Source organism: Cibotium barometz, chromosome 13 (genome assembly GCF_041138505.1).
Source record: "Cibotium barometz isolate CiBa-2024 chromosome 13, ASM4113850v1, whole genome shotgun sequence".
NCBI lineage: Eukaryota > Viridiplantae > Streptophyta > Polypodiopsida > Cyatheales > Cibotiaceae > Cibotium > Cibotium barometz.
In genome coordinates this window covers 28,017,122-28,078,069 of record NC_141058.1, presented here as the reverse complement: position 1 = coordinate 28,078,069, position 60,948 = coordinate 28,017,122, and the positions used below count along the sequence as shown (strand labels likewise).

Here is a 60,948-nt window from a genome sequence, read left to right as displayed (position 1 = left end):
ATGGTTGTTTTGATGGTATTCCAAAACAAGCAAGACAAACCTTAGAAAAGGCTAAAACATAGGGTAGTTTTGACAACTTACATGGGAGTTTTGAAGGGAGGTTTCTACATGCTTTGGAGGTCAAATCAATTCAAATGAAAGCCATTTAGGCAACTTCATATGATGATCTACTAGAACATAAGGTTCAATCCATGAGAGGAGATTTGGATTTTGCATAGTAATCAGCCCAAAATAAACAAAAGTTAGTGCTATGTAAAGCAGGGCCATATCTTCACATATGCATACACTGCTTGTTGGGGCACATTGTAGATCCAATTAAAGTTAAAAACATGTCTGAGCGGTTCATTTATTCACAAAGATAATCAATTTTGAATGGGACCTATGGATGGATGAGAGGGTTCGACATCACCACCCTCAAGAGAGTGTGATGTACATAGACTTGAGGAGTCTTCCCCATCAAAAAGTGGTTAGAATGGGATGAATAGAAGATGTGGAAAGTGTAGTGTATGCGAGAATGTATTGGCAAAAGAAATTGATGTAATCTACATCAATACACATGATCACACTGTGGATCTTATGATGATGACAAAAGCATGGAGTAGGGCGAAACATGAGAGATTCATATTTGCCCTTGAGTTGAAGACATGAACTTCCTTCTGATTGGAAGTGTTGTTAGAGAAGTAGAAGCAATCTCATGTGATGGACATATGCATACCAGTAATGTCTATTATGTTCATAGGAGTCTTTGAGAGTAACCTTAGAGTAGGGAATAATTGTAATAAATCATTAGGTAGTGAGTGTAGAGAGTAAAGTAAGGTGATTTAAGTGGACCAAAATAAATGCATAGAGGCCATCCAAAGTTTATGGGCAAAGGAGTAGTAAATACTAAAAAATATGAGAAAATAGAGGGAAAAAATAGAAGCAAGCATAGAGTTTGTGGGAGACTGTAGAGAGTGAAGAAACATAGATTTGGAGTGTAAAATAGCTTAGCAATCATCAATGTAATATGCTACAAGCAATAGAGATCCATTTTCTACACACTTTCTCTCTCTACAAGCTGTATTTTCTCTCTCTACTATAGATTTCAACATTGATTGGTTTTGCAAACGAGTCTTGCTTCTCTCATGTAAGGCCTTCCGCGAGGATCATAATGGATGACCCTCTTCTCTAAAAATCCATCACCACACGAATGTGTGGTGGAAACTTAGTTCGAATCTTACTTCTCTCATGTAAGGCCGTTTAAGAATCACCCTCTTCTCTGAAAATCCATCACCACAAATGTGTGGTGAAAACTTAGTTCAAATGTCTTGATCTTTGCATCTTATAAGATAAGGATTTGATTTGGTTATGTTTTCATCGGCAAACCTTGACCACAAGGCTTGTGCCTATAAGGGGTGGGCTTCTCTAGGCCTCTTGATAATCCTTGGTGATTATGCTCACACCAGCATAATCCTTGGTGTGATGACACTAACACTCCCATCCAAGATTATGGAGACCATCATTCCATTGTACACCACGTTCATTTTGTCGCTCTCAAAATAGTGTCCCATTTGCTAATGGCCCCCTTTGTTTTCCTTTGGTTTTGTCTATGGAGAGAGGCTGCTCATGGGGCATGGCTCATCCTCCTCTTTATCTCAGATTCAATTGAGTGGGATCTTAGGTTCCCATTCATCTAGTTGGATAAGTCTCTCCAAAGCTGAAAATTTCCTTGCAAAGGTGAACTTATCAAAACTTGGGATTTCAAGGACAATTTCAAGGACAAGCATGCTATCAGGCTTGATATGTCCCAAAGGGGATATTTCATACTCGCTTGGTTCATACTCACTCTAAGGTGGGCTAGAAATTGCTAATGCATAAGGGATGTGAACTGATCTTCCCTAGGAGGAAGTGCCTTATAAGGGATGTGTAATGATCATTCCCTGGGAGAGGCAGTGCCTCTAAAGGCGCCAAAATAGAGTCATTGCAATCACCTCAGAGAAAATGTTATGGTGACTATGATGACCCATGGAAGTCAAACTCTCTTCCCACTAAGTCCTCCTTTATTACATCTAGCAATGTGGGATCTGGTTAAATTGGTTCCAAAGATGGAGGCTCCAAAAGTGGCTCTATGATTGGTTTTGTAAAAGGGTCTAGGATACGCTCATATGGGGTTAGTGGTCCTCATACTTGACCACTTGCTCCAGTACTAGCTCTAGTTTAGCTTGCACCTTCCTCGCAAGATCTTTGGACTGGCCTCATTCTCTCTTTCTCATAAGATCTTTGGGCTTGCCTCATTCTCTCTTTCTCTTGGGATACTCCTTGAGTTTTTGTAGAAGGTTTTCATAATGTATGGGCTTCTTTTCCTTGTTGGTAATAGTGGGTTTATGTAGGAGATCACTTGTTGTCTAAACAGCACTTTTAATGATCACGACGTTGTTATCCTTGTGACAACTCATCATGCGTTATCTTTCTACATGCTCTTTGATGTTTTGGACCTCAAGATCTAGTTCATTACCTTTTTTAGGGGTACTATAGCCATTGGGACTTGCGCCTTAGGCACTCTTACTGCTTGCTTCAAAGTTGAAGCTTGGGTTTTCTGCTTATTGAAAGCCTTGATGTTCCCTTGATTGCTTCCCTCGTCTTGGCTTGAAGCCTTGTGATGGAATTAAGAGAGAACTTATAAATAAGTATACCTCCTTGCACGCTTAATAAGTGCGCCTCCTTGCATGCTCAATAAGTCAAGGCTTGTCGAAGCGATAACAGATGTTTCTACCAACACGAGTGATTATTACTATATTGGGACAATCCTTATAAGCATCTCTTTGTTGTACCATGGCTTCAAACAGAGAGGCATAGTCTATGGGCAAATCTTGTTCTCAAGATAACCATAGGGATTATACTGTTGTTCTTACTCGTATGGGTCCTCTTGTTCATAAGACTCATAGCTATTTTGTTGGAGTTTCTATTTCTACTAACAAATTCACCGAGTATGCTATATTGTGTCGGTTCTTGGAGGAACCACCATAGTATAATAGTTGGGGGAGTGTATACATACTTCTTGGTAAGGGGTTTTGATAAGTAGGCCTTGGAGCTTGTGCCTCTTAATGAGTGATAGGTGGGACAAGGTTAATGGTTACCTTGGTAGAGAGCATATGTTGTGGTGGTGAAGTCCACCCTATTGGGTTTCCTTGGTACGAATAATAGGTTGTGTCATGGTTCCTAAGCATTGGCAATGAGCATAGAATTATTGTTGTCTAGGCCACAACTTCAAACACTCCATACTTGTACAATTTCGACAACAAATAGTACACTAAACCATATCTCTTTCTAGAAAGAGATATAGGTGTCCTTTTTGAGGAACTAGATGGTGCTACCCTTAAGGTTGCCCCCTACCATTGTTGGCCTAAATGGTTGAGTAGGATTGCTGCCAACTCATCCATGCTCATGTTCCTTGACTAGGACTTTAGCTCGTGTTAGTGGGGTACCCTTAGCCGTTGATGTTTTCCCTATCTCTTGGTTTGGGTGGACAACTTCTACAATGTTGTCTTCCTAATTATCTATTAGGTCTATTGCCTCATGGGCAACACTCATCAAAGATGTAGTGTCTATACATGTAGAGATCATCATAAAGTCTCTTGCTCTTGAGACTAATCATAAATCGATCTCGATGATGAGTGATAAGGCATCTAGTCTCTCGTAGGCACTGCATCTCATGTGAAGATACTTAGTTCTAGCAATGTAATCTTGCATTGTTTCTCCCTCCGCTTGCTTGAGGTTACAAATTTATGTAATAGAGCTCCATCTAGATCTATTGGGTGAGAATCTCACAATTAATATGTCTTAAGACCTCATAGAACTGCCTTTTCAAGTGGGGTTAGAGCTGTCCATTCGAGCTTTGCCTTCAAGGCAAACAAAGCTCGAATGGACAGATCTTGGCGGAATTATCATTAATTTCTATGGCCTCGAAAATGTGATCAAATTTCTCTAGGTGTACTGAATGGGATCTCCAATTCCATCAAATTTTCTCATGACCCTTGAGATGTGGATAGGCTTGGTTTTGCCCTACTTTGAGCCTCTAGGTATTATGTTTTTCGCAACCCCCTTTCCATTTTAACTGCTATTCTAATCATGTCTTTTGCATACACGTGACAGTGGAATGTAAGGGAGTGGTTGCACAAAACCCTCTATTTCAAGATTTGGAACCCCTTGCCCCATGGAGTTGGATTGTACGGTTTCTAATAGCACTTGCCTATGCCAACTTGGCTTTCAAGCTACAGGCTCACTACTCTACGCGAATAAGGACATGTTATGTGAATGTTTTTATGGATCCCTTTAATTTAAGGTAGTCTTGGGCAAACGACTCTTTACCCTCTCCTGTGTGTTCCTTATTTCTCATCCAAGCAAGAAGAACTAGAACTTGGTTCTAGTTCTAGTTCTTGGGCAAATGACTCTTTACCCTCTCCTGTGTGTTCCTTATTTCTCATCCAAGCAAGAAGAACTAGAACTTGGTTCTATGATGAATAAGCTTCTATATTGGGCTCCTTAAGAAGGTGGGACTTTTGCTTGCACTGTTTGTGCTTTGCTATTGGGTGTTTATATAACACTTATTCCTAATGATACAACTAAAGAGACATGTCTTGACTACCTAGCTCCACTTATTGAGTTGCTTGGATGTGGTCAGGATTGACCCAGCATGTGGGGTCCAACATGGGTTGACCACTTCCAAAGGAAGAAAATGTTGAGGTTTCTACTCCTTCACTAGAACTTTGTTCAAATACGGGCAATTTAATGCCCTTTTTATGAAGTGTATGGTGTTGTTTACCAAACCAATTGATGAATCTAAGGCTCATGGGACCGTAGAGTGGCTCCTATTTCCAATTGTTTTGCTATTTCTCTGCTCACATCTATGTTTAGTTGGCTCATTTCTTCCCAAATCTCCTAGCTAGAGGTGGAACACCGCGAGGTATCAACCCCCTCCAAGAAAGTGCCACCATCTTAACAAGCCTCTTCATTGCACTTCAAACGCGTTCAAAAATAGCTAGAAAAGCATCTTCCCAAAGCTCCTAGCTAGAGGTGGAACACCACGAGGTACCAACTCTCTTCAAGAAAGTGCCACCATCTTAACAAACCTCTTCATTGCACTTCAAACATGTTCAAATATAGCTAGAAAAGCAGCTACTGAAAGCCCAAGGGAAGCAAGAGGGTAACACTAAAATTTGGCTACTAGAGGATCCCAGTGTCTAGAGACAAGTAGATCCAAAGAAGAGCCACTGCAAAGACTCCAAAAAGAGGCTGTAAAAGGGCCAACACATGGCTTGGAAAATTCAACAATATTGGATACCCAAACATTTGTTAGAAGCACAATTCTTCTCTGAGAGTAATGCTCAATTATTGCTCTGGAGGCAAGCCTCAAAAGAACCTATGAAGCACATCGATGTTAGATACCCAAAACATATTAAAGACACAATCCACAAATACAACTGCAAATGCCTTAAATTTGATTAGCTTTGTGAACTTTATATGTTTCACTAATAAAATTTTGCAAAAGCCCATAAAACTTACTTTTCACAAGAAGCAAAAAAACAAAATCAAGATGCACATGATGCAACCTCTGCAAGCTTGACCCAACTACACTTCCTATTACTTGATACATGACATAACGCATCAAGTATCTATCTAATTAAATCATATTACACATAGTACACAAAACTTATAGCATGGGAAGAACTTGTTCTTAAAAATTTTAGATTTTGGGCGGGAGAGCAAAACAACTCACTCATATGTGCTTAGTGATGTACATCATTATTTAAAAGTATAACGTCACAATCCACTACATATGACACACGTTACATGATATACAATGCAATTGCTTTAAAATGTAGTCCACCTTCCTTGTGTGTGCTAGCCTAACATGTACTTAAGGGGTTAGGCAATACATTATTTTCTTCCATCATTCCTAATGATGAGGAGTTGCCACTAGCTATCTTTCACCGAGTTGACTTTGTAAGCATAACATGTAATCGTGTGAAAATTCTCATGAATGTAGGCCTTGGTTCTACAAGTTCCTGTGCCCCCATCAACAGTGTTCCATCCTCCCAGCAGTCCTTAGAAACATCTCCCACAAATGATGACCTTCTTTAAGGCTGCATGAAGGTTTAAACAGCTTGAAAAGGAAATAGAGAACCTATCCATTCAATTTTTTCCAGCGGATACCAAAATGTTCATGAAAGACTTTGTGTGGTTCCTATAAACAAGGTTGGAATAAATTCACATGGACTAGTAGTGCAGGTATTTTAACGGAGAGGTCCCAGAAAGCAGTTTTCTTCCAAGTAAGAGACCAATCGGTCTGCCATTTCTGCTGGTGTAGGGCATCTTCCCTCCATTGGCTCCATTACAACCTAAGGTTCCAAGGAACACATAAAAGTCAATGTCTGCAAACTAACTGAATGGTGCTTATCCTTCAAATCATAAGCCAAAATCATTTGCAGCACAATATTTTTGAAGACTTCAAAGAGGGTTCAGCTTTGTGTCTAACCTCACAATTCAAGGGAGCTTCATAAGGATCGTCTACACCAGTGAAACCTGAAAAGTATCAAGGTGTAAAGGGGAGTGACAAGCTAACACATGCAGATGCACATGGATGCCTGCATGCATAACCATGTGTGCAAGCGCATTTACTCTCTTATTGGATAGCCCAAGGCAGTAAAAATGGTGGGGCAGTTTAACATTAAATTTCTATGTGCCCATCAACTCAAAAACACAGAAGTAAAATACAAGAGTTGAATATATACTATTATTAAGATGCTAATCACTAAAAAAAGACAGGAGTCAAATACCTTTGATTTTACCAGCTCGAGCAAGCTTGTAAAGACCTTTTGGGTCCCTTTCTTCACAAAGAGTTTGAGGAAAATTCATGTGAACCTATTTAAGTAAGAACAAAAAATTCAAGGTTCAAAATGCTGTCCATTTAAAGTCATATTTATAGATGACCGTTTGTACTAATGGTAGATTACAAGAACCGGCAATAATGGGGGAAGCAAACCTCTAGAACCCTACCAAAATGCCTATAACTTGTAGAGTGCATTCTCAAGACATATTTGCTACACAGATTCCAAACTACAATTTAGAGATCTTAATCTCCGTGGATGGTTGTCTAGTAACGTGGCACTAGACATCTTTGGACATGCAAATCATGCTTTGGTGCAACCCATCCAGGAGGCCAATGCACGATTCTTCTCAATCTGTTCAGATTCATCCTATATGTTGATAATACAAGGGGGATCGGTGCTTTTCGGCCATATTGCAGTGTCATTTCAATTTTCAGTATTGCTATCTTGTTTTGGGTTGTGACAATTCACTTTGTTTACTTTCAACATTGTTATCCTGTTTTGTGTTGTGCCAATTCACTTTGTTTGCGAGCATTAATAGTTCAAAAGTGTGTTAAGATTGTGCTCAATCCCGACTAGGGGAATTACATTGGTATCACAAACTAGGATCTTACTCCTTTCCATGTGGAAGACGATCCTATCTTACCTACACTAACTGTTAGTGCTTTTAAGCATTATGGCTAGCCGTACAAGTAGTGATGTGAATGTTTATACTTGAGAGAGGTGTACCCTCTTCTAGAGGATGATGTGCCCTACGTGCTTCATATTCTCATGTACTCCATGATGAGAGTCTCTTGTATTAGTGCTTATACCCCATGCACTTCCCCATGATGATCATTGTATCAGTCTCTACTTTCAGAGAGCTATGTTATTTGTACTTGTTTTGTTTTTCTTTTCCATGATGAGACATACCATGGATAGCATTGTATCACTTTGGTCTCATGGACCCATTGGGTCTTTAGGAGACATTTAATATAACTCTCTCTCTCTCTCTCTCTCTCTCTCTCTCTCTCACATTATCAGTTCTCCTATTACTCCTACGGTGATAGAAGTAATGATAGCATCAGCAGCATGCCTACAACTGGAATACATAATCAGCAGCTTGAACCATCCAAAAGATGAGGTGTAGAAAGACAAAAATGTATACCTCGATGAATTCTCCTGCTTGCAAAAGCTGTCGGCAAGCGTCTCTATCTTTCCTGTATGGAGAAATAACACTTGCAATACAAATGACTCCAGCATCAACAAAAAGCTTTGCAACCTCCCCTACAAAAAAGGGGATCACAAATACAAGCACCTTGTACTCAAACTTATTAAAGGTGTTAACCAGGGACAAACAAAGACAAGAATTCAAAGAAGGGGTTTTACCAACACGCCGTATGTTCTCCGCACGATCCTCCACACAGAAACCCAAGTTATTGTTAAGGCCATGCCGTACATTGTCCCCATCGATCACATAGCTTAGATTGCCCCTCTTGAGTAGATCATGGTCCAATGTACATGCAAGAGTACTTTTACCTTCACGAAACCAGTAGTAAACCTTGATCAGCTGACAAATATAATGTTAATCTGCATTACATGGCACTTTACAAGGCTCAAAGGTGGCAAACCTGATCCACTGAGGCCAGTAATCCAGATCACACAACCTTTTTGTCCTAGAAGCTTTTCTCTCTCTTCCTTTTTCACCATGCACTCTTGCCATGAGATATTTGTTGACTTTCCAACTGTTGTCACGGACGGGCAGATAAAGCCTAAAAAATGAAAAAAGCTCTACCATGATTAATCACTCCTATGTTTTGAGCTCACTTTGATGAAGGACAAATTTTAAGACAAACAGAACAGCTTGAAATATGAAAGCTGCACGCACAAAGACCACACGGTGCAGACAGCACATTCAGGCAACCTCGCATGCACAACCACCAGGTTAGCAGACAGGCAAGCTTGACACTCTTGCTATCATCATTCAGCAGCTCCAGCCTCAGCAATCTCAAGTGAGTGCAGCAAAGCAAGCAACTTAGGGATGAATTCAAGCAGAATTTGTTGATCAGTGCTAAATCTAGGGAAGAAGGTTCCACCTTCCTTTTTGCCTTTCATCTTTGAAAAGAACATTTTCTCTGACTCAAGCATGAGTTCAGCTTGTTCTGTGACGCGCTGGTCTTCGTCAATGAGAATTGCTACCATCTCTCTGGCCACCCTTAGTATTGCTAGAACCTCGTTGTATTTTGTAATGCCTTCAATGTTTTTAAGGATTGCTTTCTAATCATCTTCATCAACTTTTGCCTTTAGGGCAGTAAGTTGTTGAATGAGAGAGCCTAAAGTGCTCAAATGTTTGTCAAAAGGTGAAAGCTCCTCGTGGAAAGAAGATAGGGTTGTTACAACCTTTATCAATTCTCAAAGGACCTTTTCAAGACATTTGGATGGATTTTGTGACGAACCTGCCTCCCAATCGCAGTAATCGTAATACTCAGTGTTTGACGATTGTTGATTGTTTTAGCAAATTTGTTATGCTTATTCCTTGTAGGGCTAACGTGACTGCTAAGGATGTTGCTAGATTGTTTATTCGGCATTGGTACCCCATAGGTGGCATACCTAGGACCATTGTGTCAGATCGAGATGCCAAGTTTACCAATCATTTCTAGAGGACATTATTTGATAACTTTGGGACCAAGTTGAACTTTTTTAGTGCATTTAACCCACAAACGGATGGCCAGATGGAGATTCACAATCAATTGGTGTTCGACGTGCTAAAGTGTTATGTTCACAACTAGCAAGGCAAGTTGAAACGGTATTTGCCTTTAGTTCAAGCTGTTTTGAATGTCTTTTGTTCTTCAGCTATTGGTAGGACTCCATATGAGGTAGTATTTGAAAGACCGTTCCAATCTTTGTTGACCAAGACATCGTCTTGAGTGCCTAAAACAAATAGATTGATGGAGACTTACCATGAGATCTTTTAGTCGTGAAAGACATTGGCTAAAGGAGGTCTACACTTTACAGGCCAACAAGGATTGACGAGATGTGATCTTTTCATAAGGAGATTGGGTTTATCTCAGGATAATGAAGCAAAGGTTGAAATTGGTGGATAAGCGATGCCCAAAGTTGTCGTTTCGGAGCTTCGAAACCTTCCCTATTTTAAAGAAGATCAATGAGGTTTCCATGAAGCTGAAGCTACCACCCAATTGGACCATGCACGATGTGTTTCATGTCGGCTGGTTGAAGCCTTATATTAGACCTCTCTCTGATGTCCATGATGAAAAGGAACCAAACATAGTGGACGAAGCTAAAGTTATGATTCTAGAACAGATCCTTCTACATCATTTCAAACACGGCTCCGGCCGAAAAGAAAGACAATTCCTCACGAAGTTTCAAGACCAACGGACATACGAAGAAAGGTGGCTGATGCACTTCTTCTAACTACATGATGACCTAATCCAAAGGAGGAAATGTGTCCATCATCATTAAGTGCACAAAGGCTGGACTCTTTGCAGAGCTGAAGCTAAAGAAACAGCACTCTTCCCAGTTCGCTTGGGACACTTCCTCCAATAGTGGCCTTTCTCGCCACAATCATAAGAAGTCCTCTCGGCCTTCAGTTTCTCTTGGTCTGAGTCGGCTTCTTCTCAAAAGACTTCTCCAATGAAGCCTTCCCTTTGCCCTTGTTGTTATTACGTCTTTTCGACCGTTGGCCAGATAAGGCCTGAGAACCTCCGCCATGTGGAGGGTTCGTGAATCGCTCTTCCTGGTCCAAGACCATGGGCACAAGCTCCTCCCATGTGATGGTGTTGAGCCTACCACTGGTAATCAACGAAGAGTAAAAGGCTGAGTACTGAGAGGGCAAATGTGACAGCAACATAATGGCCATATCCTCTGATGATATCTCTTTCCCTGCTTGGAGAACTTCCTGCTGAAGAGCCTGCAGCTTGTTGATGTGCTCTCGCATCGTCGACAACTTTGTAGGATTCATCACTCGCATCTAAACTTTCAGGGAGATTCTCTTCATGGGTGATGCCCTGTTGTAGAGAGAAGCCAAATGCTGCCAAATACCTCTGGCCAGCGTCATATGCTTTATATGATTGATTACCTGTGGTGTGCACTTGAGGAAGATGAAAGAACGGACTCTGGCATTGACACGATCCCATAACTGTGTCTGTGCCTCCCGTTCCTTCTGAATAGAGGGTAACTCCCCTTCCTCTAACTCCGGCCATGAAACCTCAACGACAATGAAATCAACCAAGTCATAAGACTCCAAAACAGATTCCATCATTACCTTCCATATGCCGTAGTTGTTTCCGTCCAATTGATGGTCCACCGAGAATGTGGGGAGTGTCGAGATCTTTACGTGCTTCTCTGCCATCTCAAGTAAATCTACCATTGCAGGGGTGTAACTGAAAAGGGAGGGTGGGTGGGAAAAAATGAAGAACTAAACCTACAAGTGGCTGTCCAGCAACACGGCCCGCCTTTCACTTGCTTCTCCTCTTCCCGTACGGCCCAAAACAGTCCTCCAATCAGCACTACAAACAGCCCCCTCTTGCTCACACAGTTCCCACAATCTTCCAAGAGCCTAGTGCTCTGATACCATGTCAGAATATGCAGCGGAAATGAAGACAAGATCTGAAAACATCAAGAGCAAGTGCACAACAGAAAAACGCAGAACTGAGAGAGAGAGAGAGAGAGAGAGAGAAACGTATAACTTTGCTATATACACAAGAAATCCCGGAATACAATGAATACAGTGTGGGGGGCAAGGGGCCATTATATATGGCCCCAAGCTGCTACTCGGCCAGCATAAGTACAGCCGACAGCAGCCCATGACTTGCTACTGCTAGTCGGCCAGCATAAGTGGCAGTCAGCCAAGGCAGAGCACTCAGCCGTGAGAGAATCCATCAGTCGGCCAGCACACAGAGGTAGCCGACAACCCTCCCACACCCAGAATGAAATGGAAAAAATATGGAAAGTGGGGAAAAATGAGAAAACACCTAAATCAGGCGGGCACACCCACAACAGAGGCCCTGGTGTAAATATACAGACAGAAGATGACTCCTAACAAACAAACACTCCAAAATTACAAAAGAATTTTCCCAAAAGGCGACCAATAGCGAATAAAGCCCATGTTGATGAAAATGCTATGCTTCCCTCACGCTAGCTAACTCTATTGACTCCTGCGTCCAAAATTACAAAAGAATGTTCCCAAAAGGTGATAATAGCAAACGAAACCCAAGTTGATGAAAATGATATACTTCCCTTAAACGCTAGTCTTGCACAAGATGCATGATCCACGTCCGAGTTTAGATTAGAGATTCCATTGTATGTAACCATTCGTGCAATATACAATAGTTTAGGGCCTCTCTTACCTCTTCTCTATTGTAGAATTGCAATTTGATTAATATTAATCTTTAAGTTAATCAACCTATGATTAGCATTATATACCTAGATGAATCCAAGAACATGCCCAAATTCACCTTTTAGAAACATGCATGTTATATACTCATGGTAGTCAACCCACAAGACTATATAACTATCAACTCCATTATGCATAGTATGGACTAGATACTATGACATCCCCACTAACGTCATCAGTGCCCAATAGTGGATGTAGAACACTGTATCAAGATATGCTCACACACGCACTCCACACACACACACACACACACACACACACACACATAAAAGCATATATTCACACAAAGCCCTTCGTACTGAGTTTCTGTCAAACCTCCTAAGATGCAAGGCAGACTCAGCCATAATGAAGCCTAGCACTAAGGGAAGTAGCAAATAGAAAGAATTAGTACAACAAATAAGTAGTTGATAGGGCAAATGCACCGTTAATGTCACGATTGTGACTTAGTTCATTATACACAGTCTCCTCACGGTTACAGATACTGAAGTGACATGATTACAGAGGACCCCTACACTCGGATGGTCACGACTATTCGCTCTAGAGACATGCCTCTTCATCAAGAGCCACACTCCTTCGACGACTGGTCACACCCCTTCGCTCTAGGGTTGCAACTCTTCATCCAATGGTTGCAGCTATTCGTCCAAAGGATGTGTCTCTTCGCCTAGAGTCATGACTATTGGTCATGGGATGTGTCTTTTCATTCGTGTCTCTTTAACTCCTATATAAGGAGCCTGTTGTATCACAATTTCAATCAATCAATCAAACATCTGTGTTCAAGTCTACTTTCAGTTTCAGTCTTAAATACACAAATAAGTGGATGAAATACTAAGTAATAACAGTAATTCTCACAGTGGTATCAGAGCAAAATTTTTTCCCGGGCCTACGGTTGTGAGCCTCTCACCCTCTCCGCTCTACTCCCCTACCCGGTGTTGTATGGAAGCAGAAGAAAGATGGAACCTACATCTACGAGTATGAGGTAACCTAAACCTTCTTTCTCAAATGCACAGATGTGTGTGTGGCGTACCTGGTAAGTGTGCAGAGATTGCCTGCTGGTAGCCCTTCGTGTGCCTCTTCATCGGGTTGTGCCCTTTGGTGCATGGGTTCGCATCCCTTCACACGAATGGTCGTCAAATCAGCCGGCAGGTACCCCTTCACCTTGGCGGCACTCCTTCCCCAAGCGATGGCACCTCTTCGCTATTGGCCGCTTGTGCAATAAGCGCCGATTCAGCCAGCGCAGCCCTTCGTGGGTTTACTAAAACGACCCGCCGATTCAGCCTTCGTGGGTTTAATAAAACGACCAGCCGGCCAGCCCATTAATCACTTTGGGCGGCCCTTTTTTTTTATTAACCCACGTACCCTTTTGAAACATCAAGTCAAAAAAAAATAAAAAGAGCGACTATGGGGCCAGCGCAACGAATTCGTCCGCCGGCCAGCCCATTCGCTTCACTCGCACGCCGTTCGAGGGAAGGTGCGCTCCTCTCCCACGCTGCCACGCCAGGGACTTCTCTCCACTATGGCACACATTCCCCTTCTCAACAAGGCGTCCAATGGAACCCAACAGCACTCAGCCCATGCCTTACATCTCGTACATAGACGAGGTCCCGGAAGCCATATTGCCCGAAAATCCTCGCCCAGCCCCGGAAATAATTATTATACCCGAGACACCCACACCGGAGCCCGCCCCATTACCCGAACCTGTTGCAGAACCTGTTCCGGCTCCAATTCATGTACCAGGTCCCCTGGACTTTTTATTATACGTCAGTCACCGCCACGCCACTCAGTTTCAGGCGTGGGTGATCTGGCATATTTACTTGACGTGTCCAGCACACCATCTTGCTCATTACGAGTTTATTTTGGGACGGTACCCACATCTTGCATATTTCCTGGACGAGTGCCGTGTGGATGCAGTAAACCGGATCATCTCGCTTCAGCCCTTGGTTCGAGTATACAGCGAGCTCATTGTGCCAGATTACACTCCCTTAACCCCTGCAGAGACACCTCCTCTCGACGAGGTGGAAGACTTCGAGCCTTCGGAGTTAGGCTCCGATTTCTTAGCAGAATTGGGAAACGATTCACTGTCACTCTCTCCTCAAGCAGTGCCACATATTTCACCAGCTTCTCCGCGCTACTCCCTCTAGCAGACCCAACATGCCATCTATCTCAGAGGAGGAGGGCCAGCAACAAGACGAGCAAATGCAGGCCATTACATTATTACGCGAGCAGATGGAGACACTTCAGCAGACTTTTTCGACAAGTCTCTCTACCATCAGCAGACGACTCGACCAGTTGCAGCGGCCCCATCCAGCGCGCACACCAGCCAGTGATCCACAACCATCTTCTTCAGAGACTTCGGTAGCAGAAAATGAAGATGAACCAGATCCAACTGCCGAGGTAAACAATGCAGAACTCCAACTTCTTTATAAAATATTTAATGCTGCACAAAAAAAGAAACTCAATGTCAAACTGCCTGCCCCTTATAATGGTCGCCGCGACAAGCGCGTGCTTGACCAATGGATATTCAAAATGGAGGTATATTTGACCAATACCGATTTGGTCGAAAGCAAGAAGGTGGCTTCAGCCAGTTCACTACTCAAGGATACAGCACTTCTATGGTGGCAACGACGTGTTGCAGATGGTAAGCACACTCCTACTTGGGATAAATTCTGGCGTGCCCTCCGCAAGGCCTTTGAACCTGCCAGTGCGGACTACCATGCCCGGTTTGCTCTCCGCTGCCTGAGGCAAACAGGATCCTCAGCCGCATATATCACAGAGTTCCAACGTTTAACTCTGGAAATTGAGAGCCTCAGCCCCGCTGACAAGCTACACAGCTTCATCGATGGGCTTGAACCCAACTTACAAGAAGATGTGTAGAAGTTTAACCCTCTCACCATAGATGCTGCCATTGCCTATGTAGAGCGTCTTGGAGATCTACGACGACAACCCAGGACATCCTTCTTTGGCAATTGGTCCTCAAACAGTGCTCGTTTCTCCCAGCCCAATCGCAGAGGAAATTTATCTCAACCTGAGTCTCAATATTCCCAATCCTCTGGTCAGCAATCTACTCGGCAACAGCCCTTTCGGCCTAGATTTTCAGGTCAGGCAGCAGCCTCACAAACAGGATCCTCTTCCAACAACAACAATCGGAATCGAGGACGCAACTGGCAAGGTCGCCGACCCAACAATCGCCGCAATTTTCGCCGCGATACCTCAGCAGGTCAGCAAGCCTCTTCATCGGCACCTTCAACCTCTCAAGGCAACCCTCCAGGTCTTTGCACAATTTGCAATGGACCACCAGGTGGTATGAGTGCCCAAAGCGTAATTCTCGCCAGAATTCCAACATGGAGTGTTTCCCAAAAGGTGAACATGGACATCATCATCCTTCTGCGCCAGAAAAAGGCAAGCAGGTGGTTCATGCAGTGCGAGTTTCTAAAGTTGTCAGTGCTTTAATGTTAAATGCCCACAACCATACTTCAGTGCCTGTTAACCTTTCCAATCAAGTTTTGAGCTTATTGGGATTTATTGGCCAGCATCCTATCAATGTTCTTGTTGATAGTGGATGCTCAACTAATTTTGTGGGAACTACTCTCGTCAGCAAGTTACGATTACCTACTCAGCAGAGTGCGGAAGTTTTCCAAGTGGAACTTGCAGATGGTTCTTTCTTGCACTGCAGTAAACGGATTCAGCAGTTGCATTTTCAGATTCAGGACTATCAGGATCAGCTGAATTTCTCTATTATGCCTTTGTCACACTATGACATGATCCTTGGACAGTCTTGGTTATATGAGTGTGATCCTTTGATCAGCTTTCGAGAAATGGAATTACGAGGTCTGTTTAATTCTAAGCCGATTACTGTGGTTTCTGCTATGCAAGTCAAACGCTTAGTGCGTAAACGCGACAGCACTTCTGCCTTAGTTATGTTGCGAGAAGCAGAAGACAATATAGTTGACCAATCGGAATCCTCGCCATCAGATATTTCTTATTTACAGCAGCCCTTCTTTCAACCTTCTAAGGATTTATTTTCCTGACGAGCTGCCAACGACATTGCCTCCTCGACGTTCTGTAGATCATACGATTGATCTAATCCCTGGACAACCACCGCCAGTTCGAGCTCCTTATCGAGTTTCTTATTCAGAGTCTCAAGAAATTCAGAGACAATTGGCAGAATTGTTGGATAAAGGTCATATACGTCCAAGCAAAAGTCCTTTTGGTGCTCCAGTTTTATTGGTCAAGAAGAAGGATGGATCTATGCGACTTTGCATTGATTATCGTGCCCTTAATAAGCAGACAATCAAGAATAAGTTTCCATTGCCTCGCATCGATGAGCTCTTTGATCAGTTGCTTGGTGCGAAGGTATTTTCGAAGATTGATCTGAAGTCATGCTAATTGGAGATGAGTATAAGACAGCTTTCAGAACAAAGTATGGACATTATGAATTTTTGGTCATTCCTTTTGGGTTAACCAATGCCCCAGCTACTTTCATGACTTTGATGAATGACATCTTTGGTCCTTACTTGGATAAGTTTGTCATCGTTTATCTGGATGACATTTTGGTCTTCAGTAAGACTTTAGCAGATCACAAGCAGCATTTGCAGATTGTCTTCGACGTACTCCGTACGAATGTCTTGTACATCAACAAGAAGAAGAGTCAGTTTTTCAAAAATCATGTGGAATATCTTGGACACATCATCTCTGGACATGGTATTGCAGTTGATCCTAAGAAGATAAAGGTCATTGTTGATTGGCCTTTGCCACTTACAATTTCAGATGTGCGATCTTTCTTGGGATTAGCAAATTTTTACCACACCAAGGTTCACAAGTTCTCAGATATTGCTGCTCCTTTGACGGCCCTTACAAAGTTAGATAAATTGCAATGGTCACTTGAAGCTGAAAAGTCCTTTAATGATCTTAAGCATGCGTTGACAACTACGCCTGTTTTGGCTATTGCGGATCCAACTCAGCCGTTTGACGTCATGACCGATGCTTCGGATAGAACATCTGGAGGCGTTCTTATGCAGAATGATCGTGTTATTGCTTTTGATAGTCATAAATTTTCGGCTATTCAAATGCCATATCCCGTTTATGACAAGGAATTTTTGGCAATTGTTCATGCTTATAGAACGTGGAAGCATTATCTTCTTGTGCAGATTCAGTGGTTAAGACAGATCATCAGTCTTTGACCTACATCTTTACTCAGCCAGTGATGAATCCTCGTCAAGGACGATGGGTTGAATTTTTGGCGAATTTTCACATGGCGATACTATATGTTCCTGGATTACAGAATGTGGATGCCTCGAGCTACGAACTTTGCTATCTCAAATGTGCAGATGGAGATTCCTGCGTGTTTTAAGCATGAGTATTTGACAGATAGAGACTTTGGAGATGTCTTTCGAGCTCTCAAATCTCTTCATCCTACTGTTGCAGAAATGAATATGTTTGCCGCATATACAATTGCACATGATTTACTTTATTACTTAGATCGCATTTGTGTTCCTCACAATGCATCTTTGCGGAAACTCCTTATTCAAGAGCATCATGAAGTACCCTTTGCAGCTCATCCTGGAATTAACAAGACATATCGTCTATTATCAGCAACATACTTTTGGCCGCAGATGCAACAGGATGTTATTAAGTTTGTTAAAGCTTGTCACTCTTGTCAAATTATGAAAGCTTCCCGACAACTTCCTCAAGGATTGCTTCAGCCTTTGCCAGTTCCTCAGGAAAGATGGGAAAGCATGAGCATGGATTTCATCACTACTTTGCCGCGTTCGCAGAAAGGCAATGCTCAAATTTTAGTAGTGGTTGATCGGTTTTCCAAAATGGCACATTTTATTCCTTGCAAGAAGACAGTTTCTGCTCCAGATCTTGCAGCGTTGTTCGTACATCATATTTTCAGAATTCATGGATTGCCAGATCTATTGTTTCTGACAGAGATCCGAAATTTACTGGACATTTTTGGACTTCCCTATTCCAATCTCTTGGTACAAATCTCTTGTTCAGTTCTGCTTATCATCCTCAAACAGACGGACAGACAGACAGAAGGCATACTGAGTTTCAAGAAGGTGACTTGGTTTTGCTTTATGTTGCACCGCATCGATATAAGACAGTAAAGTCAGTCTTTCCGAAGTTGCGACCGCGTTTCTATGGTCCATTTAAAGTTATAAAGAAGATTTCAGTTGTCAGTTATAAGTTGGATCTTCCACCATCTTGGGGAAAAATTCATCTGACATTTCACATCTCTTGGCTCAAGGAATATATACAAGGAGATTCATCTATTCCGGAGTTATCTTCTTATGTTCCTGAGATTGAAGATGATCACATTATTCTTGTTCATGAGAAGATTCTTGACGTTCGTCAAAAAGAAACAAGACGGAAGATTACTACAGAATTTCTTGTTAAGTGGATGGACTTGGATGAGTCAGATTCTACTTCGCAAACAAATGAAGAAATGCAACAATATCCTCAACTCCTCCAAGAATTCTTTGGTAGACAACCGACTCTCATTTAATCAGAAGGGTTTTATTTTAAATGGGAGGGAATGTCATGATTGTGACTTAGTTCATTATACACAGTCTCCTCATGGTTACAGATACTGAAGTGACATGATTACAGAGGACCCCTACACTCGGATGGTCACGACTATTCGCTCTAGAGACATGCCTCTTCATCAAGAGCCACACTCCTTCGACGATTGGTCACACCCCTTCGCTCTAGGGTTGCAACTCTTCATCCAATGGTTGCAGCTATTCGTCCAAAGGATGTGTCTCTTCGCCTAGAGTCATGACTATTGGTCATGGGATGTGTCTTTTCATTCGTGTCTCTTGAACTCCTATATAAGGAGCCTGTTGTATCACAATTTCAATCAATCAATCAAACATCTGTGTTCAAGTCTACTTTCAGTTTCAGTCTTAAATACACAGATAAGTGGATGAAATACTAAGTAATAACAGTAATCCTCACAGTTAAAGATAGAAAGAATTAGCATAATATCAACTGGCCGCAACTCGGACGAAAACTTCACAATGTGAAATTTGCATGTCCGCTAATACGGTTGAATTATATACCTAGATGAATCCAAGAACATGCCCAAATTCACCTTTTAGAAACATGCATGTTATATACTCATGGTAGTCAACCCACAAGACTATATAACTATCAACTCCATTATGCCTAGTATGGACTAGATACTATGACATCCCCACTAATGTCATCAGTGCCCAACAGTGGATATAGAACTCTGTATCAAGATATGCTCACACATGCACTCCACACACACACACACACACACACACACACACACACAAGCATACATTCACACAAAGCCATTTGTATTGAGTTTCTGTCAAACCTCCGGAGATGTAGGGCAGACTCAGCCATAATGAAGCCTAGCACTAAGGGAAGTAGTAAATAGAGAGAATTAGTGCAGCAAATAAGTAGTTGATAGGGCAAATGCACCGCTAAAGATAGAAAGAATTAGCATGATATCACCTGGCCGCAACTTGGAAGAAAACTTCACAATGTGAAATTTGCATGTCCGCTAATACGGCTCAATTATATACCTAGATGAATCCAAGAACATGCCCAAATTCACCTTTTAGAAACATGCATGTTATATACTCATGGTAGTCAACCCACAAGACCATATACTATCAACTCCATTATGCATAGTATGGACTAGATACTATGGCATCCCCACTAACGTCATCAGTGCCCAATAGTGGATGTAGAACTTTGTATCAAGATATGCTAGCACTCCACACACACACACACACACACACATAAGAGCATATATTCACACAAAACCCTTCGTACTAAGTTTCTATCAAACCTCCGGAGATGCAGGGCAGACTCAGCCATAATGAAGCCTAGCACTAAGGGAAGTAGCAAATCGAAAGAATTAGTGCAGCAAATAGAAAGAATTAGTACAGCGCAAATAAGTAGTTGATAGAGAAAATGCAGTGTGGATCCAAAACTCAACACCAATGAGGAAGTCCCACCAGTTCTACAAGGCATGTATGACCACAAGAAGCTCTTGGTCAAAAGTAGAGTATCACAACTTGGCTGGAATTCCCTGCCCTCATGGCAACTAGATTTACATTCTGCTGCAACACAGCTCCAAGGTCACCAAACTAGATGCACATTCTACTGCAACACGACTCCAACATGGCTAGTCATGATGCTCAAATCACACCTGGCTGCCTGTTCCAGAAACTTTCTCGCAGCCCCTTCAGCCCTGAGGTTGCCCGGAACACCTCCTCAACTTCACATGGTGGTGTGAAACCGATCCCGTCAAGTGGGAAGACTCCGTTGGACACCCACACGCATAATAGCACAACTTTAAAACCACAATTTGAAATGGACAACTTAATTCAACTTGAAATTGAAATGAAAATGAAATGGAAAGATGGACACCAGCACTGGGGCCGGAACGGGCCGACCCCCCCCCTCAATATATGATATATTTATTGGGAGTATTTAACAAATACAATGCTCCATGGGTTCCAAGAACCAGATGATGTCCATGTACATATGAAAACAGTACCAAACAAATAGGCTCGAAGTCGAAATTCGACGTAGATGCTCGAAGCAGAACGACCACTAGCATGGTCCAATCTCTACGGTCCTGTGCTTTCACTGGACTCCGCGGAGAGCGCCTCACTGGTGTTCCGAGACCACGCACAAACAGGCGCTCTCGTACTAACGCCTGGCTCTCCCGATCTCAGCACCTTTGGACCGAGGTTCTCCAATAGAGCTTGGACAACCCGGCACCGAACGGGTGTGGCCGTATAGGGAGTCGGGAATCCCTTATCAGATTTAACACAAAAATACTTTACTTAAATCTGAAATTCACTTACTTGAAGGTTGCAGATTGTAGACCAATACCCGAGGTATTCGTGTGTTTAGCTACTGGAGTGGAATACCAAGATGTAGCCTCTAGAAGAAAGAAAACACCGCCTATGGAAAGGAAGTGCAACAGTTGTTGAAGATGGCCCACATCTGCCTGCAAGAGAACAAGGCAGTGTAGCCTGTGTGTATGCAGCCGCCTGATAGAGAACTCACACAGCCTGCTGGGAAAGAAAACGAGTGCAGCCGCCTGTAGTGTAGAGTAAACAGCCGCCCAAATGATAAACTGGCGCAGCTGTCTAGGTCAGTACAATCGCCTGTAGTCTGCTCAGCTGTCTTGTATAGTGGGCAGCCCACGAGTAGAGAGTACAGCCGCCACAGAAGGTACAGAAACGCAGCCTGGACAGCTGTCTTGTATAGTGGGCAACCCACGAGTAGAGAGTACAGCCGCCACAGAAGGTACAGAAACGCAGCCTGGACAGCATACAGGCGACTGGGTGGACAGCAGCGCAGCAATCTTATACAGTCGCTGCCTGCATATGTTGATACACAGCAGCCTGGGAATGGTAGACGGTGGGCAGCCTGCAGGTAACACAAGCGCAGCAAATGCAGTTTGGCAGCCTGTAGTGCAGTCGATAGGACAGCCAGCCGCCTGGGAAAAGCAAGCGCAGGAGGTGATCGCCGTTTTTCTTTTACGAAGATGATGGAAGCTAATCGCCCCATTGTTCTACACTGGAGGTGAAGGTTTTTTATATAAAAAAAATAAAGTGGAGTTAACATTTTGATTTCCACGCTTGCATGTGGGTGACTAGTGTGGGTAGGTGACTATGCCCACCCCCACACTCACTTAAGTGGGGCTCCCCACGTTGGCCCCTAAGCGGGTGCCCAAAGGGGGTGCCCACTTTTAAATGAATGTGAACATTTTAACCTTATAAAACAAAAGGTTAGGAATAAAATATTAAAAACAACATGTGCGACATACTTACCACCTGTTCACATGCACCAAAACTTGTCAGAATACAGAGCAGACTTCATGACTCACTGGCAGGCGCCCCCGCTCAGTAAGTAACACGTCAAGCAGGCAAACACAAAAATACATGTCATACGAAAACAGTTTCAAACATGCAAATCATGTGTGCATGTGCAAATAGTAACATGGACATATCTCCTGTTCATGGAACAAGTACAAAATATCTGTCGGCACAAAACTGGCACGACGTAAAACATAAAAACCTGGTCTTCCTATGGAGTGACAGTCCCATAGGTAAGACACAGTTCCAGGCACGAGTCTCCCTATGGTGTGACAGTCCCATAGGCAAAACACGGCACGAATACTGGCTCTTCCATGGCGTGACAATCCCATGGGTCGAACACAGTCCAGGTCATACACGGGTGGCACCAATCTGGCTCCCGTCCATATGACACCATCCTGCTATAACACACGGGTGGCACCAGTCTGGCTCCCGTCCATGTCAGCAAAATACTAGCCTCTTCACATGAGACACCGGCCTGGCCTCAAGTGAACGAGACGCAAAAACTGGAGATGGACCAAATGGTTGGCCAATTGGTGACATCCCCCCGGGCTTCTAAAGAGTTGTCCTCAACTGAAAAGCCTCAAGATATGCCTGCAACAATTGTGGGTAATCAACAAAATAATCTTCATTTACCCACTTGGCATCAATAGGCAAATAATTCTTAAACTTCACAAGGTATCTCCTGGAAAGCCTTCCTGCAAGTAGCTTTCGCTCCTTGTGAAAAACAATCTGTTCTCGCTGGAGGATTTCCTCAAGCTCTTCAATCTCTGGCGGATCTTCTATGACAGGCTCATCAGGATCTGGCCCCACATATTTCCGAAATAGACTCACATGAAAAGCATTGTGAATCTTCCAGTGACTAGGTAATGCAAGCCTGTATGACACTTCATTGATCTTCTGAATCACCTTGAAGGGTCCATAATAGCGAGGAGAAAGCTTAGGATATGATCCTTCTCGTCCTGGCCTCTTCCGAAGCCTAGCCTTCTCAAATTTCAGCAATACCCAATCACCTTCTTTGACTTCCATGTCCCTTCTGTGCTTCAGCAGCCATTTTATGCTTATCCTGAGATCTTGCAATGGCTGTCCGCACCTGACCAAAGGCAACATCCAAGTCACGAACATATTCATCAGCTGCAAATATCTCATCCTTAGTACGAAGGATGGGTGGCAATACCACTCTGCCATAGATAATCTCAAACGGAGCCTTTCCCGTGGAAGCATGGATCGTATTGTTGTAGGCAAACTCAACAAGTGGAAGATACTTCTCCCATGCACTCTTTTGATCTGCCACATAACACTTTAATAAATCCAACACGGCTGAATTTGCAGCTTCACTTTGGCCATCCGTTTGGGGATGATAAGCTGATGAAAACTCAAGTTTAGTATCCATATTATCAAACAAAGCCCTCCAAAAGAGGCTTGTAGTCCTGGGATCTCTATCCCCAACAATGGATTTAGGCATACCATGATGCTTGAAAATATTAGCAAGAAAAAGCTTTACCATATGATCAGCTTTAATGGTTTTCTTGACGGGCAAGAAATGAGCTTGCTTGCTAAACCTGTCCACAATGGTCCAAATAGCATCATTCCCATGCTGGGATCTAGGCAAGTCCATAATAAAATCCATAGTGATACTTTCCCAAGGTTGCGAGGGAATAGGCAATGACTGAAGCAAACCTGGAGGTTTTTGCCTGTCAAATTTCACATTTTGGCAAGTAATACATGCACGCACATAAGCCTCAATGTCTTTACGCATGCTCGGCCAAAAGAAATATCTCTGAATCATGCGAGTAGTAGGCATGATACCTCGATGACCAGCATATGGTGGAGCGTGACATTCGTCCATAACCTTTGGACGCAAATCCTTCACCACACATAGGCAATTATCCTTCATAAGATAACCCTCGTTGATAACATAAGAGGCATGTGAATGACCAGCCATCAAATCAGTCCATATATGGCAAAAATCAGCATCCAAATGATACAAATCTCCAATAGCAGATAGGTCGCCATGAGAGGCCATTGAGACTGCAGCTACATAAGGCCTCCTGGATAATGCATCGGCCACCACATTTTTCTTTCCTGGAGTATGCATAATCTGAAAATGAAATATGGAAAGAAAATTTGCCATTCTCATCTGCTTCTCTGAAAGCTTTGTTTGAGATAGAAAGTATCTCAAGCTTTGATGATCTGTCTTGACTACAAATTCAACCCCAAGAAGATAATGTTTCCATATCTTTAAGGCGTGAGTTACAGCCAAGGGCTCTTTCTCATAGATATCCATATGAAGCTCGGCATCATGCAATCGGCATCATGCAAACGACGGCTCTCGTATGCAACTGCATGCCCTTCTTGATTTAGGACAGCTCCTATACAATCACCACAAGCATCACATTCAACCGCGAATGACTTGTGCAAGTCAGGAACAATCAATACTGGACCACATATGATCGCATGCTTGAGCTGTAAGAAAGCATCCTGTTCCTTTGAAGTCCATTTGAAAGTAGTTTTCTTCTTTGTGAGATCATGTAGAGGAGTGGCAATCATAGCGAAATGCCTTATGAAACGCCTGTAATACGAACATAATCCCAGAAAACTTCGTACTTGATGTACGTTTTGCAATTCGGACCAATTGTGAATGGTCTCTATCTTTGCAGGATCCATTGTAACTCCATGCTTGGATACAATGTGTCCCAAATAATGAATCTCTGAAAGAAAAAACTCACTTTTCTTGGCATTGACGAAAAGTTTATGCTTCCGCAACTCTTCGAACACTGTGACCAAATGAGTTCTGTGTTCCTGCTCATTCTTGGAGAAAACCAAGATATCATCAAAGAAGACTGCTGTGAACTTGCGATGGGGTCCAAGTATCCATCATACGATTAAAAGTAGCAGGAGCATTGGTAAGACCAAAAGGCATTACCAAAAATTCATATAGTCCGAAGGCTGTCCTAAAAGCAGTTTTATGGACATCTTGTAGTACCACGCGTATCTGGTGATAACCACTCTTCAAATCAAGTCTGCTAAAGCAAGCCGAACCATCAAGCTTATCCAAGATATCATCAATACGCGGAATTGGGAATCTGTTCTTGATGGTAAGGTTGTTCAAAGCTCTATAGTCCACACACATACGGAATGATCCGTCCTTCTTTTGAACAAGAAGCACAGGAGGGCAGTAAGGTGAGGAACTGGGCTGAACCAAACCTTTCTCTAAAAGCTCGTTTACCTGCTTCATGATTTCTTCTTGTTGTGCAGCACTCACTCGGTATGCGGGTTTGTTAGGTGGAGAACTACTTGGCACAAGATCTATGCGGTGATCTTCGGGCCTTTGGGGAGGTAATTCACCTGGCAACGAGTCAGCAAAACAGTCGTTGAATGCATTAAGAAAATTCAGCCTATCATTAGACATAGCATCCACATTTTGATGATTTGGCACAAGACTATCACGCACAAAAACCAAGTACGCTGAAAGACTCTTTTTCATTGCTTTATTAATTTGGATGTGTGATACAAGTGGGATGGAATCCCCTTCTTTGCCAGCATCAATAAAATGCATGCGGCCTTTATGCATAAAAGAAATCATATTAGACTTGTAATCTTTGCGGGGCTCAAGCCTATGGTGCCACGGCTTGCCCAACAATACATCACATCCATTCAGTGGAGCAACTAGGAAATGCTCATTATCAAGGTAGCCCTGGATATGGATACATAACTTCCCTATCAAAGGAGTAACCTGCACCTCTTTACCAATAAATGCAGCTTCGGCTTCAATCTGGGGTCCCATGTTCTCAACCTCAATACCCAATGCAGCTGCCATTTGCATAGAGATGAAATTATCAATTGCACGGTCATCAAACATGAATAGTGCGGACTGATCTTTGATTTGTCCCCAAGCCTTGCAAACCATTCGCTCTTTTGCATCATGACCTGTATTTCCTTGCACATCAGGAACTGCATGTACATTAGCTTTGGTGTGCTTGTCCTCGTGCTTTGGTTTGCGATCTGGGCATTGTCGAAACATGTGGTCTTTGCTACCACAAGAAAAGCATTTTCCATCCTTGGCATATTGCTCTCTTTGCTCCGAAGTTAAGCCGAATTTGTTCTTTCTTGGGCCCTGATCTTTAGATGTGTTATTTTCAGCTTTACCACCCTTGTAGGACCCCCGAAAGTTCTTTTTAGGTGGCTGTCCACCCTTTTGCTGATTTGGAACAGCCTTGTCCTTCCCCTTTGAACCTCCTTGATCCTGTTTAATCTTGAGCACCAATTGCTCCGTAGCAAGAGCAGAAGCTGTGAGCTGTTGCAACGTATGTTTCGGGTGCAATTCAATGCCCGAACGATATGCTGGTTGCAGTCCAGAACGAAACTTCCTCTTTCTTTCATCCTCGGTGATTCGCATAAAGGGAGTCACTTCCAGCAACACTTTCCAGAATTTGTTAACATACTGTTGCACGCTTTCATTATCTCTTTGCTCCAGCCTGTCCCACTTTTGAGTGAGAGTTTGCTCCGCATTTGGTGACAAAAACTGAGCATAGAATCTGTCTTTAAATTCCTTCCAAGTGGAGATGGGATCCTTGGTGATCTTTTCAGTGATCCACCAATGAGCAGCAGTCCCTTTCAAAAACATGCTAGCATGGCGTATCTTTGACTTTTCAGTCCTCATCGCTAAAAGCAATGTCGAACTGTGCCACAAATGCTAACACCTTAGAAGCATCATGTTCACCATGGAAAACATCAAATTTAACAGATTTGTCACCTGCTTTGAATTCCTTGAGCTTTCTGGCATGAGGCTCATGGTCTTCTCTTTTTCTTTTCCCCTTATCCAATGGGGCAGCCTTATCTGCATGGGCTCCATGGGCCGTCATAGAAATTTCATGAGGCACGGTGGCATGTGCTCCATGAACTCGAAACTCAGATGCACGTGACTTACCTGCATATGGCAATGTCTCTCCATGAGACAACTCAGAAAGCAAAATTTTTCTAGAAATAGACCTGTCACCATGAGATACATGTCTTGCATGCATGTGACTTTCATGCCCTCCATGAGCACTGGCATACATATATCTGTCAGGCTTAGTGCCTTGTGGAGAAGATGCATGTCGAGAGGTGACTGTCACCTCTTCCTTTTGCATAAAAGATTTCAGCCTTTGAGATGCGGGATCTCCATGCTTCAAACGAGGTGGATTTCTGAATTTCAGCTCTCCATCATCCCCCTCTTTAAAATCACCTTTGCGGAGAAGATAGGCAAGTGCCAACTCCCTTGGTTTCTTGCCCACTTCCTGAGCCATTGATTCAAAAGTTACATCTACCATTGCATCAGCCTTCCTGGCTTCAATAGCACTTTGCAGATGGGGATCTTCATGCAAAAACTTTAACTCTTGCTCTTGAGCCTGCAAAAGTTTTCTCATATGTTCCATTTCAGCCCTCATAGCATCATGCTCTTGTTCAAGCATAACTGTCTTTCCTGAAGACAGTTGACCCTTTGATTCACTATCATTAACCCTTTCAAGGGGCTTGTGTCTACCTCGCAGGGCATCAGACCCACGAGAGGCACTAGATGGACCCCTCGAATTTGGCACTTCCAAAGGGTTGCCTTGGCTGTATTGTGTTTTAAGTTTGCTAAAAGCGGGATGTCCAGTACACAGGTTCATTTTCCCACCAGGAAGAGGGAAACAACCGTGCTCTGATACCAATGAAACCGATCCCGTAAAGTGGGAAGACTCCGTTGGACACCCACACGCATAATAGCACAACTTTAAAACCACAATTTGAAATGGACAACTTAATTCAACTTGAAATTGAAATGAAAATGAAATGGAAAGATGGGACACCAGCACTAGAGCCGGAACGGGCCGACGCCCCCCCTCAGTATATGATATATTTATTGGGAGTATTTAACAAATACAATGCTCCATGGGTTCGAAGAACCAGATGATGTCCATGTACATATGAAAACAGTACCCAACAAATAGGCTCGAAGTCGAAATTCGATGTAGATGCTCGAAGCAAAACGACCACTAGCATGGTCCAATCTCTACGGTCCTGTGCTTTCACTGGACTTCGCGGAGAGCGCCTCACTGGTGTTCCGAGACCACGCACAAACAGGCGCTCTCGTACTAACGCCCGGCTCTCCCGATCTCAGCACCTTTGGACCGAGGTTCTCCAATAGAGCTTGGACAACCCGGCACCGAACGGGTGTGGCCGTATAGGGAGTCGGGAATCCCTTATCAAATTTAACACAAAAATACTTTACTTAGGCACGACGTAAAACATAAAAACCTGGTCTTCCTATGGAGTGACAGTCCCATAGGTAAGACAGTTCCAGGCACGAGTCTCCCTATGGTGTGACAGTCCCATAGGCAAAACACGGCACGAATACTGGCTCTTCCATTGCGTGACAATCCCATGGGTCGAACACAGTCCAGGTCATACACGGGTGGCACCAGTCTGGCTCCCGTCCATATGACACCATCCTGCTCTAACACACGGGTGGCACCAGTCTCGCTCCCGTCCATGTCAGCAAAATACTGGCCTCTTCACATGAGACACCGGCCTGGCCTCAAGTGAACGAGACGCAAAAACTGGAGATGGACCAAATGGTCAGCCAATTGGTGACAGTGGTGGGTGCTGCTGTCCAGCCAGTAAACTATACGACCAATCCAAATTAGCATGCTTCGTACTGCAACACGACTCCAACATGGCTAGTCATGATGCTCAAATCACACCTGGCTGCCTGTTCCAGAAACTTTCTGGCAGCCCCTTCAGCCCTGAGGTTGCCCAGAACACCTCCTCAACTTCACACGGTGGCAGGTGCTGCTGTCCAGCCAGTAAACTCTACGACCAATCCAAATTAGCATGCTTCCTAAGCATGAATCTCACATGTCTGGGCTTCTGGTGCCCTGCCAGTGACCCTGGAGCTGTACAACCAGGTCAAACAGCCTGCAAACACCTGTTTCCAGCCCTAGACACCTGTAAATTAGAATTTCCAGCCCTGGACCATGTGGGCATAGACACCACTCCACGGCAGCAGGTAGCGCCCCCTTCTTGCAATAACTCGTAAGAAGCTTCTCTACTGGAGCACATTGCAGCTTTCCTTGTGCCAGGGGGCATAATGAATTTGGTTCTCCTAGTCGTGATGCAGTACATCACCTCTTTCTTGTGTTCCTATATCAGTCAGGGCCAAAGTCTCCTAGAACATCATCGTCTTGCCTCAGCCTCTTGGCATCATCAACTCATGGATACAGACCATCGTATGACTCTGAAAGCTCATCGTCTTGGGCCTTCAGGCAGGAGGAGAGCTATGGAACAATTTTTAGTTGCTTGCACTGCAAAATGTACCCCCAATGTTGGTGCCCCTTACTACCGTGATACAGATGGATCTTCACGTCAATTGTCAACGACCCTCCACAGTCCAGAATCTCCGTGAAGTTTGCAGCCAGCATATTGCACTCATACCAGCCCTCCAGTGTCCCTCCAGGCCTCATCCATATCACTATGTGGATAATGAAGGCTGGCCTGCCACTAGTGCCATGTAGATGGTGAGTGGTGATCACTTGGCACTGGGAATGAATGCAGCACTAGCAGCATCCAAAGAATCTGATGGCTTTCAGCTTCATCTTGTTCAAACATCGTTAACAAGTAGAGCGCTTCTGTGCTGTGGAGGTTGCCTAACTCCTTTGTAATTGATATGAAGCCCAAAGGGCCATCTCAAGAGAAGTATACTTGATTTGACTAAGGGTGGGAGCTGGTGGAAAATACTTTTTTTCAAATTCCGACTTGGATGGGCCAAAACCAATCCTAGATTGTATCGCCCAGTCATGCATCCTCCACAGTTCATTTGACAAGCACAGGGGCGACAGCAGAACTTGAAGAACAGACACAATTTCAAGAGACAATACCAAAAATTAAAAAATTTCAGATTTGTCACGTGATTTAAGCAGTTAATGCTGGGGTTTAGAAGCTCCACCTGGAAGTGATGTTGCATTGGCTGCATCTTTGGAGTTTCGTGACGTATCTGCTTGATCTGCATTGAAAGAGTTAGGGCCATGACTGCTGCATTCTTGCCTCCTCCGCCTGCCATCGTCTGCCCTTTACACGGAAATCTTGCCCTAGTGTTTAGGCTGCAAGGGCTATTTTCCAATAGATCCAGGCGCTGTGTTTCCCGCACACAAAACCTTCCGAGGCAGGATAGCTTTCCCTCTCCGAGACCCTTGCGTTTACAGAGGAACGGGCTGTGTATTTGCTGTCCAAACCAGTCCATAAAGTTCCCTTCCGATTAGCATTTACAGGAGATCGAACCTATCATGAGTTTGCCCTAAAAACTCTGGTCAGGTTGCATTTAAGCGATAATGCAGCTCAATATTTGCTTTTGAAAAACCCTAGAAAAACTCTGGTGCATTTAAGCTAATCAGGGTAATGCAGCTCCATATTTGCTTTTGAAAAAACCTAGAACCTCAACCGGGCCGATCGGAAACCTGTAACGAGAGGTTAACAACGGCGAAGAGGCTGAGATTTACATACAAACACACAAAAAAACAAAACAAAACTATCAAGATTATTGCTGACATGCAGAGATTAGCCAAATCACATGCGCAGAGATTAGCTTAATCAGATGTTCACAGGTTGCAAACACGATCAAATGGAAAGGGAAGTGTGAGTTGGGTAAACAGCTAAATCGCCTTCTTACATCAAGGAACCTTAACTTTTAAGGCTTGTGCTCCCCCAAGAAAATAACATATTATATAACATTATCCTACATAGTTCTACAATCTTGTCTTGAATAATATTTGTACAATTTTGAGTTATATTATAACTTAATGCCTTGAATTTTCCTTTTTTTTTAAATCGAAAACTTTTACCAGTAGAAGCATATAGTTTGAAGGTCTTATCTTATGAACAATAAGGGGCTTTACGCACTCCTCCAATAGGGAAACGGGAGAGAATCTCGATAAACGGGGGAGATCTCCCCCGTAAACGAGGAATCTCCCCCGTCCATCTCCAATCCCACCTAAGAAAATCGTTGGAATCTGTAGTGAACCTAAAAACATAAGAGTCATACTTCAAGAAAATCGTTGGAACCTCTAATGACCCTGACAACATAACTGTCATACTTTACATGTTTGTGTATCGAGCATAAAGTGATTTTACTGAGTTCTTTGTAATGCCTATTGTCTCAAAATTATGTTTGTACTACTTAGTACCAAACTTTACAATGCACAACAACTTTTGTACTTTGATCTTCAAAATATGTCAAAAATAAGTCCTTAGTTGGCAAAAGGTCCTTTCAAGATCTTAATTATGTTTATTTTATTGTGTAATGATTGAGTCTACCACAACTAGATCTCCACCTTATGCAATGTGCTTTGTGTTTTTCTTTAGTTAAACTTTTAATCTCCTCATTATTTCTTTAATTTATATAGTTGAATATTATATTGAGAAAATACTTTTGAGTCTACCAAAGCTAGATCACCACCTTATGTAATATACTTTGTGTTTTTCTATAATGTGCACATAATATTAGATTGATAAAATGCTTTTGAGTCTATGGAAGCTAGATCACCACCTTATGTAATATACTTTGTGTTTTTCTTTAATGTGCACACAATTGTAAAGTGTTTTCCATAGTGGGAAACTAATGGGAAAGAACTATTCCTAAATTTTAAATATCCTTAATTAGCAAAGGTCCTTTCAAGATGTAAATTATGTTTATTTTATTATGTAGTGATCGCTTTTAAGCCTACCAAAGCTAGATAGTCACCTTCTCCAATGTACTTTGTGTTTTCTTTAGTGTGCATAATTGTAACACACAATTGTAATGTGGTTCCCATGTTGGAAAGCACTCAAGTACTAGTGTTATCCTCCCTATTTCTTTAATTTGTCTAGATGAATAGTTGAATATTATATTGAAAAAATACTTTTGAGTCTTCCAAAACTAGATCACTAGCTTATGTAATATATTTTTTAATGTGCACACAATTGTACTTAGTTTAGGAAACTAATTGTTAAGATTTTAATATCTTCACAATTTCTTTAATTTGTCTAGTTGAATATTGAGATGCTTAACTCCTTGTTGTTGACTTAAGTGCACTACACTACATGACAAAAAAAATGCATAATAGTGGATGTTATATGTTCTTACGTACACACGCCTATGCACACAATTATATTGAGCTTTTTTTAACTAATTGTTAAATCTTTTATATCTTCACGATTTCTTTAATTTGTCTAGTTGAATATTGAGATGCTTAACTCCTTGTTGTTGACTTAAGTGCACTACACTACATGACAAAAAAATTGCATAATAGTGCATGTTATATGTTCTTACGTACACGCCTATGCATAATAGTGCATGTTGTATGTTCTTATGTACACGCCTATGCATATCACATGTTCTTACACCCTTTCACACTAATTCAAGTGCCTCATAGTTCATCTATATACACTCTAGAGGTGTTAAATCCTAGATATTTGACATTCATAGTTCATCTATATACACTCTAGAGGTGTTAAATCCTAGATGTTTTACATTCATAGTCAGTTCCTCGCTTTTAATGTTATAAATCGTTTTAAAAGTGTCATATTGATGAATCGTTATGTTCCACTATGATCCAACCTTTAAGTGTCATGTTGAATCATAGTGCTCAACTATGATTCGAAGTGTCATATTGATGAATCGTTATGTTCCACTATGATCCAACCTTTAAGTGTCATGTTGAATCATAGTGCTCAACTATGATTCGAAGTGTCATATTGAATCCTAGTACCTCCACTATGATTCAAAGTGTCTTATTGAATCATAGTGCTCCACTAAGCTTCATAATAATGACATCTCAACTTACTTCCCATATTGCTAAATTAAAGCTCCTTGAAGCACGCTAAAAGTAGTGAGAGGGGTGTCATATCAAACATTGACATAAAGCAATTTTTTAATAGAACTTACTATTGGGATCAATTTATGAAGTTTCAACATGACAGATATGTGGCTTGATGCTAATATGATTTAAAGTAAGTTTGCTTGTGTACATGGAGTCTCTTTAGTTTATAAAGTTCCAACATGATAAACATTTGGGTTAATACTATGATTTAAAGTAAGTGTGCTTGTGTACATAAAGTCTCTTTAGTGATGCTTATCGTTAATCACATCAATGTTTAATAATGCAATGCTTTAAAGTAAGTGTGCTTATGTACGTGGAGTATCTTAAGTGATGCTTATCATTAATCACATCAATGTTTAATAATGCAATGCTTTAGAGTACGTGTGCTTGTGATTTAAAGTAAGTGTGTTTGTGTATGTGGAGTCTCTTTAATGATGCTTATCATTAATCATATTAATGCTTGATAAGCTTATTTTTTATTTTAATACCAATTAGATATGCCAATGTATGGTTATGGCATGTGTATTTTATCATTATAATCACATCATTGTTTGATAGGCTTATGTTTTATTTTAAATGCCAATGAGATATGCCACTATATGGATATGGTATGTGTCTTTTATCAACAACAAAAAATAAATAAAAATTATTTCCTCACTCAAATCCATGCTTGTGAGACTAAATTTCTTACTCTTGCTTGCACACTTAAAAGAATTTGTAAGACTCTATAACAAAAGATTTTGTTGATGCTAGCATGGTTTCAATTTCTTCAACCTCTAGGCATCTACTTAGGCAAGAGGGATCTTGTAAAGAATTTGTAACTGATAAATTAGGTAATTTCTTTAACCTCTATTTAGGTCCTCTACTTATGCAAGAGGGACCTTCCAAAGAATTTGTAATTGATAAATTAGGCAGTTTAATGAATCTTTACTTAAATAGAAAGCATACCAAGTTGGCTATAAATTATCTTCATGTATTATCCCCATGAGGAAGTCGCTAAAGGATGAGCAAGTTCACACATGTTCTTACAATTCCATAGAGCCAAGAATAAAAATCTCAACCTCAATTGTGATTTAAAAGTTTCAAGATAGTGAAATCATTAAGAATAATTTACTCTTTATCGACTACTACAAGCCATTTTCCAAAAATTTCGCACGTAGTACCAAATTGTCATCATCGGTGATTTCAACATTAACACACTAAATCCAACAACACATATGCATCTCTCACAACTTTCTTGACTGCTCACAACATGACACAACACATTACATTGCCAACCACATAAACTATAGACCACATATGGACAAATACTAAGAGCATGAATGTAAACTTTGGAACCAACTAGTGTTACTGGTCAAATCATTCAATTCTCTACATGCTCACACCAAACGAGTTAGCACCCTCCTTGTAAACTTCATCCTGCTACACTCAATTGGTCTGCCATTCATCGCCCCTTGCAACTCGCCCCCCCCTCCCCCTTCACCCCTTCTTGTAAGCCTACCCATCCGCCTCCAACAATCCTACAAGAAACACAATCTAGCTAATCACTTAACCACCTCGATCTCAAACTCTACATTACAATTCTTTTTCCGAGGCCATCCACCATACCATATAGCTTTCCTTATAAAAACTCTTCTTCTAATATAATCTCATTTTTCTTTGGTCCATTTCAAAAACATTCGTTGCTTTATTTTACATGTTATCCTTTACATTCAGTACAAAAGACAAAAGGCAGGCCGTCTTAAATTCTGTAAGTTATTTTTATGATTTTGTCGTCGAGCTGCTTTGACTGTAGCTACGCTGGTGGGCGCCTCTCTTCTCTGCAGGTTCTATGGGGCTGCTATGCGCAGCCAGAAGCCTGCTTAAGCAAGCTTTGCTTAACTTAGATAGGCTAAGCTTAGCTTAGCATAAGCTAAGATTTAAAGGCAACGGACGTGGTCGCTGCTGCTGGAGCAGACCAGATGGTGGGCTATTAGCACAGGTGGCCGACTATATGCGCAGGCAGGTGACGAGGGGGTACAGTCGACCCAGCAGAGGCCGGTACAAGCCCACAAGGCTCTTCACAGGCAGGTGTCGAGAACGTTGATGCTTCACGCGTGGACGACCTGGATTCAGCGGTTGCCGGCAGTGGGTGGCGAAGGTCGACTAGTAGGGGGTATGCGCAGGTGGCTGCGCGCGCTGGTTTCTGGTACAAGAATGCACTGGCTCTGATACCCATTCATGCACAGAGGCTAAGTTTAGGGTTTACACAGTTGCCTATGGGGATCGAAGGTGAATGCCATGGCTACTGTCTAGGAGTCGACAGAGAGAGGGAGAAAGAGACAAGCTAGAGAGAGAGATATATATATTTAGCACTACTCAAATTATGTGATTATATTAGTTGTATTTTCTCAATGAAGTACATGTCCCTTTATCATTACAAAGGTTCTCTTCTCGTCCCTCATTGCTTATTTCATCACACATAAATATCTAAATATTAGGTTGGCAGCTAGTGGAATGAGAAGGAGTGGGTTAGTGGCACTTTAACTCCACACGAGCGATCGCATTACTCTTGTACGTCGATGGGTGGTCGACTTCCCGAGCCTTGCATGGCAAAGCCAAGTAGTGGTTGGTGTCAAGGAGAGGAAGAGGGAGCAAATGGATGGGGGGACTGGGATCCGGAGGCTGAGGAGGAGATGAAGCATCGAGGGGATGACATCAAGGAGGAGAACTCCAAGAGGAAATGTGCGTCGTATTGGCTAAATGAGAGACTCTATGCACATGTGAAAAATAAGGTATGTTTGAAGCTCAATCAGGATTTTATTAGAAGCCAGATAGATGTGTTTTCGATGTGCAACGTATTCATCTTTTGTTTGGGTAAGCCTCCGTCTAAGGGTGAATTGGGAAGATGGCTTCAGGAGAGGATTCTACATGACTGTGCTGTTTCTAAGATCTTTTATTTGGGAAAAAGGCTTCTTCAATGTTCTCTTTATTAAGGGCCAATCAGTCTTTGAATTATTTGCTAAAGGGCCTTTGTTCTTTGGGCAACGTCTGGTGCATGTCTTTCCCTTTGATCCGTTATTTGATATTAATAAAAGCTTGCCTTGTGTGGGTAGAAGTGGTCGGTCTCCCCCTCTGGCTCATGCCTACATTACGTGATATAGCTCAAACTCTAGGCTCTGTGTTGTATGTCCCTAGTGATGACATCGGAGGGAGGGAGGGTAACAGTGTGTGTATTACTTGGAACTCATCCATTGAAACCCCAAAATCAATTGACGTGGACCTAGGTCAATTGGGCACTCTCGAATTAGGTCTTAAATTTGGAGCTTTCCTGGGTGCATGCTTCAGGTGTGGTGCTTTTGGTCATATTGCCAAGGATTGTCCTGAATTGGTCGCTAATAGGGAGGAGGTAAAAGAGGATAACGTGGGAGGAATCGATAAAGATAGAACTTTTGGGAAAAATTGAAAGAAAGAGGAGAAAGGAAAAGAATTAAGGAAGGAGTCGGGGAAAAATATGGCGGAAGGGGGATGGGTTAAAGTAAAAGGAAAACCCAGATGGTTAGGAAGGCTAAGGAGATGAGTCTAGGAAAACCCAGATGGTTGGGAAGGCTAAGGATGAGTCTAGGAAGGCTCAACCTAACCGGGGAACTGAGAGTAAAAGCCTTGGGGCTAGTGGGAATTCAAGTCCTATTTTTTATTCGAATCCTTTCAGTCCTTTGAATGATAGAGATCGTCGTCCCTCGTTTAGAGCAAAGTTCTGATCTATTAGCGAGAGAAGCTAGGAAAGGATTTCAAATTGATCAGAGTGGTATGAGGAATGATGAGGAAGTTGAGATGGTTTTGGAAATTTCTTTATCATGAAAAATTCTATAGATTTTACGGGGTGCACGTGGAATGTTAAGGGCATAAAGGATAAAAAGAAGAATGCCTTATGTTGGGGATTAGTATAATCTTAGGGCTTGTTGGTTTTTGTTGTCCAGGAGCACAGTCTTTTTGGAAAAACTCCTAGATTAGATAGATTTAGCAAATGGGAAATATTTTACGACGGAATTGATTTTGGGTTTAGTGGAGTAATGACTCTAGTAAAGAAAGACCTTAATCCCAGTGTTAGCTAGTGGAATGAGTGGGTTAGTGGCACTTTAACTCCACACGAGCGATATGTACGTCGATGGGTGGTCGACTACTCGAGCCTTGCACGAGGTAGAGCCAAGTAGTGGTTGGTGTCAAGGAGAGGAAGAGGGAGCAAATGGATGGGGGGACTGGGATCCAGAGGCTGAGGAGGAGATGAAGCATCAAGGCAGAGAACTCTAAGAGGAAATGCGTGCCGGATTGGCTAAATGAGAGACTCTATGCACACTTGAAAAATAAGGTATGTTTGAAGCTCAATCAGGATTTCGTTAGAAGTCAAATAGATCTGTTTTCGATGTGCAGCGTATTCATCTTTTGTTTGGGTAAGCCTCCGTCTAAGGGTGAATTGGGAAGATGGCTTCAGGAGAGGATTCTACATGACTGTGCTATTTCTAAGATCTTTTATTTGGGAAAAAGGCTTCTTCAATGTTCTCTTTATTAAGGGCCAATCAGTCTTTTAATTATTTGCTAAAGGGCCTTTGTTCTTTGGGCAACGTCTGGTGCACGTCTTTCCCTTTGATCCGTTATTTGATGTTAATACAAGCTTTCCTTGTGTGGGTAGAAGTGGTCGGCTCACGCCTGCATTGCGTGATATAGCTCAAACTCTAGGCTTTGTGTTGTATGTCCCTAGTGATGACATCGGAGGGAGGGAGGGTAACAGTGTGTGTATTACTTGGAACTCATCCATTGAAACCCCAAAATCAATTGACGTGGACCTAGGTCAATTAGGCACTCTCGAATTAGGTCTTAAATTTGGAGCTTTCCCTGGTGCATGCTTCAGGTGTGGTGCTTTTGGCCATATTGCCAAGGATTGTCCTGAATTGGTCGCCAATAGGGAGGAGGTAAAAGAGGATAACGTGGGAGGAATCAATAAAGATAGAACTTTTGGGGAAAACCGGAAGAAAGAGGAGAAAGGAAAAGAATTAGTGAAGGAGTCGGGGAAAAATATGGCAGAAGGGGGATGGGTTAAAGTAAAAGGAAAATCCTATCATATTTCTAAAAGGAGAAAGTATTTCGGCTTATCTTTGCATCCCTTTTAGAACTCTAGGTATCGAGAGTTGCTTAGAACTCTAATTATGGAGAGTTGCTTCAATAATACATTGAAGATGATTATCTCCCTAGTGATTAACTTAAAAGAATCTCATTTTTGTTTATGCCTTGAGATTTAGTGTTCTAAATTAATCCTAGTTTTCCTTTTTACACTGATTTGATTTTGTAATGTTGATGTACTTCTGTGAATTATGGGTACTACTCATTTGTGTTTGTGCAAGAAAAATTAAATAAATAGACTAAGGTAATTTAAAAAAATAGAACTTAGGTCTTTTGCTCCTGACTCGACTTGAATTTATGTTGAATTTGAGCTTGAAGATTTTTGTTGAAGGTAGAAATTTCGGTCATGCTTCATTCTCGTTACTCTCATTGATGCATGGGTAGCCCAAAGCATAAATCCTTCACTTGCAAATGGCCATAATTCTTCACTTAATTATTTTCCCAGTTTTTTCTTCTTGGACACTTAGGAATTCTAGTTTGTAAGAAAAGCTTTCTCGAAATTTAGTAAAAGGGCAAGGAGTCTTGATTTGTGGGTAGAAGCTCATGAGAGGGAATTTTGATGAACGAAGATTTTACATTTTCACTTTGTATAGGTTTTGTTGTAAGAGAGCATTAAGGCTTGTATACAAGAGAGAATGATTTGAACTATGGGCATTTGAAGAAGATTTGAAAGCCTTATAACACTTTTAAGACCTTTGTATTTCAAACTTTAAGGCTTTAACACCTTTGGCTTTAATGTAATCCTTTTTGCATATCAAAGAAGTAAAAAATAGATTTACGACAACTCGCAAGGAAGGAAGGACTACCAATGCTGCTGATGATTGAGAAGGGCTTTTTTGCAAGTTTTGCTTCATTTGAGAGTGAGTATGGAGTCTTTGGAACTTATTAAATTCATCTTTGGTGGTTGATTAGCTTGGCTGATTAGCTTGAAGATGAGAGTTTAGCAAAACCACTTTTGTCCATAAGAGGGTTTTCCAACATGATTTGCCATCTCCAAAACCATAAGAGGGTTTAGGAAAACCATAAGCAGGTGTTTCAACATGATTTGTCATCTCCAAAACCATAAGAGGGTTTAGGAAAACCATAAGCGGGTGTTTCAACATGGTTTGCCATATCCAAAACTACTTGCTTTTAGAATTGGGTATTACCCAAATTCATTGGTCTTTGCCCAATGGATGTAAGCCCAACTCTCTAGCCTTTATATTCATTGGTCTTTGCCCAATGGGTCCAACTCTTAATATTTAAAGTGAAGCCATTGATAAATTAAGCTCTCTATTGCCCCCTGGTTTCCTCTTATTTGGCTTGGAATTTAGCCTTTGAATGTACGAGGGCTTTATTCAAAAATGAAAGTCTACACTAGACTATGGCAAAGTAATTATCGTAGTCTAGTCTACACTAGACTATGGTAAACTAATTATCATAGTCAACAAGACTATGGTAAACAAATGATCTTCAATGTGCACATGTCACACAATTGCTTATTATGAAATGCCTTGAACTTAATTTACATTTTCCTAAGGGATGCTCATTTACTCCTCCACTCATCTACATCATGCTTGAATATGTATCCATTAATGATAATTCCTTGGAAGCCTTGTAACCATTTTCTTATCCTTGTCTGTTTTTGCTTGGTTTCCCCCAAGCCTATATTTTTTTGTTAAGATATAAATATTTAACTATGATGATCCCTTTAAGGTCTCCATGGATTTCCATGATGGTTGCTAAAGAAGAGTGATATTTGATTTAGAAGACACATTGGAAAACATGATTATAAGACACATTGGGAAGAGGGTCATAGATGGGAAGATAATTGACTTTGAAGACACCTTGAGAAATCGAGTTAGAGTAATTAGGATATTTGACTCTAATGATCGCCTTGAGGTCTCCATGGATTTTCATAGTTTCCAAAGAAGAGTGATATTCAACTAAGAAGATACATTTGGAAACATGATCAAAGATTAAATTAGAAGATACATTGGGAAATAGGATTAAAAATGGGAAGATATTTGACTTGGAAGACACATTAAGAAAAATGATTAGATATGGGAAGACAATTGGAAGGCACATTAAGAGACATGATTAGAGATGGATGATATTCAACTCTGAGGTCTCCATGGATTATCATGGTTGAAGTGATATTTGATTTTGAAGATATATTGGGAAACATGATCAAAGCTAGAGTTGCAAGACACATTCGGAATCATGATCAAAGATGGTGAAATATTTAACTTGGAAGACACATTAAGGAGCACAATAAAATATGAGGAGGTATTTGATTATACTGATCTCTTTAAGGTCTTTCCATAAATTATTATGGTTGACAAAGTATTTTGGAAGATACACTAGAAAACACGATATGAGATTGACTTAGAAGGAAAATTAGCAAATAGGATTGGAGATGGGGTGAAAAAAGGGGAGATATTTACTTTGATGATCTCTATAAGGATTGTTATGGCTACCGAATAAAATTGACATTGTAGAGAAGTTGTGTGAGAGGGTAAGGAGGGTTGGCAAGAATCATGAAGTTAAACACAAATAGCACCTTTAAGAATAAAGATTTGGCATTGTAAGGAGGGTTAGTAAGCATCATGAAGTTGAACACAAATACCGCCTTCAAGAATAAAGATTTGGCATTGGTTATCATGATTGTGCTTAAAGAAAAGTGATATTATGATACGGACTCTAGATCTCTTCAAAGTTCTCCATAGATTGTCATCGTTGCCAAATAAAAAGTGATATTGTAGAGAAGGTGTGTGAGAGGGTAAACACGAGGTTTGGCAAGCATTATGATGTGGTACCACCTATAGCATGACTAAGAACAAAGGTTTGGCATGGATTATCATGGTTGTGCAAAGAAAAGAGATATTTTTAGACATGTAAATCTCTTTAAAGGTCTTTATGTTATGGTTTGCAAATAAAAGTGGCATTTTGGAGAAGGAGGTGTGTGAGAGGGTAAGGACATATGGCAAGTATTGTGAATAGGTATCACTATTAACACATGTAAGAACAAACATTGGGCACAAATAATCCTATTTATATAAAGAAAATAATCTTGGTTATATAAGAAAAGTATTATTTTTAACACTATTATCATGGTTATCATTGTTAACTCATGCAAGAACAAAAATTGGGCATGGATTATCACAGCTATGCGAAGACAAGTATTATTTTAAGACCTATATATCTCTTTAATGATCTCCGATTATCATGGTTGTTAAAGAAAAGTGATATTGTAGAGAAGTTATGTGAGAGGGTAAGGAAGTTTGGCAAGTATAGTGAAGTGGTACCACAAATAGCACCCCTATAAAAAATATCACAATTGTATAAAGAGAAGTGACATTTTAAGAACTATAAATCTATTTAAATGTCTCCCTATATTATCATGGGTATTAAATAAAAAGTTATATTATTGATAAGATGTGTGATAGTAAGGATGTTCGGCAAGCATTGTCAACAAGTGATATCACCAACAATAACCCCTAAGAACAAAGATTTGGTAGACATTCATTTTTTTAATTGACTCTAATGTAATCACTCTCTATATTGCAAGAGAATGTGTATTGCTTAATGTCAAAATCATTTATATACAAATGACTAGCTTTCACACTAACTTATATACAAATGGCTAGCATTCACACTAGCTTAATGTAAGCACTCTCTCAAGAGAATGTGTATTGCTTAATGTCAAAATCATTTATATATTAATGACTAGCTTTCACACTAACTTATATACAAATGGCTAGCATTCACACTAGCTTAATGTAAGCACTCTCTCAAGAGAATGTGTATGGCTAGCATTGTGAAGTGATATCACCAACAATTATCACTAAGAATAAAGATTTAGTAGACATTCAAGTTTTTTAATTGACTCTAATGTAATCACTCTCTCTATTGCATGAGAATGTGTATTGCTTAATGTCAAAAATCATATATATACAAACGGCTAACTTTCACACTAACTTATATACAAATGGCTAGCTTTCACCCTAACTTAATGTAAGAACTCTCTCAAGAGTGTGTATTTCTTAATTTCAAAATAAATTATATACAAATTTCTAGCTTTTACGTTGGCTTAAAAAAAGTCCATAGCCACTAGTTCTATGTACATGAAGTTTGTGACTTCCCTCGTCGGCATCAGTTCAAGGTAAACATCCAATTGAGTACCGTCTTGGACTTTTGTTACGTGTGGGTAAGATGGAAAAGTGGTGTATAGTAGGATGGGTATGCACAACTGTGTTAACTAGTAAAGTGGTTAATATACCCCCCTTTCCACCCGCCGATGTGGCTATGAAAGTATTTAACCATGCCATAGAGTTCTACTTGCTGGTAAAAATTTGGGCCCTCATTAAGGTCAAAGACTAAGTGTTCTTTACTTATCCAAATTAGTCCTTGGGCACCTCCTTGAGGATGAGGATAATGAGCTTCAAGAAGTTGCATATGGGAGGATCATGGCCAACCTTTGTGTAGTAGATATCATTGAAATTTTTCATGTGGAGCTGCATCTTTGTAGTGGTGAGTGGTGTGGTGCCTTCAATGTAAGGAAAGTTGTAGATAGGTAGATGGGCGGCGCTTAAGAACTTGCACCAAGACCACCTTCTTTTGATAGGTATGAACCTTGGGTTAATGTGGACTTCCCTGCTCTCCCAAATCTGGTAATTGTTTAGGAGATAGTACTTGCGCCACTCAATTTGTACTCCTAGATGACCTGCTGTGTAGTCCCTTGGATGAATTAATTTCCTTCCTCCTCCTTTGGTGCAGTCACCTTTACATTGGGTATAAACATGTTATTCATTTGTTGGCCTACTAAGAGCAGACTTTGACCAAATCAAAGGGTGTGTCAAAGGTGTCAAAAGGAAGTTAACTTGGAAGTTGAGGTCCCATACATTGGGTGCAAAAGTGAACTACTGCTACTCATGGGATGACAAGGACACCCATGGGTCCTTCCCATGATCTTGGATAGATAAGTGAGGTGTTGCTCATGGATGGGCAAGGACACCATTAGGTCCTCCCCATCGTCTTCCATGAGTTTTCCCTTGAGGCAGAGAGGTGGCTCATTGAGGTCTACCCCTTCATCGAGGTTGAAAGCCAAGGGCACATTCATCTCAGTACAGCAGGTGCAGGTGGTTAAGGTGATGGAGAAACCCATGATTAATGGTGTTTTTGACTACAATTTTTGACTATGGAGAAGGAGTCTTGAGGCTTATTAGATTCTATAGGAGTGGGTTAGATGGTGTGTTGGCATGGGGGGGATGAGGAGGTGATATTGGGCATGATAGGTTGGATGGTTAGAGTGATGTGAAGTTGTCTTATGATCACCTAGTCACCCACCAGTGCTGGCTTTGGATCATGCTCCTCTGTATCATTTTGTCATGCATGGGGCTGGATATGTCTTCTTTGTCAACCTTTGGGTCTTCATCCCCTTGTAGACTTGTCGTTATCATTCTTATCATCTAAGCAGCATTATCATCCAGTTCTTTTTCTTTGGTTCCGTTTGTTGAAGAAGGAGGCAAATGCATCCACCAGTGCTGGCTTTGGATCATGCTCCTCTGTATCATTTTGTCATGCATGGGGCTGGATGGTTAGAGTGATGTGAAGTTGTCTTATGATCACCTAGTCACCCACCAGTGCTGGCTTTGGATCATGCTCCTCTGTATCATTTTGTCATGCATGGGGCTGGATATGTCTTCTTTGTCAACCTTTGGGTCTTTATCCCCTTGTAGACTTGTCGTTATCATTCTTATCATCTAAGCAGCATTATCATCCAGTTCTTTTTCTTTGGTTCCGTTTGTTGAAGAAGGAGGCAAATGCATCCATGGTGAAGAGATCTTGAGGTGGGATTCCTCTTGCCTCTTTTACTTCTCTAGATCTATTTGTTCTTTTCTATGAGCCTCTTTGACTTGTGCATCCATAATTTTCACACCAGCCAGCTTTCGTTGTAGGAGCTTCTTTACATTCTCATTGTTTGCCAATGATTAAGCTCTATCTTCTCAATATTTCTTGGCCTTTTCTTTTGTTCCTTGCACTCTTTTAGCTTCACTCTCTAGCTCCTTGAATGGTATGTTGTTTTGCCATAATTAACTATTCTTCATACGCCTTTAGGTTCTGTTAGTAGATCTCCTCTTTACATTTAACAACTCAAGGCACCCAACCCTCACTACCCTCTTCATTGACCTAACCTTCCTCTTCTTCATCCAATCCCACATGTTCATGTCCAGCCTTGCCACTTGTTTATTGACTCCTTCCTCTTCTTCATCCAATCCCACATGTTCATGTCCAGCCTTGCCACTTGTTTATTGACTCCAATCACTTGACTGAAGAAGACCACTTTCTTGAATTGATGGCACCCCCCTGCGTCAACTTTCTAATCAAATATTTTCCACTTCTCTCTGCTTTAGCAGACATGAAAATGCTCATTTGGTGAGGTGTGAAGTCAAGTTATCATCAGTTGGGTCACACATCCAATAACCAATACCATCCCAATGACATTCACTATACCAGATAATCTACAAATACCTACAGCATTCCTAGGCCCACCATTGAAACCATCCATGTAGCATACCCTAAGGTTTTATAGCCAAAGGGATCAACTTATCCAAGAAGCACTTACTAACAGAGTTAAGGAAATAAAGAAGCTCCGTGAAGAGTGTTATATTTATCGTAGTACTATAGTGAGGTAATGTACTGATGCCATGTGGGCACTTTTGTCCCATGGAGTTTTTCCCCATGGCTATCCAAGTGTGAATAGACAACTTAGGGTTCGCTAATATATAAGCAACCATCCAAGTGTGAATAGAAAACTTAGGGTTTTCTAGTATATAAGTAACCATATCCATTGCTTAGGGTTGTTGCTCAGTTGTACTTTCTCCTTTGTATTTATTGAGAGCTTCATCTCTCTCTCCTTTGAGCTAGTGATTCTCTCTCACTCTACACCCCTATGTTCTTCTCATTAAGCAACGTATGTGTGAGTTTAACTCCATTGTGAGATAACAGTGGTATTAGAGCTTTAGAGGTTTTCTTGTGCATGTGGTTTGGTTACTGCAGCTTTAGATTCCTTGTAACTTTACAGGTTTTGTAAGAACAAATATGTGGAACAATTGATCTTTTGATAGAAAAAACAATTAATACCAAAGCTTATACATTATTAGAATTCCATCTTCTTTGATCAGTAGTAACTCAAAGGGGTATATGTTTGGGTCTATTGGCTGTGACCTCATTAAGGAGTGGCAGGAGAAATTGTGTCAGGGCAAGGCTCGTCCACCACTAACAAGAACACATAAACCTTTGGCAATAAGGATATTTTTTACTATGAAACTCTAGAGGGAGTAATTTGACCCATCTAACTTGTTATCTTTTGAAAGAATACCAAAAAAATCACTGGATAAGTTGCTAGCTATAGCTATCGAATCTGAGAAAGAAAGATGCTGAAAATAGCTTGAAATGTATAGACTTGACAATGATGCTTCCAAGCACATTTTGGTCAATAATATGGAATATGTGTAGGATGCTCACACTATTATGTGTGGCTCCTATCAAATTAAATGTATTAGTAAGATTTACCTTATGATTGCTATTGATACGATGTTTGATTTTAAAATGTACTTTTTCTTCCAGGTATAAAGAAGAATCTAATTTCCATGCCCACTCCATAAGAGGGGGTCTTAATGTTAAATTTGTTGATGAAATACATTGTCCGTATATATAGAGAACATGACTTGTCTATGGTAGACAAGTCATACCCATGATAGAGAACATGACTTGTCTATGGTAGACACTTCAAATGCAATGAAAGATGTCCATACATCAATTGGTGGATTAATGCCTTTAGAGAAACATGGGATGCTAGGTTTGGCCATACATCGATTAGTAGATTAATGCTTTACCAAAAACATGGGATGTTAGAGGAATTTCCTCAACTTGATCCCCCACCCAGATATATTTATGAAGGATGTATACTTGGCAAACTCTCCCAACAACCTTTCCTAAAGAATGCAGCGGATAGAGCTATGACCACAAATTGCAACTCATACATAGTGATGTGGTGGTCCAATGCGGACTTTGACTTTGGGAGGAAATCTTTACTTTGTGACTTTCATTAATTATTACAACAAATTTAGCTAGTCTTACTACATGAAAGAAAAACTAGAGGTATTTTCTCATTTTCAACACTTTCTTGCTTTGGTTAAGAATGAAACTGGCTTAAAAGTCCAAACCCTTCATATAGATAAAGGGGGGGAATATTTGTCTAATGCTTTCAAAGACTTTTTAGCATAAAAGGCATTAATCATCAATGCACAACTCCTTATACACCATAGAAAAATGGTGTTGCTAAGAGAAGAAACATGATTATGGTGGAGATGGTTAGATGCATGGCTAAAGGTCAGTACCTTCCACACAAGTTTTGGATATAAGTAGCTCTTTATGCTACCTATGTGCTGAACAAGTACCCCACTAAAGCTTTGAAAACCATCACTCCTTTTGAAGCTTGGTTCTCAACATAAAACCTAAGGTTGAACACATGCATTGATTGTTTGGCATGCCCATGTGCTAGCACAAAGTAGGACTAAGCTTGATGATAAGGTAGTGAAATGCATTTTTATTGGCTATAGTCCAGAAACCAAAGGCCATCATCTCTACACTCCTCTTACCAAGAAAATCATTGTAGTAAGAATGAGAGTTTCTTTTTGTTAAGGATTCTTTCTATCCCATGATGGAATTGAATAAACATACCCATCCCAATTCCCTAGACATGTTTATGGGTTTGTTGCAAGTGCCAGTGTTTGTTGATCCTCGTTTGTTATAAGTGGAGAATGCTCAAAAGCTAATGCACTAACTTTTGATCGACTAGGAGATGTAAGTTTTGAAATATTAGCAATCAATGAGTTTAAGCTTATGCCGAGGATAGCAAATTATTTGCTCCTTTGTAGAGTAGAACCAGATCCAGCACTAAAACCAACTCTTCAGCATATATTGCTGAGTTTTCATTTCTTAGTTATATACATGATATAGATGAAACTGTGTCTTTTAAAGAGGCTTAAGAAGACGAACTTGAGTCTTTTGAAGAGGCTTAAGAAGATGAACTTGAGTCTTTTGAAGAGGCTCAAGAAGATGAACGTTGAAGAGGCTCAGGAACATCAAAATTGGGTTAAAGCCATGCAGGATGAGATTGAAGCCATTCACAAAAATGGTACTTAATCTACCTCTTGGTAAGAAAACAATTGGTACTAAGTGGCTTTACAAAGTCAAGAGAAAGGCAAATGGATTTGTGGATAGATTTAAAGATAGACTTGTTGTTGCAAAAGGTTATGCTAAGCAAAAAGGGGTTATTTATGATGGAACAAGCCATTTAGAAAAATGGTACTTGATCTACCTCTTGGTAAGAAAACAATTGGTACTAAGTGGCTTTACAAAGTCAAGAGAAAGGCCGATGAATTTGTGGATAGACTCAAAGATTGACTTATTGTTGCAAAAGGTTATACTAAGTGGGGTTGTTTATGATGGAACATTTATCCCTACTTCTCATATGATCACTATCCAATTTGTTATTGCTTTGGCAAATCACCATGGGATGGAAAGTGCCAATTGGACATCAAAACAATATTTTGACTTGTAGAAAGATGTTTATGTGAGTCAACCAACTGGATTTGTCCAACCCGGTCAAGAACAAAAGGTATGCAAGCTTAAGAAATCTTTATATGGTTTAAAACAATCTCCCCAAGGCTTGGCACTAGAAGATTCATGCCTCTTTGACTGGACAAGGATTTCAAAATATTCCTACAAAAAGCACTTTCTATGTTAAAAAGGACAAGCAAGATTTGTTTGTTGTTATTCTCTATGTTGATAGCCTACCTTGATGACATGCTGTTGACAGGAACTAATGAGGATTTGATTATAACTTTCGAGGTTGACCTCACCTCAAATTTTGAGATGTCAAATCTTGGTCCTTTTTACTACTACTTGGGTATACAATTTATATATCAAGGTGATGTATAATTATTAAGCAATCTAAGTACATCAAGGCACTTCTCTCAAAAGGTTCAATATGGAGTTGCAAACCAATCTCTACACTAATGGGGCCTAGTGTAAAGCTCAATCTACAGGATCCCAAAGAGCCATTCGACATAACCACTTATGATCAAGTTGTTAGTGGATGCCTTATATATTTGTGCAACTCATAGATAGACATTCATCTTGATATGTCACCGCTTTCAAATTATGCACTAAGAAATTAAAGGTATCTATAAGGCAGTCAAGGCCTTGGATTGTTCTATGCCAAGGGGGGTGGTTTAAACCTGTAAGCCTTCTCTAATTTTGACTGGATAGGTGACTATGATACACCACAATCCATATCTAGAAATTTATTCTTCTTGGCAACTCATATACATGTATTGGCTAAGCAAGAAGTAACCAATCGTGGCAACCTCATCCTGTTAAGCTAAATACATAGCATCATTCACTATACGACAATTGAATGTGTATGGTTGAGAAGATTGCTAGAGGATCTTTATGTCCCTTTAAACACCCCTACTCCAATTCTAGTCAAAGTGCAATGGCAATAGCCAAGAATCTTGTCTTTCATGCCAGGACCAAGCATATTAAAGTGCACTACCACTATATTCAAGAGAGACTCCAAGCACGTGAGGTCAATTTGATCAATTGTAGTACACATGACAATGTGGAAGATCTTAACACTAAATCCTTATCATGTGAATTTTGAGACCTTTTTTGCGAAGATTTGGGCCTTGTCCCTTTCAAAGACTAATTTCTAATCTTTGTAAACCTCACATTTATAATACAGGGGGGTTTGTTAAATATTTATGGTAGTACTACATAGGCCATATACTGATGCCATGGGCACGTTTGTCCCATCGAGTTTTTCCCCATGGCCATCTACGTGTGAATGGAAACCTCATGGTTATTTAGTATATAAGCAACCACATCCATTATTTAGGGTCACTGCTCATTTGTACTTTCTCCTTTGTACTTGTAGACTTTCTAAACAGCTTCATCTCTCTCCCATTTGAGCTAGCCATTCTCTCTCACACTCTAGACCCTTGTGTTCTTCTCATTGAGCATTGTATGTGTGAGTTCCACTCATTGTGAGCTAACAAAGTGTTTGTAAAGAGTGCTCCACCCCTAAAAGTTTCTTGAAAGTTTAAGGAGTTAGAGGAGCACTTAGATCAAAGCTACAAAGATAGGTATCCCTACTTTCCAAGATCACCCCACACTTTCTTCACTCTCTCTATTTCAACACTAAACCCTTGTTTTTGCAACAAAATATTAACTTTTCATAACTTTCACTCCTAACCACTGCCATAAACTCATTAACCACACCTCTACATATGCACACCCCACTAAGCCATGGATTTCTTCCATGGGGATATCACATTAGTAAATAAAATAAAATAAATTAAACTCATTATCCACATACACCAGCAATCGTTGCTTTTTTTTTCTGTTACCTCTAAAGTAGCAGCTCTAGCTTTATCTACACGACTCTTTGGTATTATTTTCCCATATTTATCCAGTGAATGGCATATTGCTATAGGAGTACCTCTACATATGCACACTCCACTAAGCCATGGATTTCTTCCGTGGGGATATCACATTAGTAAATTAAATAAATAAAAATGAAAACCACAAAAATGCAAGATGGTGTGCGATTGCATGAACTTTCCAAGATAGAATTCTTAAGCTACCTAACTTTATCTATTAAGACAGTTCTGTGAGTCGAGAACCCTAACTCCACACTACATCATGGAGAGATCGATCTTTTGTAGAATTACTTAATGTGCATTTGTTGGGATTTTTTTGCTTCATAAATGCAAAATGTTCATTAAAAGTGAAGATGAGAAGGCTATTCTACAATTAGGGTTTTCAAAGTTGGCAATAGTTGTGTTATACTACATAAGCTAGGTTTTGTACAAGGAGCTAGACCTTCGGTCTCTATGAAGATAAGCTTAGGTTTTTGGATGTGTAGAGTTGCAAGGTAATGATAAAAGTAATGATGGTGGCAAGTTAGGGTTTCTAAGACCGAATTGCAAGATGATCAAAAGAAAACACAGAATTGCACGATGTGGAGATCTAGGTTTAAATGCTAAAATGTGGTGAGCAATGGTGTAAAATAAGGGTTTGCTATATATAAGAGATTTGTAAGATGATTAGAAGAGTCCTGCAAAGGGGAGGGGCCACTACACTGAAAAGTAATTTTCAAGATCTCTGTGCTTCACTTCTTCATGGGAAAAGATTCTGCTGCTCTAAAGGGAGACTCTATTACTCTAAAGGGAGAAGACAAAGAACAAGGTGCTTACGCAGAAAGAGATAGAAAATCCCTTGGCCCTTCTTCTTGTGCCTATTGTGATTTTTATAGCCATTTATATGGTAGTGAGGTGTGGACTTAGGATAATAATGGGCCGGGGTACTTTTTTCCTCTTCAGGAGGTTTATTCCCCCAAGGGTATGCACACTTATGAGTGTATGTAAGTGACCTTATCATATCACTTCACTTGTACTTCACTCATAAGTGTGTGTAAGTGACCTTATCATATCACTTCACTTGTACTTCACTCATTCTTATTAATCTACTTTGAGTGTTGTACTTCCATCTATCTCTCCTTGCTGTTACAGTGTGTAGACACTGATGTCGTTATCTTCAACATTACATCTTTGAGCTCATCTTCAATAGCTCTAATAGCATCGTCAACATTATTATCAAATTTCTAATTCCTATGAACTATCATTTCCACACCCTACACTCTATAATTTTTCGTACAATTTTCAGGTTTTCATCAATGATCTATTGGTAGCAGCCATATCAGTTGCATTCAATGGGCATTGACAGTACCTATAGGTAGTTGGGATATTTGCATTCTATGTTAGAGATTAGTTATTTGCAGGTAATGATGTATTTGGTATGCTTCCACTAGGGATAAGCTTGATAGGACCAACCACCCATCGTGGTCCTCTTTGATACACCATGTATAACCAAAGGGCTTTGGAATGTTGTTATTGGCGAGGCACATCCTATCTCGCCACCACAACAGTATAGTACATGTACTTTGGATGATGATATAAGTTTTAATGTAACTGTGGACATCTGTCTTTGCACCTCCCATAGTAGAGTAGGTTTAAAAAAATCTAGGAAAAATGCAAAAGAGATAATTCATAGTGGAATAAGCGAAGAAGCATACTTGGGATGTGCTTACTACGCTTTACTAGGTGCGTAATGAGGCACGAGTGGCTTACTTGCACAACCAATTATAGTCGATAGAGTATATGAATGAGGGAGATCTAATGGATTAGTTCCTCATAAGGATTAAAGACCTCTTACAAAAAGAGTAATCTCAACAAAGCCAGAGTAGTATGTGCATGTGGGAGATCAAGCATTTGCTACCAATAAAAAAGGTAAAGGCAAAGCCTTTTCTCAAGGCAGTCATAAGTCAAAGGAAAAATCAGCCTAATCTTTTGGAAAGGATGCCAAAGGGGAGTGAGAAGCCTAAAAAGAAATACAAACGCAACTATAGAAAAGGGTGGAGAAGGAGAAGACGAAATCATTAGGCATAGCTGTGGGGCTGATGCAGCATCAGCAACCAAGTGCTAAAAAGAAGGAGTCAGCAAACTATGCACAAGATGATTAGGAATTCATTTTGTAAACTACATTTATGATCCCTCTATCCATGATGTATGCATGTCTTTGAGATAGATTAGTATGTCTAGTACTTTGATAGTGATGCTAGTAAGAATATTACTTCTTAGTGTGATTAAGCACATTAGCATGTGCAAAAAACTCCTCATATCTAGTACAAGGAATTGGTAAGGTTGTTCTCACTACTACAAATAGTGCGACAATCAGTCTCTTAGAAGTCTTGTTTGTGCCAAGTATTAAAAAGAACTTGTTGTGAGTCTTTGCCATTGCTAGGGTAGGCTTAGTGGTTAGATTTGTTGATCGCCCGCAAGTGTACAGTTCATGACCGGAGTGATAAAGAAATCACTCCAATCTCGATGATAGGTGTACAGTTCATGACTGGAGTGATGGAGAAATCATAGTGGTATCCGGTACTCTAAGCCATAGGCTTTACAATTGGATAGGCGTCTGAGAGATGCTTGTTTAGTTACTACCACATGTGTTATAAGTGACAGAGAGCTATGGCATGCCTACTTTGGTGAATTTTGGTAGATTGTTGCACCTTAAAAGGCAAGAGATGGTGTTAGAGTTGCCAAAGCTTAACATCCATGTCAAACATGTATGTGAGGGGTGAATTTTAGGCAAGATGAAACTGGCATCATTTCAAAAGATGAATGAGTTAAGGTTGTCTAGAAATTACAGCTTATACATAGTGATGTATGTTGTCCCGTGATGAGAACACCGATCAGAGGATATCTCTACTTTGTGACTTTTATTGATAACTACTCTAGGCGCACCTGGGTGTATCTATTGATAGAAAAGTCAGAGGTTTTAACATGCTTAGGCACTTTATTTATATGGCTAAAAATGTGTCTACATGTAAAGTTAGCACCCTTTGTATAGATTGAGGGGGGGTATATGTCAAAGAAGTTTCATGTATATGTGGCTAGAAAAGTCAGAGGTTTTAACATGCTTAGGCACTTTATTTATATGGCTAAAAATGTGTCTACATGTAAAGTTAGCACCCTTTGTATAGATCGAGGGGGGGTATATGTCAAAGAAGTTTCATGTATATGTGGCTAAAAGAGGCACAAAACATCAATGCACAATACCTTACACACCTCAACAAACTGTTGTGGCTGAGAGGAAGAACATATCTCTCATGGAGATGGCATTGCATGGTTAAAGGCCAGGATTTACCTCATGTTTTTTGGTTAGAGGCAATTATGTGTGCCACTTATGTACACCAAATCCTTACAAACAATTACCCCTTATGAAGCTTGTAATGGTAGGAAGCCCTTTGTGGCTCATTTGTCCATTTTTTGTTGTCTTACTTATGCTCTTATGCTTGAGCAATAGCATAATAAGCTGGATAATAAGGTGGTAAAATGTATTATAGACTCTACCATCCATCCACAAAGTGGATTTTGGTGAGTAGAGTTTGTCTTGTTGATAACTCACTTCAACCCATGCTTTCATGAAAAATACAACAAAATGCATGCTTATAGGACACATTGATACACTCCTACCTTTGTAAAATGCTAGGCAGCCATATGTGGAGTAAATGAATGCTTAAAAATGTGTTGCAAATCAGCCCATAGATCAGATATTGGTGGCTGAAAATCAGCTTGAATTTCAGCCCACCAATCAACCTATTAATAAGACAATTGTGGATGATGCAATGTGGATGAGGAAAGGGTAGCCATACATGCATCTAAGAGATGCATCTAAGAGAATGCTAAAATGGGTGGTGTAGACATTGGAGGACAACAAATTAGCTACTCCTTTACTTAGCAAGACACATGTAGGTTCTCATCATGCATATTATTCTTTTGTGAATCGTGCTCTCATTTGCTAGTATATGCAATGAAGAGGAACCTATTTCCTTTAAAAAAGCATAGGAAAATGATCACTGGTGGATGTAGGCTATGTAGGATGAGTATGACTCAATCCTCAAAAAGACACTTGTGATTTAGCAGATTTGTCTTGTAAAAAGACCACTGGTACGGAGTGGGTTTATAAGCTTAAGCGTAAATGTGGTGGTAGCAATGATCGCTATAAGGCAAGGCTTGTTGCAAAGGTTTTGCTCAAGGGAAGGGCATAGATTATGATAAGACCTTTGCACCCATGTCTCGTATGACTTTGATCAAGTGTATGATTGCATTGGCAATGCATCATGGTTGGAAAATTTACATTAGTTGGATATCAAGAATGCTTTCTTAAATGGTGACTTACATGAGGAGGTTTATGTATTTCAGCTTCATTATTTTGTTGAGAAGGGGCAAGAATCTAAAGTATGTAGGCTCCCAAAGCATGATATGAGAAGATAAATGCATACTTGGTTGTTGCAAATGGTTTTTGCAACAGTCTAACCAAGAGTACCCTTTACGTTAAGAGGATTAAAGATTATTTTTTAGTCATCATTTTATACGTTGATGATATGCTGATCACATGCCCCTAATGAGGAGAAGATTTCATACATTGATGACATGCTTCTCACATGACCTAGTAAGTTTATATGTTGATGACATGATGCTCACATGCCCTAATACATTTTATGCGTTGATGACACACACACACACACACACCCTAATGAGGAGAAGATTTCAACCTTCAAAGTTGTGTCATTTGAGATGATAAATTTGGGCTCGTTGCATTATTATTTGGACATGTATTTTATGTAATGTGATGATGATATTGTGATGTTGGAGTTAAAGTGCATACAAAGGCTGCTTACACGGTTTAGTCTTAACACTATAAGCATGTTGCTACACCAGTAGAGATAGGTGCCAAGCTTAGTTTTGAGGATGCAGGTGTGACGATGGTATTGTGATGTTGGAGTCAAAGTACATACATAGGCTGCCTACAACGGTTTGGTCTTGAAGACTATAAGCCTATTACTAAACCAATAGAGATAGGTGCTAATCTTACATACAGTTGGCTGCTTACACGATTTGGTCTTGAAGATTGTAATTCTATTACTAAACCAATAGAGACAGGTGCTAAGCTTAGTTTCCAGGATGTAGGTGAACCATTTGATGCATCAATTTATAAGCAGGCTATGGATGTCTCATCTATCTATGTAAGCTTAGTTTCCAGGGGATGCATACATCACTCTTTATAAGCATGCTATTGGATGGCTGATCTATTTATGTTGTAAAATGAGGTCAGACATTCAGTTTGGGGTCTCCCAGTTAAGCAAGTTTATGCACAGTCCCCCGAAAGTAAGCATTGGCAGGTTGTTAAGCGAGTATTCAGATACTTACAGGGTACTCAGTCCTCCCTTAGCTTATTCTTTGTTATGACATGTGAGTGTACACTCATGGCTTTTGCTTTCACCTCAGTGATTCATGCATATCATGGCTCAACAAGAAGTAGCCTAGCCGATAGTGGTCACTTTGAGCTGTGAACTTGAGTAGAGGGTAATTTTTATAGCAACTATGAAGTTTGTATATGCCTTTTGGAAGATCTTTGTGTTAGGCTACAGTCCCCCTCCTCCATATTCAATGACAGCCAGAGTGCATTAGTCTTTGAAAGGAACCCACTGTTTTATGCTCATGCATAAAGCACATTGAGGTGCATTATCATTCTATCAAGAAAAGGCTCATTGTTAAAGGAGAGATTAGCGTGGCTTATGTCTCTATAAATGGCAATGTGGTAGATATGTTTACGAAGGCTCTCTCACAAGAGAATTTTGAAGCTTTTCACAAAGCTTTATGCTTATTGACATTTGGGGGACCGATTAGCCACATGATCCCTATACATGTTCACATCATCACTACAAGGGGGATTTTTAGCCATTTATATGGGAGTGATGTGTGGACGTAGGCTAATAATGGGAAGGGGAACTTTTCCCTCTTTAGGAGGTTTTTTCTCTCGAGCATATGTATAGCATATGTATGCACTCTTATGAGTGTGTGTAGGTGTGACATTATATCACTTAACTCACTCTCACATCAATCTACTTTGCGTGAAGCAAAGTGTGACCTTATCATATCACTTTACTTCACTCATTCTCATCAATCTACTTTAAGTGTTGTGCTTCCATCAATGTCTCCTTGCTTGTTGCTACATCTATGTGTGTGTCGCTACATTGATCTCCACTCTAATAAGTTCTATTCAAGCAACATTTGTTCTTATGTTTAAAGAAGGAATAAGGAGCATTCGTTAACTTACTCTTGATGTAGAGGATTCTTGAAAAAATCTCTCCTAAAAAATAGCTGGAAAGCTCAACAGGATGGAACCTCTGTGTCTATACCTCTATGTTGGTGTTGCAGAGAAATCCAACTCACATGATTTAAGAGGAAGCCCCATGCAAAATAATGCCTCAAATCTTGTGTGTGTGTGTGTGTGTGTGTGTGTGTGTGTGTGTGTGTGAGAGAGAGAGAGAGAGAGAGAGAGAGAGAGAGAGAGAGAGAGAGAGAGAGATGTAGAGAAATATAACTTACATGATTTCAAGAGGAAACCCCATGCAAAATAGTACCTTGGAGCCTCTGTGTGTGTGTGTGTGCATGTGTGTGTGTGTGAGAGAGAGAGCTTGGTCAAAGAAGGAGATTTCCTCCTCCTTTGCAAGTGAGACAAAGATACGGAGAGATTAACGTTTGTTCAGAGCCCTCTTTTTTATGGCTTGGTATTAATTGTGTTTTTTAAAAGGTATGTTTTTCCCCATTCTTCTCCGCTCACCACATGGATAGCTCGAGAGAGCTTCCCTTCTTTTTTTCCCACATGGCTACCTACCATAATAAAATAGAATATATTATATAGTTTTTTTATTTTTATTTTGTTCAAAGCCCTTTTTTTACGACTTAGTATTAATTGTGTTTTTTAAAGGTGTGTTTTTCTCCATTCTTATTTGCTCACCACGTGGATAGCTCGAGAGAGATGCCCTTCTTTTTTTTCCCACATGGCTACCTATCGTAAATAAAAATTGAATATATTATATAGTATTTTTATATTTGTAATTTATTCTATTCTATAACTATTATTATCCTACCATATATTAAATCATATAGTATAATATGATTATATACTTATAATTTAGTGTATAATTTTTGAATTTGAAATTTTATGCCCTTTTTTATAATAGAGGGCTATGGAAGAGAATGAGAAGGAGACCTTCACATGGGTTACATGTCTCTCGTAGTATAATGTGGAGTCATCATCTATGTGGCTTCACCTTAGCCTATGTATCATTCATAGGCCTTTGTGTTATTATGGGATTTGGGGATCTATGTGGCCTTCACACTAATGATATAGGCCTATGTTGCAATTGTATACATCTGTGGCCCTTAGTGTTGCACCTTTTTTGTTTTGTTTTTCGAGCCGAGGTCAACTAGGCACATATGTGCCCTATTAAACTTGAAAGGCCAAATGCCTTTGTCACTAGTGTTACACCTGTGTCATATCATGTGTTACTTTCATAGTGATGGCAAGCCAAGAGTCGTGGATAGGAAAGATTGGCAAAGAGATGCATAGCAATGGGACTTACGAGGGCACTGAGTGATTTCCATAGGGATGGGATAATGGGGTTGGAGGTGGGCATGAAAGGTGTGATCGGCTAGGTGGCGTTGGCTCTAATGGGCCATTAAGGCTACTAACATGGGCGGCTATGGGTGGTCATGTCTATGAGGGCTGACCCTGACGGGAAGTTAAGAGAGACGTTATAGCCAAGCTCAAAAGAGGGGCTCGCTTGGGTGGGCATGGGTGGTAAAACCTATATCTTGCTCTTAAAAATATGTATATTTATTTTTCAAAAACTTTGTATCAATGTGTTTCAAAACCTAGAGAAAGATGGGTTCTGAAGTGTATGCATAGAATTTTTTTCATAACTATAATCTTTAGAGGGGGAAATGAGTTGTTTAAAAAAATAAAGGGATTGACATGATAGTTGGCCTACCATGCTAGATTGTCGAGTGTCAGTGATACATGACGAGTTGTACAACACATAACACCTTATGCCTGGCATACTTACATGGCACATTTTTCATCAATATATGTAACATGATTGACCAGATTACCTATTTTACATCAACATAATAGCACACATTTGCCATGGGTATGTATCCATACATGGTTATAGTTCACCATAAAACAAAAGAATTGACATAGTAGTTGGGTTGCCACATTATGAGAGGAATATCGAGCCCAGCCTAAACATGACATATAAGAAGATGTAGTGTATATATGATAGTGTGTAATGGATCCTAGGTAGCAAAAGTGACACATGGCAGCAATGCCATCAATTTGTAATTTGGTTTGCAAATAGGAATTCGGTATTGCTGTCTACATCTCTCTTGCATTCAATTCTTTATCTTATGGAAGATTTTATAGTCTTGCTTTCTTACATGAAATGAGAGCACAAATTCTAGAGAAAGTTTTTGGCAAAGCGGCTCTTTGGCTCAACTTACAAATAGTGAAGTTGTAAGGAAATAATCACCACCATTCAATGATGATAAGAGTAGTCAAGAGAATGATGCCAAATTCCTAGAAAAAGGCACATGTACTATTTCATTTATATCAAGTAATGATGATACTAAAAATTTGTCAGATTTTCTCTGTGTACTAGATATTAAGCCAAATCTTCTCTTTGTTTTGTGGGTCATTACAAACCGTGACCTAAGTGTCCACTTTTCTCGAGGTAGTGTTACCATCTTGGATGCCATCAATAATGTTGTGGGTGAAGAAACCAAGCATAACAATCGTTATAAACTATCACCATTATTGCTCCTGCCAATGTGGGCACAAGTAGGCCATCACACAAGAGGTTCGGACACCTGAGCTATGTGGTCTTGAACTAGATGTAGAAGTCTGGAATTGTGGTGCATCTATCAACATTCTCAAAAGTGTCAAATGTATGTGAATCTTGTATGATGGCAACCCTTTTGTGCAAGGCTAAATCTACTCTAGAGCTTGTACATGCTAATCTTTACGGTAAGATGTGTCCCACTACCTTGGGTGGTTCTTTTTGTTTTATGTTACTAATGGATAACTACAGTAGGAAGATATGGGTGGTTTTTTCTATTTTTATGTTATTGATGTGGATGACTACGGAAGATATGGGTGTAGCAAATGCGTTTGGAAAGTTTAAATCATGGCATAAGTTGGTTGAAAATGAGATAGGAAAGAAGCCAAAGAAGTTTTGGACATAACGGAGTGGTGAGTTTACATTAGGTGAATTCAATGCCCATAGAAAAGAAGAGCATGTGATCAAATGACAATTAACCTTTTCTCATGTTTCTTTCTCAACAAAATAGAGTGGTGGAAATAAAGAAACACACAATTGTTGAAATGGCTAAGAGTATGCTAAAGTGAAATGGAAGGCCGAATAGATCATGGTAGTTAACATTATAGTGGTGGATATGTTAATCAACATTGTAGGGATATATATACTCATCAACAAGCACTTCAATGGTAAAGGGACGGCCCACATTTGATGATGAAGAAGGCAAGCTTGTTGATGCATAGTGGAATATGCCATATCCAAAGTAGGTGAAGCAGCGCTCTGATGGGAAAGATATGCCAGTTATAGAAGATGAGCCATCAAATGTTTACAATGTAGGGCCTAGAAAGTTTGGAGGAAGCACATGTAGAAACAAACTTGAGGGGGTTTATGCAGACAACGTTGTGTGAGGAATTACACTTGGGATCTTGTCGATCGCCTAGAGAAATGCAAGGTTATTGACTTCAAGTGGGTTTGCAAGGCCAAGTATAGATTAGAGAAGTACAAGGCACAACTCATGGTGGCAAACAGTTTTACACAGGTCAAACGGTTTTGAACAAGTTAAGGGATTCAACTTGACATTCCCCCCAGAGCTAGATTTAACATGGTACTAGCTTTGGCCTAACTTTGGTTGCTCATGAGAAGTGGCTAGTGATGCAAATGGATGTGAAGTTCCCAGTATTTGTGAGTGTGATTTAGAAGGAAAGGTATGCAAACTTCGAAAGGCATTATATGGATTAAAAGATGCCCTCAAGCTTTAGTATGAGAGGATTGACACACATTTTTTGAGTATTGGTCTTTTTAAAAGCTCGTCAGATGCAAATTTCTACATTTTCTCTGAGCAGAGTAGGTACATGATCATAGTCTTCTTTTTAGGCAGATGACCTTATTTTGACGAGGAACCATGAGGAGAAGATCCAACAAACAAAGGAGAAGTTGAGTTCAGTGTTTGAAATAATAGGCCTTTGGCTTATGCACTTTAGCTTGGGGATTGATGTTTTGGCAAGAGCCCGATTGTATCTTCATTTCTTAGCAGTAGAAGTATACACGAGAAATACAAAAGGCATTTGCAAGTCAATTGGACCACTATAGACATCGATGCAAAGTTGTATAGGGAAGACAATTGGTGCATGGAAAGGAATATAGGAAGCCTATGGGGAGTTTAGTCTTCTTTGCCATAGATAGTATAGCAGTTGTGTATTGAGCATGTTCTAATGTTAACCCATTCCTAGGGTTAATAAGAGATATTCCCATTATCTTGCATCAAGAAGTTAAGGTAGATACACCAAAAGGTCATACATTCAAGATATGAAGCAATGGTGTCCAAATATACAACTTGGACGGGCACCCGTAATGGTTCTATGGAATACTTATGGCTATTCTTGCTTCAAGAGTGTGTGGTAGAAAGTTAGGATGAAGTCCCAAGTGATGTATTTCATGGATATATTATGAGAGTAGTCATTGTAATAGCATTAGGCCTCTTATGAGCCTAAAGTGCCCGGTTACCACAGTTTAACTGAGTGTGAATACTTATGGCCATGTATATAAGTGAATATCTCTCATAATACAAAGCACTCTCCTATTGTGCAATAGAGTCTTACTCTTGCTAATCTCTCTCTAATCCATGCTGGTGAGTGTGTGTGAGTGAAGTGAGGTGAGAGGAGGGACGAGTACATGTAGTGCAACATGGCGGTGTGACAACGCTCGCGGAGATGCAATGGAATTGCTTCTCAAGGAGTTGTAGAGCTTGGATGCCTCAAGGGTTACGAGCTTAGCCATTGGAAAGATCCTCACGACAGTTGGGACTCATCAAGTAATCTTCTTGCTGGATGTGTTCCAAGGGAGGTTTGGATGAGCCATAACATTTTTGGCATCGCTGTTGGGGAATCATTCCTTGGATTTTTCCATCATTTTTCTCTAATCTATGCATTAACCATTGCCCATTGTC

At 40.6% G+C, this 60,948-nt stretch overlaps 3 protein-coding genes across 3 annotated transcripts; 2 read left to right on the top strand and 1 right to left on the bottom strand.

Moving 5' to 3' along the window:
* Positions 1-5,762: 5,762 nt before the first annotated feature.
* On the bottom strand, positions 5,763-30,910 carry LOC147632559 (adenylyl-sulfate kinase 3-like). Its single transcript, XM_086807336.1, has 7 exons — positions 30,097-30,910; positions 8,477-8,617; positions 8,235-8,384; positions 8,014-8,132; positions 6,816-6,900; positions 6,515-6,561; positions 5,763-6,377 (listed from the first exon to the last, which is right to left on the bottom strand). Exons 2-7 carry the CDS (start codon positions 8,553-8,555, stop codon positions 6,273-6,275), a joined length of 585 nt encoding a protein of 194 aa, XP_086663462.1. The 5' UTR covers positions 8,556-8,617; positions 30,097-30,910; the 3' UTR covers positions 5,763-6,272.
* LOC147632561 (uncharacterized) lies at positions 13,806-14,396 on the top strand. The gene has a single exon (XM_086806885.1). The coding sequence runs from the start codon at positions 13,806-13,808 to the stop codon at positions 14,394-14,396; it is 591 nt and encodes a 196-aa protein (XP_086663011.1).
* Positions 17,583-18,763, top strand: LOC147632560 (uncharacterized). Its single transcript, XM_086807018.1, has 2 exons — positions 17,583-18,064; positions 18,169-18,763. The coding sequence occupies exons 1-2, from the start codon at positions 17,583-17,585 to the stop codon at positions 18,761-18,763; spliced, it is 1,077 nt and encodes a 358-aa protein (XP_086663144.1).
* Positions 30,911-60,948: the final 30,038 nt, after the last annotated feature.

Excerpts from the sequence above, each read along its gene's own strand:
- LOC147632559 (XM_086807336.1), bottom strand. The coding sequence starts at position 8,555 with ATGGTGAAAAAGGAAGAGAGAGAAAAGCTTCTAGGACAAAAAGGTTGT. Across the intron at positions 8,133-8,234 it reads GGAGAACATACGGCGTGTTG|GGGAGGTTGCAAAGCTTTTT; the intron begins GTAAAACCCCTT and ends CCTTTTTTGTAG. Across the intron at positions 6,562-6,815 it reads TCGAGCTGGTAAAATCAAAG|GTTTCACTGGTGTAGACGAT; the intron begins GTATTTGACTCC and ends GATACTTTTCAG.
- LOC147632561 (XM_086806885.1), top strand. The coding sequence starts at position 13,806 with ATGGAACCCAACAGCACTCAGCCCATGCCTTACATCTCGTACATAGAC.
- LOC147632560 (XM_086807018.1), top strand. The coding sequence starts at position 17,583 with ATGGAGATTCCTGCGTGTTTTAAGCATGAGTATTTGACAGATAGAGAC. Across the intron at positions 18,065-18,168 it reads ATTTTAGTAGTGGTTGATCG|ATCTATTGTTTCTGACAGAG; the intron begins GTTTTCCAAAAT and ends ATGGATTGCCAG.